The sequence below is a fragment of the Megascapheus bottae genome, chromosome 2 (assembly GCF_031878675.1).
Source record: "Megascapheus bottae isolate mThoBot1 chromosome 2, mThoBot2.hap1, whole genome shotgun sequence".
NCBI lineage: Eukaryota > Metazoa > Chordata > Mammalia > Rodentia > Geomyidae > Megascapheus > Megascapheus bottae.
The window spans coordinates 6518327-6590415 of record NC_143510.1 but is presented as its reverse complement, the minus strand read 5'-3'; the positions used below and the strand labels follow the sequence as shown (position 1 = coordinate 6590415).

General features: G+C 41.4%; 1 protein-coding gene across 1 annotated transcript; it reads left to right on the top strand.

The window, feature by feature from the left end:
- The first annotated feature begins 35094 nt into the window (after window positions 1-35094).
- LOC150066312 (serine/threonine-protein kinase 38-like) lies at window positions 35095-63703 on the top strand. The gene is made up of 10 exons (XM_090329005.1): window positions 35095-35124; window positions 41857-41964; window positions 42156-42239; window positions 44414-44537; window positions 47044-47051; window positions 54938-55055; window positions 55742-55865; window positions 58353-58448; window positions 62216-62307; window positions 62647-63703. Exons 1-10 carry the CDS (start codon window positions 35095-35097, stop codon window positions 62772-62774), a joined length of 912 nt encoding a protein of 303 aa, XP_090185131.1. The 3' UTR covers window positions 62775-63703.
- The last annotated feature ends 8386 nt before the right edge of the window (window positions 63704-72089 follow it).

Sequence of the window (72089 nt, the reverse complement as noted above, 5' to 3'; positions counted from 1 at the left end):
GCTCAAGTGGTAGAGTACTAGATTTGAGCTAAAAAGCAAAGGGCAGTGCCCAGGTCCAGAGTCCAAGCCCTACAACTGACAAAAAAACAAAAAACAAAACAAACACCTCCCCCCCCAAAAAAAAAACCAGTGAATCTAAGTCTCCCAGAGACTCTCCTTTATTCTTGCTCTTGATCCTATAGGATCTTCTTCATGTTGCCTTCATGTTTTGTTTTTGTTTTGTCTGTCCTGGGATGTGAACTCTGAGCCTGAGTACTGTTGCTAAGCTCCTTCTACTCAAGGCTAGCATTCTACCACTTGAGCCACAGTATCACTTCTGGTTTTTCTGTGATAAACTGGAGATAAGAGTCTCATAGACTTTTCTGCTTGTGCTGGCTCTCAATCAAGATCCTCAAATCTCAGCCTCCTGAGTAGCTAGGATTACAGGGATAAGCCACCAATGCCCAGCTTTGCTGCCATAATCTAAAAAATCAGTTTTGGGCCAGGAATGTGGCCTAGTGGTAGAGTGCTTATCTAGCATGCATGAAGCTCTGGCTTCAATTCTTCAGTACCACATACACAGGAAAAGCCAGAAATGGTGCTGTGGCTCAAGTGGAAGAGCACGAGCCTTGAGAAATCTCGGGGACAGTGCTCAGGCCCTGAGTTTATGCCACAGGACTGGCAAAAAAAATACTTTGTTTTTTCTTGGTAATTAGGACAAATTTTAATGCTTTATTTAATTTTTTTGTTTATAGGGTAATGAGGACTCAAACCTAGAGCCTTAAGCATACTAGGGAAGAAATCTTATTCCCAGTCCCATTCTTGAAACTATCACTCAACTCTTCTGAAAAGGCAAAGAAACTGTCCCTCTTAGTCATGAAATTGTATAGGCAGATTAAACATACTCAATAGCACTGCTAATCAAATAAATACAATTTGAAATCAAGAATTAATTATGAATCAAGATTCAAAAATTATGGAAGCAGAGCTGTGACTCAAGTGGTAGAGTGCTAGACTTGTGCAAAAGAAGCTCGGGGATGTGCCCAGACCCTGAGTTCAAACCCTAGAACCAGCACATACACACAGAAAGTCAATGGCTTTTGGAAAATTGAAGGCAAACGGATTATCTGTGAAAGTCAGATATTAGTTTTATTTCCTCTTACAGAGGGATGTCACTATAGGTTGCTAGGCTGCTTCTGCATGTAAAACTTTGAAATTGCCAGGTGCTAGTGGCTCATACCTTTAAGATTAGCTACTCAGGAGGCTGAGATCTGAGGATCACAGTTCAAAGCCAGCTTGGGCAGGAAAGTCCATGAGACTCTTCTCTCTAATTAACCACCAGAAAACTGGAAGTGGTGCTGTGCATTTAGTGGTAGAGCACTCACCTTGAGTGAATAGCTGAGGGCCAGTGCCCAGGTCCAGAGTTCAAGCCCCATAACTGACACTCACATACACACAAACACACACACACACACACACACACACACACACACACACACACACACACAAAAGATATTGACTTGGAGAGAAGGCCATTGAAGAATAGTCCAAAAGCTTTTTTTTTTCAGATCTTTTTTTCCCCAGCATGCACAGAAGAGAGGTGTGGATTCTCAATTGGGAACTAAAAAAAATCTTGAAAACAAAACAAAACAAAACAAAACCCTGCATTGTGGAAATTAATGTGCACAGACAGACCACATCTTTAACAAAGATTTAGAGAGTCTTAATTTATGCAGAGAATGTTACATAAAATCTCTATGATGTGTAGATTTTCTAAATTTTTGAATAATGTCTGCTCTGTATGATTTTTGTCATCATGGAGTTCACATTGAGATAGTAGTGAAGACTGTAAACAATAAACACATCAGTGACAGAGGCAGCCAAAACTAGTAAGGGACCCGTGTGGGTCCCCGGCACCCTGGTCCTCCTTGACAGTCGCTGGTGGCTTGGGGCTGCGCCATGCGCCCCGCGCCTCCAGCCGGCTTCTTCCAGGACAGAGCTGGGCTCGGCTTCCTCGGGTGTGAGGGCCGCCCCGGACCCTCCCCGGAAAATGGGGGCGCCCCGTTGCCGAGCTCACCAGGCTTGGACACTGCTCACCGCCGGACGCCGGGACCTCTCCCGGTAACCCAGCCGTCCTGGAGGTGGAGGTTCAAAGCCAGCCCGGGCAGGGAATCTGGAAGACGCTTCCCGGGTCGGTTAACACCGCAAAGCTAGAGCTGCGGCCGGCGAGGTGGAGCACTAGGTGTGGGGACAGCGCCAAGGCCCCGAGTTCAAGCCCCGGTACCAACGCAAGCACGCATGCACACACAGACCACACGCCTACTGAACGAAACTCAGCAGTCCTCATCCCAGAAAGGCTGCTCCCCACTCCCCAGCTGGAATGCAGGGCTTTCGGCGTGGCTGTCGTCCCCACTCGTCCTGTCATCCTTCCATCCTCCCACCACTTTTGGTCAGCTTTGGTCTCTAGAAAAACAGGTTTGATGTTTTATACGTGTAAAGGAAACGTTAGATCCATCGTGCAGGGGTCAGTTCACCTTTAAAACGTTGCCGGGTCCACAGCAAAAGAGCCAACAACTTTCAAAACACGGGCTTTTGTGTTTGCCTATGCAACTTTTTGTTTTGTGGGCTAGTGGGGTTGGAAGGTGGGGGCATATCCAAAGTTGCGATGGGACCCTCCTTGCTAGGTGAAAGACAGAAGGAAGACTTGTATTTCAGAACCTGAAATAGTTTCTGTGCCAGTATCTGGCTTGAACTCCGAGCCTCACACTTTTGCTTAGTTGTTTTGCTCAAGACGGTCTCTGTACTACTTGAGCCACACCTTTACTTCCTCCTTTCAGTTTTGTAATTAGACATGAGTCTCAGGACTTTTCTGCCCAGGTTGGCTTTGATCTGGGATTGTCTGATCTCAGCCTTCTGAGTAGTTTAGGATTACAGGTGTGAGCATCATTTCCCTACTTGGGTAAGTTTTCATAGAAGCAGCTGACTTGGAAATGACCTGAGAATTAGCCTCATTCCTGCTAAAATCTGGGGAAAACTATTTCAGCCATGCTTATGACTTCAGGCTGGGAACTGATGAATTGAGACCCTGTTTTTGGTATGATGTTTGAAAATGGATAGGGCTTCTTCCCTCCACTGTAAGTGGAGGTCTGTTTTTGTTTTGTTTTTTTCAATCTCTGCTTTCCTTCAGTCTTTCTTTGCTTTCTTAATAGATGTTTGGAAGTACACTCTCTACTGTGTATACATATTGTATAAGGAACTGGAAACCTCTTTGAATTTGACTGGCCTTTTTCTCTCTGCCTCAGGATATATAAAACAAGTTGTTTGTAGATACTCCCCTGTGGCTCACAGGCATTTTATGTGAATTAGCCACTCTTCTATTTGGAGGGCTTCTTGCATGCTAGGCAAGCATTCTATCACTAGACCATGTTCACAGTCCATGCTTGCTATTTTCTAACATTTCCCCTATCATTTCCTCCATAGAATAGTTCTGTCTAGGGGCCAGGAGTTTGGCCTAGTGCTTACCTAGCATGCACGAAGACCCAGGTTTGATTCCTCAGTACCATATACACAGAAAAAGCTGGAAGTGGTGCTGTGGCTCAGGTGCTAGGAGTGCTAGCCTTGAGGAAAGCACAAGGAAAGTGCTCACCAAATTCATGCCCCAGGCCTGGCAAAACAAAAAACTTTCTTCATCGAAAACCTCTTGGGTTACCTACCTCCATCTTAGATTATCTCTGCACAGATCTCAGAGAAAAACTTAGGAGAATTTAGGACATTTAGTGATCTGACCATTCACATTGGTATGTAAGTTCAAACATGCCTCAAGCTTTGTCAGTTGTCTGTGGTTTATGATAGCATCAATACTATGCTTTTCGTGCGTGCATGCGTGTGTGTGTCTGTGTCTGTGTGTGTGCTGGTCCTGGGGGCTTGAACGGAGGGGCTTGGGTACTATCCTTTTTTGTACAACACTAGTGCTCTACCACGTTGAGCCACAGCACTACTTCTAGTTTCTAGTGGTTAATTGGAGATAATAATCTCTCAGACTTTATGGGCCTGATTGGCTTTTGACCCACCATCTCAGATCTCAGCCGCATAGTGTCTGAGGATTACAGACAGGAGCCACTGGCACTCTGCCTAGACATGAGCATTTTTATTTAGGTTATCATTTACCCATGACTTGCTCTTATTACAGAAATGTACTACAAAATGTTCTTTCTGACTTCTCTGTATTTGTACCTGTGTTTTGCAGGGGCTGGATGCTTAGTTTTAGGACCAGAGAGTTGCTCACTGTTGTGTTTTTACAGATCCATTTCATTTAGATACGTTTTTTTTGTTTTGTTTTGTTTTTTTGGTTTTTTTTTGCCAGTCCCGGGGCTTGAACTCAGGGTCTGAGCTCTGTCTTTGGGCTTTCCTCAAGGCTAGCACTCTACCAATTGAGCCACAGCACCACTTCCAGTTTTTTTCTATGTATCTTGATACCGAGGAATCGAACCTAGGTCTTTGTGCATGCTAGGCAAACACTAGACCAAACTCCTGGCCCTAGATAATATCTTTTAAATCTTGTTGAGGTTGTCTCAGTATGTTGTTTATTATGTAGCTAGACAGATACTTTCTATTAGTGTGGCTGGAGTGAGACAATTTTAATACTACATTGGTTACATCCATCCCATTGATAACACTCTTACTTGGCTTTTAGCTCAAGGTTGGCACTCGGCTCTACCTCTTGAGCCACACTTGTGGTTTCTTGGTGGTTCATTGGAGATAAGCATCTCATGGACGTTCCTGATCTGGCTGGCTTTGAACAGCAATCCTCACATCTTAGCCTCACGAGTAGCTGGAATTACTAGTGGTGTTAGCTATTGATGCCTGGGTAACTATGTGTGTGCGTGCACACACACATGCATATGTACAGGCCGGTACTGGGGCTTGTACTCAGGCTTGGGACTGACCCTTAGTTGTTTTCATCAAGGCTTGTGCTGTACTTCTTGAGCCACATCTCAATTACTTCCCTGCTGACATTCAAAATGTTGGTTAATACTAAAGGTATCAAACCATCAGAGCTTTAGTAAGCCTAAGAGACAACTAAGATCTAACTGTCCTTTCATTTAGTAAAATGCAATTGTATAAGAGATATAATCTGTGAGTGCAAGTAACTGAAGCAAAATCAATAAATGAGTACTGGAGTACGGTGAGGGTAGATTGCATCTGGATGGGCAGATTAGGAAAGCTTCCTTTATGAGTTGAAATACTTTTAAAGTGAATTTAAGCCTGTATTCCTGTCTACTCAGGAGGCTGATGTGTGAATTGCTAGAAAGAGTTTTACCTCCAGTTAACTAGCAAAAAATCCAGATACGGAAATGAAGCTTAAGTAGTAGAGTACCAGCTTTGAGTGAAAGAGCTAAGCAAAACTACTGGTTGCGGGGCTGGGAGTTTAGCCTAGCCGTAGAGTGCTTTGCCTAGCATGCACGAAGACCCGGGTTCAATTCCTCAGTTCCACATACATAGAAAAAAGCCGGAAGTGGTGGTGAGGCTCAAGCAGAGCTCTAGCCTTGAGAAAATCCAAGGACAGTGATCAGGCGCTGAGCTCAAGGCCCAGGACTGGCAGGAAAAAAACAAAAAAAAAAAACTACTGGTTGCTAGAGTCTCCCACCTGTAATTCCAGCTATTTAGGTGGCTGATAGCTGAGGATGGAAGTTCCAAGCCAGTCTGGGCAGGAAAGTCTATTATAAGGTTCTTTACCTCCAATTAATCAACAAAGGAAAACAAAACTGAGGTAGAGCTTAGGCGCAAGTGGTAGAATACTAGTCTTGAGCAAAAAGGCTTAGGGATAATGGTCCAGATCCTGAGTTCAAGCCTCAGTACTGACACAAAGAAAAAGAAAAGATAAAGAAATACCACTTAATAGGGGCCTAGTGGGCAGAGGAATTGGAATAAGTTGGGTGCATCTTTTTTTGTTTTATTTTTGTGGGTCATGGAGCTTGAACTGGGCCTGGGTGCTGTCCCTGAGCCCCTCAACTCAAGGCTACTGTCCTACCCCTAGGCCTGGGCATTGTCTCTGAGTTCTAGGCTATAGCCCTACCATTGAGCCAAGCCCCACTTTCCCTTTTCTAGAGGTTAATTGGAGATAAGCGTCTCAGGTCCTCTGGGGCCTAGGCTGGCTTTGTACCTTGATCCTCAGATCTCAGCCTCCTGAGTAGCTAGGATTATAGACGTGAGCCACCTTGCCTGACTGGGTGTGTCTTTATGGCACCTGAAATGTTATTTCTGTCTTGGCCCTGTTAGGTACTTTGTTGTTATTGTTATTTTTATCTTTCTCTTTCTCTGGATCATCAACTACTGAGATTGGTATGTTTAATTAGAATTATTATTTCAGGAAGTAACAGTGGTAGTAATGTATCTGGAAAGCATTCAAGAAAAGCAAGAGGAGAAATGGGAAGACCAAGGAAGGAGCTAAATCATTTAATACATAATAAAGTTCTCACCTGGGTAAGATAGCAAAGGACATAATGCATGGGGAGGTGGGTGTAGATGTGTTTGCTGAGAACTAGGGCAGTTCCTTCACCCCATGAATTACTGGTGTGTGCACCTGGTCATGTGGAATTAGGACCTGGTTCTCCCTCAGAAGATGGGTTGACAATTGCCTGCAGAGGGACTCCCATAGGGGCCCGAAGTTTGGCCTAGTGGTTCAGTGCTTGCCTAGCATGCACAAAGGCCTGGGTTCAATTCTTTGGTACCACATACATAGGAAAGCCAGAAGTAGTGCTGTGGCTCACGTGTTAGAGTGCTAATCTTGGGGAAAGCCCAAGGACAGTGCTCAGGCTCTGAGGTTAAGCCCCAGGACTTGGGGGGAAAAAGACTCACCATAGTTAAAGGAAAAATTCCAACTAGGCACCACTATTACAGTGATGGAGCAGTGAGAGGAATATGTGAGGAGAAGCAGCAGCTATTGGGTAAGAGACAGCTTTTCCATTAGATGATTGTGTTTCAGTTTAGACTGGGGGAGTAAGTAAGGGTGTTTTGTTTTGTTTTGTTTTTTAGATCAGTAAGCTACAGGAAAACATGATCATGTAACAATAGAAGAGACCAAAGAAGACTGGGTCTAAGAAAAAAACCTTGATAAGAGAGGATATTTTTCATTTGCAAATGTGTTTTGAGTTGGTAAGTTCCAGAAAGTCTTAGTCTCCTTAAATGATTGGTTCTTGATTTCCCTCGATTGTGTCCACATTTGATTTATATTTAACACCTTTGTTAGGTTTGAATGTTCACTGCTTTTTAATTGTTCACATCTGATTTGCTTTCTACTTTGTTAAGATTAATTCCATGCTTCTTGTGCGGTTTGGGGGCTATGAAAGCCCTGTGTTCCTTGTATTCAGGGTGGAAGGGCTTTGTGGCAGGAGTCTCTTTGCTGCCTGTTGGTGCTCTAATAAAGACTCCAAAGTCAGCCTTTAAAGTAGTGGCTCCATGTTCTCATGACTGGATCAGTAAGAGAGCCACATGCACCTACATTGCTTTTTATTTTCCAGTACTGGGGACTGAACTCAGGGCCTGGGTACTGTCCTTAGGCTTTCTCAAGGCTAAAGCTCTACCACTTGAGACACGACACCATTTCTGGCTTTTTCTGTGTATGTGGTACCAAGGATTCGAAACCAGGTCTTCATGCATGCTAGGCAAGCACTCTTACCACTAGGTCAAACTCCCTGCCCTGCATTACTTTCTTGTTGAGATGTAAGGCTGGATAGGAGAAATAAACCTTTTTATTTGCTGTAGGTTTTCTTCTTTGCTTTGGCTTTTTTTTTTTTGATTCTTCTTCCTTCCTCTGCTACTCTTTCTTTCTTTCTTTTGGTTTCTTCCCTCTCTCCTCCCTCCCTTCTTTCTTTTTTGTGCTGGTCCTGGGGTTAAACTCAAGGCCTGGGGGTGCGGTTGCTGTGCTGCTTTGCTCAAGGCTAGTGCTCTACATTTGAGCCACAACTCTATATCCAGCTTGTGTGTGTGTGTGTGTGAGAGTGAGAGAGAGAGAAAGAGAGAGAGTGAGAGAGAGAGAGAGAGAGAGAGAGAGTGTGTGTATGGGGGGGGGTTATGTGTCTCAGACTTTTCTGCATGAGCTGGCTTCAAACCACAATCCTCAGATCTTAGCTTCCAAGTAGTCAGGATTACAGGTGTGAGCCACAGGCACCCAGCTAAATGCCTGTCTGTCTGTGTGTGTTTGTGCATCTGTGCTAGCCTGGCGCCTGAACTCAGGGCCTGGAGCTTTGTCCTTGAGCTTCTTTGGCTCAAGGCTAGCACCCTGCCACAAGCCACAACACTACATCTGGCTTTTTCTGTGTAGTTTATTGGAGAACTTTGCTGTCTAGGCTGGCCAATACTCAATCCTCAGATCTCAGCCTCTTGACTATCTAGGGTTACAACTGTGAGCAGCTAGTGTGGTAAATGCCTTTACTTTAATGAATGCCCAGAGATACTACACTGGTTGTATAAAGAGAAGGCTACATAAAAGCATAGATAGTTTTACCACTTAGGAGACTGAGATCTGAGGATCCTGGTTCAAAGCCACCCAGCAGAAGAGTTGGAGAGACTCTTCAATTAACTGCAAAGTACCAGAAGTGGAGCTGTGACTCAAAATGATAGATTGCTAGCTTGGAGCAAAAATGCGAGTGAGAGTGTGAGACCCACAGTTGAAGCCACAATAGGGGCACACAAACACAAAAGTTAATGGTAAACTCCAGTTGGAATTATGCCAATAATATTTGTAGGCCAGGGGTTGGCAGCTGCTGTGTTAGCTTTATTACCATTACTGGTAATAATAAAAGTTTATGGGCTGTGGGCACTTGCCATATGAAAGTGAAAGGTTAGAACAGGAGAAGGAAGCTTGGAGATGGGAAAGACTTAGAGTGAGTACAGAAATATTGTGTGGCTAAAAGAAGTCAAGTACTTCTGAGACCTGTTCCAGGTGCTACATGTTGAGACCAGTGCCATGTTAAGATTGAGCTGAATTGCCAACATCTTATTTTAAAAGTCATTGTATACACAAGGCATGAGTGACTCACACCTGTAATCCTAGTGTGCGTATGTGTGAGTGTGAAACTTCATGTGGTAAGATACCTTTTTTAGCCATCTAAAGATGGCTTCCAAATTTATATCTTTATGTCTTGCTCAGACTTGTCTCCTGAACCAAGACTTATTTGCTATAGAGTCTCAGCTATCATTGTCTCCTAAATATCACTGCCTTAGTGTATTCATGACTTGACTGCCCAGAGCTGAACTTACTCCCTCCCTTTCCAAAACATCTTCCTCTTGCTCCTTATTCTCCCATCTGCCTCTTCTTCTGTTCTCCTCCTTCCTCCCCCCCCTTCATTTTCCTCATGTTTTGGCTGGCTTTTAACTCACAATCCTTTTACCCAAGCCCCTGGAAGTATTAGTTTACTTGGTGGTCTATACAAATCTAGAATTTACCCGTAACTCCAGCTTTTATCACTGATGTGTTAATCATAGATTTAATCTTAGGTTTGATTATATAGCTCGCCTACTTAAAACTTCCAGGATTCCTCATACTCTCCCAAAACTTCCCATAATTCCTGTACCTTCCCATAGATTCACTTTTGTTTTGTGTCTATATTGGGGCTTGAACATAGGTCTGGGCACTGTCCCTTAGCTTTTTTTTTGTTCAAGGGTGCTGTTCTACTATCTGAGCCATAGAGCCCTTTCTGGCTTTTTTGTTTGTTTATTTAGAGGTAAGACTCCCATTGACTTTTCTGATCAGGCTGGCTTTAAATCCTCAGATCTCAGCCTCCTGAGTAGCTAGGATTATAGGTAGGAACCACCACCTCCTTCTACTCAGTTTTGATTGGATTTGTATAACTCTCAGCCACATATTTTCTTTTTTGGCAACTTAAGGTTGCTTGCTAATTTTTTTTTGGGGGGGGTCATGGGCTTGAACTCTGGCCTTGGTGTTGTCCCTGAGCTCTTCAGCTAGAGCCACAGCCCCACTTCCCATTTTCTAGTGATTAATTGGAGACAAGAGCCTCATGGTTGTGTATTGCTCAGGCTGGCTTTGAACTGTGATCCTCAGATCTCACTCTCTTGAGGTAGCTAAGATTACAGGTATGAACTACCACACCTGGCTTGTTTGCTAATTTCTGCCACTATATTTCATTCATGTTGGTATTAATCTAGAGAGTGACTTTAATTTTCAAATTTTAGGGCACTTTCTCTTTCTGTGACTACAAGGACTTGAGTTCATCTCTGCCGGGGCCAACCGGCAGCAAACCAGGGCTCGCAGATTGGGGTTCCTGAAATAGGGGGCAAGGACTAGGAAGAAATAGAAGAGAGACAGACACACCGGGTCCGGGATGTCCGCAGTCCAGGTAAAGACTGCCGCGTTTATTTTTCACTCCAGCTTCTTCCCTCCTTCAGACCCAGGGAACTTCCAGGTGTTACATTCATATGGTAATTCTCAGGTCATTTAAACAGAATAAGGCCAGAAAACAATAAGACAATAAAGCCATTGTCTGATGCAAATCAAGGTACAGTTTGATTCCACTCTGGCTCCCAACACATCTCCAACTTTAATCTGACTAATATAACTCCTTTCATGCTAAGGACATGGCACAGAGTCACTTTATGATACATCACTTTTTTCATTGTATGACTTTATCTTTCAACCTACTTATCTTTGCAGCTGAGCTAAACTGCCTTACCTTGTGTCAGACACACTACTTCCTGGAAAGCCCTTTTTCATAGTTGTCTAGTTTCTGTGCTTTTTTTTTTTTTTGTACAGGACCTGGGGTTTGAACTGAGGGGGGGGCCGGGGGGGGGCCTAGGCACAGTCCCTGAACTTTTCTACTCAAGGCTATTGTTCTGTCACTTGAACCACAGCTCCAGCTTCACTTCTGGATTTTTTGATCATTCACTGGAGATAAAAGGCAAACAGACTTTCTTGCCTGGAGATAAGAGCTTAGAACCATAATCTTCAGATCTTAGCCTTTGGAACAGCTAGAATTACAAGTACAAGCAACCACTGGACGGCTAAGTACTGTTCTTTTGTTTCTTGTTGTCTATTTTATACAGCTTATTTTTCAAATTGGTCTTACGCATCTATTTAATCTGTGGTATGTGTCTGTCCAATCCTTCCTCTCTATCAATTCTGTCGGGTATCTAATCTACCTGCCATTTATCTAAAATCTATCAATCACATATCTACCAAAAACAATTTTAAAAATCTAATCTATCTTATCTATCTTCCCATCTAATCTATTTTGTATGTCTTTTTTTTGTGGTCTGTCTTTTATATCTTGTATGGATCTGTTATCTACTTTATCCATCATCATCTCTCTATCCATGTAGTCTGACCTATCTATCTGATCTATCTATCCATTTACCTACCTACCTACCTACCAACTTACCATTCTACCATTTTCCTATGGAGTCCAGGCCATCCTCTTTCCCTTTCACCTCTTGAGTAGTGGGGTCACAGGCCACCACAATGACTGGCATCCCTCTTTAAAGGAAGCTTCCCTTGAATTCTTACTTCCTGGCAGTAGGTACATATCCTTGACTTAACTATAGTATCTTCTGTGTCTTTCAGGATTTTTGTTGAAATTCCTAAAACATAAGCCAGCTCTGGCAGACAAATCAGCAAAGAAAACTGGAAATTGATATGTGGCCCAAGTGGTAGAATATCAGCCTTGGGTAAAAAAACTAAGGGGGGGTGGTGGCAGAGACTGGAGTGTGGCCTTACAGTAGAGTGCTTGTCTAGTATGCACAAAGCCCTGGGTTTGATTTATCAGTACCACATAAACAGAAAAAGCCGAAAGTTGTACTGTGGCTTAAGTGGTATAGTACTAGCTTTGAGAAAACTCAAGGACAGCACCCAGGTCCTGACTTCAAGCCCCAGGACTGGCAAAAACAAAAACAGCAACAACAAAAAACCTAAGGGGAAACACCAAGGCCTTAAATTCAATCCCCCCAGTACTGACACAAAAAGCCAGAATGAACGAAAACCCCATATAACTTGGTTTGCCTGTTAGAGGCTCAGGCAAGATTAGCTTTTCTTCTCTCTGAACATCTTGTAATTTGTGGTCTATAACTGTGTATTATAATCCCATTTCAAACCTGGTTAACAAATTTCCAAATTCCATAGTAAATTGTTCACAAGTTTCCTACTACTTCCCATTTAGATAACTAATATCCTCCTAGTAGTCACATTTCTATACAAATGTTATTATTTGAGGCCTTAGAGAAGGATTATCAAAGCATATACTAGATGTATTAATTTCAGCCGTGGGAAAAATCTCCTGGCTACCCCAATAGCCGAAAGCCCCAGTAGCTGCTTTCTGCTGTGGCTCTATCCCAGCTCCCTCTCGCCTTCCACGCAAATCTATGATGACTACAAGGGTCATGTTTCAATATTTGTAAAATACCAGCTTCTCTTTGATCATCAATATTTTGGGCACAAGTTTATAGTATATATTTGTGCTAACACCCTTCCATTTTGTTGTATGCATCCTATCATTTAATCAGCTATCCTCATTATTGTCATTTTCTTTCCACAGTAGGCTTACTTGCTTTCACGGGTCAGCGCTGGTGGAATTTTTTCAACCTTTCTTCCAAGCTAGTATTTGATCAATAAACTCAAGTTACATATTGATAAGCAAAAAGGCCTCCATCTACCATTTTAACTATCACTTGGAACAGGTTAATTTACTAAGTCTCCCAAACTTTTTCTTGCCTGTAAAATACTATTCCAGTCAGATTTCAAAGGACCTAGGGACACACATTGTTGCTAATAACTTTCTTTTCCCTCCCTTCCTTCCTCCCTCCTTCCTTTCCTTTCTTCCTTCCTTCCTTCCCTCTTTTTTTTCTTTGACAGAAGGGATTGAAACAAATCATTTACAAAGTAAAGTAATGCTTGCTACATAAAGGTATTAATCTTAAATTGATAGGAAAGGGATGATGATGGTATGTTAGGCAGTAGTATCTGTTCCCACTGTTGTTTTAAAAGCCTTGCAGATATTAACAGTAACATGATATCCCACTGTTTTTAAGGCCTTTCGGATATTAACAGTAACATGATATCCACTGCCTGCCTGCTTTTCTTTCTTTCTTTCTTTCTTTCTTTCTTTCTTTCTTTCTTTCTTTCCTTCCTTCCTTCCTTCCTTCCTTCCTTCCTTCCTTCCTTCCTTCCTTCTTTTCCTTTGTTTCTTTGTCTCTTTCCTTCCTTCTTTCTTTCTCCTTCCTTCCCTTCCTCCCTTCCCTCCCTCCCTCCCTCCCTCTTTCTTTCTCTCCCTCTTTCTTTCTCTCTCCCTCTCCCTCTCCCTCTTTCTCTCTCTCTTCTCTCTTTCTTTTTCTCTCTTTCTTTCTTTCTTTCTTTCTTTCTTTCTTTCTTTCTTTCTTTCTTTCTTTCTTTCTTTCTTTCTTTCTTTCCTGTTTTACTCAAGGATAGCACTCTACCACTTTTAGCCACAGCTCTACTTCTGGTTTTCTGGTGGTTAATTGGAGATAAGAATCTCTTGGACTTTCCTGCCCCACAACTGGCTTTCAACCTCAGTCCTCTTATCTCAGCCTCCTGAGTAGCTAGGATTACAGGTGGGACCCACCAGTACCTGGCTCTATTGCATGTATTTGACTCACAGAAGCAACCAATGAATGTTTTTTTTTTCTATTAGCAGAAGCAAATTTTTTTTTTGCATGTATGTGCTTCCTTCCTTCCCTACACCTTCCCCTTTTCTCTCTCTTCCCTTCTATTCCCAGGGGGTGGAGGTGGGGGGAAAAACACAAATACCCCGGTTCAAGTTACTGTCATTTTATTTCACATATTATAACTTCAGTGATGTAACCCATTTCTCCACATATATTGATATTATTATTATTACTATTATTATTACATCATGGAGCTTGAATTCTGGGACTGGCTGCTATCCTGGAGCTCTTCATCTCAAGGCTAGCGCTCTACCACTTGAGCCACAGTGCTGCTTCCAGTTTTCTGCTGATTAATTAGAGATAAGAGTCCCAGACTTTCTTACCTAGGGTGGCATCGAACCTTGATCCTCAGAGCTCAGCCTCCTGGATTAGATTGGATTAGCTAGGATTACAGGTGTGAGCCATTGTCCCTGGCTTTGCCCACAGTTTTGCATGAAATTCTAAGTATTAGATAGATAGGACCGAGGAGAGCCACTGAGTATATTAGGATGGTGACTCAGCAAGGGTGTGCATATTAGTGGAAAAATTTAAACCTTTGCTCTGAGCCTTAAATATTATGCTTTTCCTCTTTTGCTTTCCCTCAAGAAAGGACCAGGAAAATAGCTCTTTTCCTTCTTTTGTATGGCCAAATAAAGGATTACAAACTAATTGGCTGTATTGAAGGCATGAAATGGACTGAATTTCCTTATTTGTCTTGGAAGGAAATTAAAACTTGAGTGTGGTATGATTGGATCTGTGCTTTGTGATGCTGGGTTTAATGTCCATGTATTTCAGGTTGCATCCCTAGTGCTCATGAAATGGAAGTCACCTAGGAAAAGTAGGCAGTTTTACTACTTCTTTTTTTTTTTTTTTTGGTCTGTCCTGGGACTTGATCTCTGAGCCTGAGCCTGGGCATTGCCCCTGAGCTCTTCAGCTCAAGGCTACGACCTACCTCTGGAGCCACAGTGCCATGTCTGGGTTTTTTAGTGGCTAATTGGAGATAAGAATCTCAAGGTCTTTGTGCCTGGCTTTGAACAATGATGCTCAGATCTCAGCCTCCTTAGTAGCTTAGGATTACAGGCAAGAGCCACCACACCTGGCAGGCAATTATACTTCTGTGGAAGGGTTTGCCATTAGCCCACATGTGGCTTTTTGTTTTGTTTTGTGTGTTTATACTGGGTCTGTCTTTCTTTCTGTCTTTCTTTTTTTTTTTTGCCAGTCCTGGGGCTTGAACTCAGGGCCTGAGCATTGTCCTTGGGCTTTTTCCTCAAAACTAGCACTCTGCCACTTGAGCCACAGCACCACTTCTGGCCTTTTCTATGTATGTGGTACTGAAGAATCAAACCCAGGTCTTTGTGTATGCTAGGCAAGCTCTCTACCACTAGGCCAGACTCCTAGCTCCATACTGGGTCTTGAACTCATGGCTTGGGTACCCTCAACCTGGAGCTCTGCCACTTGAGCCACATCTTTACTTCAAGCTTTTTGCTTTAATTGAGGATAAGAATCTACAGATTTTCTTGCCTGGGATGGCTTTGAACTAGAATCCTCAAATGTTGAGGATTCAAATCTTGAGAAACCATTAATTGTAGTGATTCTTTTCTGTATAGGTGGAGAGCAGTAAATTGCTCTCCAACCTTTTCTGAAGTCTTTGATATATAATGAAATGTGAATATGATATATAATAACTGTGGACTGAAGAAATACATAAAGAAGTCTTGGGTAAACATTCAAAAATAAACTTGTGGATTTAAAACCTGGATGATTCTTGTAATTCTAGCTACTTGGGAAGCTGAGATCTCAAATCATGGTTCAAAGGTAGCCAGTTAACCAGCAAAAAAAAGTCAGAAGTAGATCCTTGGCTTACATGGTTGAACACTAGCTTTGAGCACAAAAGCTAAGGGAGACCATGAGTTCACGTCCAATACTGCATGAAAAACAACAAAAGAAAAAATATATAAGCAAAATAACAGAACAGAAGGAACCTTAGAGGGTTTAATAGTGTTAACTTACTGATTTTAGTGAGATTGCATAAAAACCAACTCAAAAGCAAGTTTTCTGTTTTCAAAGAAAATCCTTGAAGAAAGAAGAGCTGCGTACCTTGCCTGAGTGATGATTTCTGAAATAACATGGGTAAAGGAGTCAAGGGATCTCTTTGCTTTGCATCTTCTCATGCTTTTACAATTAAATGAGTAGGCCAGGTATAGCAACTCACATGTGTAGTCCCAGGTACTGGGGCCATCATGACCAGCCTAGGTAAAGAAAAAAAATTTAAATGAAAAAAAGGGATGTATGAGGCATACGTTCAAACCCTAGTACCATTAAAAAAAAAAGCTGCCAGGCACAATGGCTCACACCTGTAATCCTAGCTACTCTGGAGGCTGAGACCTGAGGATCTCAGTTCAAAGCCAGCCTAGGCATTAAAGTCTGTGAGACTCATCACCAATTAACCCCTAGGAAACTGGAAGTGGCCCTGTGGCTGAAGGGATAGGGAGGTAGTCTTGAGCTGAAAAGCTCAGGGACAGCACCCAGGCTGAGAGTTCAAGCCCCATGACTGACCAAAAAAAAAAAAAAGCCGTGAGCTTGGCCTAGTGGTTGAGTGCTTGTCTAGCATACACAAAGACCCAGCTTCACTTCCTCCATAACACATATAGAAAAGGCCAGAAGTGGTATTGTGGCTTAAGTGATAGATCTCTAGCCTCAAGAACACCCAAGGACAGGGCTCAGGCCTGCCAGTTCCAGGATTGGCAAAAAATAAAAATAAAAAAAATAACAGGGCATGGTGTCTCACATCTGTAACTCTAGCTACTCAGGAAGCTAAGATCTGAGGATCACTGTTCAAAGCCAGCCTGGGCACTAAAGTTCATGAGACTCTTATTGCCAATTAGCCACCAGAAAACCAGAAGTGGCGCTGTGGCTGAAGGGGTAGGGCAGTAACCTTGAGCTGAAGAGCTCAGAGACAAAGCCCAGGCCTAGAGTTCAAGTCCCATGACTACAGCAACAACAAAAAAGCCATCCATATTTGAACATTGAACGATGTATATAGGTATCCAGAATACCATGGCTCCCATAAATTTTTATGTGTCAATTAATTGGGTTTATTATAAAGAATCATACAACTGCGGTTTGCATATAATTTTTTGTTGTTGTTGTTACAGTGGCTTGTGCTCTGGGCCTGGGCATTGACTCTTGGCTTTTTTTTCTTTCTTTCTAGTACTCTACCACCTGAGCCACATTTTACTTCTGGCTTCTTCCTAGTTAGAGGTAAGTATGTCAGATTTTTCTGCTGGGCTGCTTTGGAGTCAGTATCCTCAGATCTCATCTTCTAGCTAGGGGTAAGCCATCAGCATCCAACATAATAAGAGATAATATATAAATAATAATAGTCATTTGAGCCACAGCACCACTAATGCATAATTTAACCCCCCCCCTTTTTTTTGAGTGTGGGGCTTGAACTCAGGGTCTGGGTGCTATACTTGAACTTCTTTGCTCAAAGCTAGTGCTTTACCACTTAAATCACAGCTCCACTTTTAGTTTTCTGGTGGTTAATTGGAGATGATTCTCACAGACTTTCCTGCCTGGGTTGGCTTTGAATCCTGATCCTCAGATCTCAGCCTCCTGACTAGCTAGAGTTATAGGCTTGGGCCAAAGGCGATGGACATAATTTAAAATTTAAAATAATTTAAACTTAAAAACTGGGGCACGTTTCTGTCCCAGTTCTGGAGTAATAGTCCTAGTTAAGTTTAGGTTTTCTTCCAGGAAAGGAGATACCATGCCCATCCTATTTATTCAACTAAAAAAAACCCTTTTTCCTGTTTTTGTGTGTGTTTGTTTTTTAGCGTAAACAATCCTAATAATGGTAAAAAGTTCTGACTCAGTCGTTGTTGGAATTACTTCACAAAAAATAGATGAGCTCACACACTAGATCTTCTGAGTGGCACAATAAGTTTCCATGATGCCAGGAAACTTGGGTGGCATTTTTGTGGATGCCAAGTCTCATGGAGTAGAAACTTTTCTGGGTTTGTTTCAGGTGATCAAGATCTGGTTCTGGTATGAATTAGACAGAGAGCCAAAGAACATTAGGGACTGGTTTGCTCTGACGTTAATATAGTGGTAGCTGCCGTTTTTGGGAATGATCTGAATAGCTATTGCCTGAATTCTAAGAACTGCTTGTTTATTGGGTCACCATCTGTGCTGGGAGACCCTTTTTGTAAAAAGCAAGCTGAGCCAGATGCAGTGGCTTATGCATGTAATCCTAGGTATTCAGAAAGCTGAGCTTTGAGCATAATTCCGAACCAGCTCAGGCAGAAAAATCCGTGAGACTCTTATCTCTGTCTGTCTAGCCAAAAGCTGGAAGTGGAAGTATAGCTCTAATGGTAGAGCCTCAATTTTGAGGGAAAAAAACAAACAACAGAACTTTAGGCCCTATTTTTAAGCTCCAGTACCAGCACACACATGCACAGGCAAAAAGGCAAGTTGAGATCACTCTTTAATCCCACTTCCCTGAAGCCAGGGGGATTACTGGTTTACCTTGTTTCTGCTGGTGGTTTCCATCTATGGCTATCCTGAAAGCCCTCACTTCCCCATCTTCATGCCTCAGCCTCCCTCTAGGTTTATAGTTGTGCTCCTCCATACACCACTCTCTAATAAGTTATTTACTACTTACTTATTTTGTTCTGGTGCTGAGGCTTAAACTCAGCACCTCACTTTGTTGCTTGGCTTACTCTCTCAAGGTTAGAGTTCTACCATTTGAGCCACCGTAGTACTTCCTCTAGTAGATTTTTTTATTGCCAGTCCTGGGGCTTGAACTCAGGGCCTGAGCACTGTCCTTGGGCTTTTTCCTCAAGGCTAGCACTCTGCCACTTCTGGCTTTTTTCTATGTATGTGGTACCCAGGAATCGAACCCAGGTCTTTGTGCTAGGCAAGCACTCTATCACTAGGCCAAATTCCTGGCCCCAGATTTTTATTTCATTTCCTGTCATCAGTAACAGGGTTTGTCAGGATACAACTCCTTCCTTCCTTCCTTCCTTCCTTCCTTCCTTCCTTCCTTCTTTCTTTCTTTCTTTCTCTCTTTCTTTCTTTCTCTCTTTCTTTCTTTCTCTCTTTCTTTCTTTCTGTACAGAAAATTAGGTTAGATGTCAGAGAACTGTCTAATACTAAAATGGCCAAAGGGAAAAGAAGGAGTCCTTTGTCACAACCAGAACACTATGCCAGTGGAACGTTCCCTTTTTAGCTTACTGAGGCCTTTTTCAGGGTTCCTGGGAAACTTATCAAGATGCAACTCAGAATCTCTGCCAGTAAATTTCAGATACCATCTATTGGTCCTGGTCATGTAAGAAAGCATTTATGATCTCCCTTTTCTTTTTGACAGTTTTAGGATTTGAACTTAAGAGCCTTGCTAGGCAAGCACTTTACCCACTTGAGACATGTATTTTTTGCTTCAGGCTATTTTTCAAGAAAGGGTTTCATATTTTTCCCCTTAGGTTGAGCCTGGACCAGCCTCCTACCTACAGCCTTCCTTTAGGTAGGACTACAGGCTTGCACCACCATTTACAGTTCCTTTGTGAAATGGGGTCTTGCTAACTTTTGCCTGGGCAAAAGTGATCTTCCTGATCTCTGCCACTTAAGGAACTGGAACTTAAAGATACTTTTTTTCTTTCCTATTTTGAAATAAATAAATGAGGACAGCATAGCAGAGAATATTACTCATTTTTAAAATGCAGATGAATTATACAGATTCTTTTTTTTTTTTTTTGGTCTGTCGTGGACCCTGTACTCTGGGCCTGGGCATTGTTTCTGAGCTCTTCAGCTCAAGGCTACCATCCCACTCCTTGAGCCACAGTGTCACCTCCAGTTTTCTTGTGGTTAATTGGAGGAGGAGGTAAGAGTCTCACGGGCTTTAGTGTCTGGGCTGGCTTTGAACCACTGTCCTCATATCTCAGCCTCCTGAATAGCTAGGATTACAGGCTGGAGCCACCAAGCCCGGCTGAATTGTACAAATTCTTTTTTTTTCTTTCTTTTTTGGTCATGAGGCTTGAACTCTGGGCCTGGGTACTGTCCCTGAGTGTTTCAGCTCAAGGCTACTGCCCTACTCCTTGAGCCCAAAGTAAAAATGGTGGAGAGCAAGGCTTAAGACCTTGAGTTCACACTTCATTAACTACCTCACTCAGAAAAAAAAGGAGGGAGGTGGGAGTTTGGCCTAGTGGTAGAATGCTTGCTGAGCATGCACAAGGACCGGGGTTGGAGTCTTCGGTACCACATACATAGAAAGAGCTGGAGGTGGTGCTGTGGCTCAGGTGGTAGAGTGCTAACCTTGAGAAAGCCTAAGGACAGTATTCAGGCCCTGAGTTCAAGCCCCAGGACAGAGAGAGAGAGAGAGAAAGAGAGGGAGAGGGAGAGGGGGGCAGGGAGGGAGGGAGAGAGAGAGAGAGACAGAGAGACAGAGAAAGAAAGAGAAATGGATGAAGTGGATTTATTCATATTAACATCAAAGTATGTCTGCAAGATTATAAGGGAAACAAGTGAAAGAGACCTTACAGACCTGCTTCTTGTCAAAGTTTTTTGTTTTTTTGTGGATCATGGGGCTTGAACTTGGCCTAAGTATTGTCTCTGAGCTCCACAGCTCAAGGCGAGCACCCTGCTTCTTGTAATACCTAGTTTAAACTGCTGAGTGAGACACTGAAGTTCTGTTGCCTGGCTTAGATTCTGGCTTATTCTGCCCGGTTGATATGTTTTAGGTACTCAGAAAAGTGACTGAGACCCAATCAACTGTTAATTATTGCTATGTTCTTCTAAAACTCTAATGCACTTGAACTCACACACACTTTCATTATTAACTGTCTGTGCAATTTGCTTTTCCTTTATAATCTTGCAGATATACTATCTCCAGGTAACCAGCAAAAAACCAGAAGTAGAGGTATGACTTAAGTGATAGATAACCAGCCTCGAGCAAAAGAGCTAACAGAAGACGTGAGGCCCCACGTTCAAGTCCCAGCACTGGAACACACACACACAATTGGGGACATTGTTCAAATGATAAAGCAGCAATTATTGTTGCAGTCCCCAATACCACAGACATTTTTTTTTAATTTAAGTTTTGTGATGGATGATCTTACAACTGTGCCAAATGAAAGATGCTTCTTAGATCTCTAGTGGAACCTAGAAAAAGGCTGAACAGAGTTGAGCTCATGGGCTGATTTATGGCAGGGTTTGCCTGACCACTTACTTGAATTATAGGATATCCTTGATAACAGCCAACTATACAATTTAGTTTTTATTCCATTTTAGGCTTCTCTTTTTTCATCTTATATTTGTTTTCCAGATAATCCAGAATTAGATACTAAAGATCACAAGACAACAAAAATGGTATGGTCTTGTTTAATGAATAGGTGATACAAAGGTCATTCATTAGCATTTAGTGTTCTTTCGTTTTTCTTTTTGGTTTTGTAGGATTTTGTTTTGGGGTGTCTTTTTTTTCCCCATGGGTCATGAGGCTTGAATTCTGGGCCTGGGCACTGTCCCTGAGCTCTTTAGCTCAAGGCTACCAACCTACCCCTGAGCATGGGTGGTGTCTCTGAGCTCTTCAGCTTAAGGATATGGCCCTACCCTCGAGCCACAGCCCCACTTCCCATTTTCTATGGTTTATTGGAGAGAAGAGTCTCAACATTTTTTAGTGCCCAGGCTGGCTTTGAACCATGATCCTCAATCTCAGCCTCCTGAGTAGCTAGGATTACGGGTGTGAGCCACTGCACCTGGCAGGGTGTCTTAATGAAGTAGCTGTGTTCCAGATTTTCTCATGGTTGCTGAAGTCAAATAGTCTGTGTGGTTAATAGTGAAATATCAGTGTGATGAATCACATAGGCATGTCTGTTTTTAGTTGGGGGTTTTCTGTAGTTACTTGTGATGAGTCACTTGGGTGAGTTTTAAGTGACTTAAAAGCTAAAAGGCAAAAAAAAAAAAAAAAAAGCTAAAAGGCTCTCATAATTCCAAGGCCTTACACTTAAGTAAGTGTGATCACATCAGGTTCTAATTTTAGTCTTACTTAATTTCTTTTCCCCCAAAGCATTACTGTTTCTAGTTCTAAATATATTCATCTGATGCCTTTTAAGGAGTAGTTTGCATGCTCGGTGCTGATGTCTCATTGTCGTAATCCTGACTGTTGGGGAGGCTGAGATCTGAGGAACCTACTTTGAATCCAGGCAGATAAAAATTAAGATTCCTTCAATTAAGCGCCAAAAAGCTTGACGTGGAGATGTGGCTCAAGTGGTAAAATACCAGCCTTGATTGAAAAAGGTAAACAAGAGTGTGAGTCCCTTAGTTCAAGTCTCAGTACTGGTACATTCCAAAGAAGGAGCAATTTTATTTTATTTTTATTTTTTGTGGTTCATGGGGCTTGAACTCAACCTGGGCACTGTTCCTGAGCTCTTCAGCTCAAGGGAACCGCCCTACCCTTGAGCCAACCTCCACTTACATTTTTCTAGAGATAAGAGTCTCAGGTCCTTTTTTGCCTGGGCTGACTTTGAACCATGATTCTCAGATCTCAGCCTCCCAAGTAGCTAGGGTTACATATGTGAGCCACTGCGCCTGGTTCAAGCAATTTTTACTTGAATAGCAAACAAAATATCATAATAAACTAAGGTTAAGAAATATTAAGGATCTGAGACTATGGCTTAGTGGTAGACTGCATGAATTCCTGGGTTCGATTCCTCATTACCACATAAACAGAAAGCAGAAAGCCATACGTGGAGCTGTGGCTCAAGTGATAGAGTGCTAGCCTTGAGCAAAATAACCTCAAGACAGTTCCAGCTGAGAAAGAGAGGGGAGGGGGAGGGAGAGGAAATATGAATATTGAAAGAGACAGAAAATATTGAGAGTCTATCTATCTATCTATCTATCTATCTATCTATCTATCCATCTATCGAGAGTGAGAGAGAAAGAGAAAATATTAAGGAAGCCAGGTGCCAGGGGCCCATGCCGATAATCCTAGCTACTCAGGAGGCTGAAATCTGAGAATTGTAGTTCAAAGCCAGCCTAGGTGGCTGAAACTCTTATCTAAAACCATCAGAAAACCAGAAATAGAGCTGTGGCCCAAAGTGGTAGTCTTTTTTTTTTTTTGTGCCAGTCCTGAGGCTTGAACTCAGGGCCTGAGCACTGTCCTTGGGTTTTCTCAAGGCTAGAGCTCTACCACTTGAGCACCACTTCCAGCTTTTTCTATGTATGTGTTACTGCGGAATTGAACCCAGGACTTAGTGTATGCTAGGCAAGCACTCTACCACTAGGCCAAACTCCCAGCCCCCATGAGTTAGTCTTGAATGAAGGAGCTCAGGGACAGTGTCCAGGCCCTGAGTTCAAGCCCCATGACTGACCAAAAAGAAAAAAAAAGAAAAGAAAAATATTAAGAAATAGGTGCAGTTGAGAATTGCACAAAAATTTCTCCCAAAGCTATTCAGTGTTATAGATTTGAATGTTTCAAATAGATGGGAAATTAGAATAGGACTGTATTTGAAATGTATGTTTTAAATTGTATATTTAAACTCCTCTCTTAATCTTGGTGTATTTTCAAGTTTAAGTGTGTATGCAAATATCTGTCTGACCCTGTTCATTCCTTTTAGAAGTTTTTGTTTTCATTTTTGTCAGTTATGGGGCTTGAACTTAGGGCCTAGGCTCTCTCTGTCCCTGATTTTTTTGCTCAAGGCTAGCACTCTACCACTTGGACCCACAACTCCACTTACAGTTTTCTGGTGGTTAATTGGGGGTAAGAGTCAGCAGATTTCCTTGCGAGGGCTGATTTGAACCATGGCTGTCAGGTCTTGGCCTCCTAAGTAGCTAGGATTATAGGTGTGCACCTCCGGGTGCCAGTTAGAAGTTTATTTTTAAGAAATTGAAAAGCAGCCTGGCACGGTGGATCACACCTATAATCCTGGCTACTCAGAAGGCTGAGATCTGAGGATCCTTGTTTGAAGGCAGAAAAGTTTGTGAGACTCTTATCTTGAATTAACCAACTAGAAGTGTGGCTCAAGTGGTAGAGCAACAACTTTGAGTAAAAAATGTCAAACAAAGCTGGATGCTGTAGTTCATACCTATAATCCCAGCTACTCAGGAGGCTGAGATCTTGAGGCCTGTGGTTCAAAGCCAGTCTGGGCAGGAAAGTCCCTGAGACTCTTGTTTCCAATGAACCACCAGAAAACCAGAAGTGGTGCTGTGGCTCAAAGTGGTAGAGCACTAGCCTTGAACAAGAACAGCTCAGAGATGGCTCCCAGGCCCAGAGTTCAAGCCCTAGGACCAAACAACAACAAAAAAGCCAAACAAGATTAAGAGGCCCTAGGTCCAAGCCTCAGTACTAGAGAGACAGAGGAAAAAAATGATAGAAGGAAAGGGTGGGAAGAGAGGGAGGAGGGAGGGATGGACAGAGGGAAGGAAGAAAAGAAGACGATGAAATGAAATGTGAGTGTTCAAAGATGACTGAGCTTTTTATAGTTAGCACTGGGTGATTCATCTGTCCAGTCTGCTTCCAAAGCTAGCTCCTCCTTTTCCTTTCCTAAGATGTCACACCACCTCTCACCACTCGCCTTCTTTCCTTGCCTAGTCCATTCATTGGCTGGGTTCTCTGCTCACACTAAACTCCTGCAACACAAAAATCTGCATTTTGGGCTGGACTAATATTTTGAATAAGACATTCTCTTCCTTAAGACAGGCCAAGGCTTTTCTTTGTTTGTGTTTTGTTTCATTTCATGGAACTAGGGATTGAACCCAGGGCTTTTGAGCTTGTTAGAAAAATATCTCTTGACCCATGGACTCAGTCCCTTGGTTCAAATTAAAGATAGGATCTTTAATTTTTCTTCCAGGCTTGCCTTGAACTTGGAATCCTGTTTTCACTTTCCTAGTAGCTGGAATTACAGGTATGTACTAGCTCTTAAATTAAGTCTCAAAAATGATTGAGATGTGTTTACACTGCGTTCTTTTTCATTCCTTTATTTCTAGTGCTAGTATTAAGAGCTCAGATTTAAGGTGTGGGTGTTGATGTTTAGTTTAGTTTTGTTTTGTGGATCAGGGGACTTGAATTCAGAGCCTGGGCACTGTCCTTGAGTTTATTTGCTCAAGACTAGCTATCACTTTGAGCCACAGCATCATTTCCAGTTTTCTGGTGGTAAATTGGAGATAAGAGTCTCACAGGCTTTGCTGCCCCAGCTAGTTTCAAACCTCAATCATCAGATCTCAGCCTGTTGAGTAGCTAGAGTAACAGACATGATCCACCAGCACCTGGCTTGAGGCTGTCACTTGAATCATAGCCCCACTTTTGCCTTTTTGCTGGTTAATTGGAGATCAGAGTCACAGACCTTCTGCCCCATCTTACTTTGAACCAAAATCCTTAGATATCAGCCTCCATCATAGTAGTAGTATATCTCTGAGCCATGGTGCCTGGCCCATTGCCCTACTTTTGGACTTTGATATGGGCTGTTTGATCACCAATAGAAAAGCCCTCGAAAAAGGTACCAGTTTGAGCCCTTGATTTACATGAAAGTCTCTGATACAGTTGGAATTGATTTTGTACAGGATGAGAGACAGAGTATTAGTTTTAATCTTCTACATGGGAATATCTCATTTTCCCATGTTGAAGAGGCTGATATTTCTACAATACACCTTTTTGGATGTTTTCTCAAGGATCTGATGGCTGAAGCTGTGTGTTTGTTTCTCAATTATCTGTATTACATTAAATTACATTTCTGTTTCTGTGTTAGTACCATGCTGTTCTTGTTACTATGGCTCTGTTGGACCCTTTGAAATCTAGTATTGTCTCATTTCTATTTTTTTTCAAGATTGTGTAGAATGTAGTAATTTGTGTATCAACATAAATTTTGTAATTTTTCTTGATTTCTATGAAGAATGACATTGGAATTTTTTTTGCATCGAAACTTTAGATTGTTTGGCCATGTAGCCACTTTCATATTAATTGTATTTATCCAGTAACCATGGGAAACATTTCCATATTCTAATATCTTCCTCAGTTCTTTTGTTTAGTGTTTTATAATTTTTATTACAGTGGTTTTCACCTTTTTAGTGAAGTTTATCCTTTGATACTTTTTGTTTTTTGATCTGATTGTTTTCTATATTATTTTTCACCCATGATTTGTTTCTTAATAATTGATATATAGGAAAGCTACTGGGGTGTGTGTGTGTGTGTGTGTGTGTGTGTGTGTGTGTGTGTGTGTATGTGTGTATCCTGGAGGTTGAATTTAAGGCCTGGATGCTGTTCCAAGCTTTTTTGCTTATGGCTAATACTATGCAAGTTGAGCCACCGTTCTATGTCTGGCCTTTGGTGGTTAATTGGACTTGTCTGCCCAGACTGGCTTTAAACCTGGATTTTCAGATCTCAGCTTCTTAAGTAGCTAGAATTATAGGCATAAGCTACAAGTGCCTGGTTAAGATTAGTTGATTTTGTGTCTATTTTTTCCTAATTTTAAACATTTGGTTTAAGTGGTTTAGTTTTATTAATATATAAATCATTGCAGTGATTTTGATTTTTCTTTGAGGTGAATTTCTGAAAGTAGAATTAATATGACAAAAGATAAAGATATCTTTTACTGTTTTTGCTACAAACTGCCATTTTCCCACCAGAAAGGGTTAACACAGCACCAATATTCCAGAGAAAGGGATCTAAGAACAACTAGGCTCCCCCAAGACAGTCTCCCTAAGTTGTGGCTTCTTTGATGTAGGGAAACTATTTTATGGCTGTAATGTTTCTTTGAAGTTGATAGACTAGTAAAACTGAACTTTTTTTTTTTTTGCCAGTCCCTTGGCTTTCTCAAGGCTAGTGCTCTTCCACTTGAGCCACAGCTCCACTTCTAGCTTTTTCTGTGTATGTGGTACCAAGGAATCAGACCCAGGTCTTCATGCATGCTAGGCAAGAGCTCTGCCATTAGGCCACACTCCTAGCCCTACTTCCAGCTTTTTCTATGTATGTGGTACCAAGGAATTGAATCCAAGTCTGGGTCTTTGTGCATGTTAGGTAAATACTCTACCACTAGGTCAAACTCCCTGCCCCCTGAACAATTTCTGTATGCTAGTAAAGCTATTTTTATTTTTAATTATTTACCCATCTTTATTGAGGTCATTTTTTTCTTTAGAAGTTGAATATAAAACAGCTATATGTAAGCTATATATAGATAGTGAAAGATTTTTTTTGTGAATATATGTGTAATATAAGGTTATTTCCCCCAACTAACCTTTTTTTTTTTTTTTTTTTTTTTTTTTTTGCCAGTCCCGGGGACTGACCTCAGAGCCTGAGCACTTAGTGATCTACCACTTGTGCCACAGTACCACTTCAGCTTTTCTATGTATGTGGTAGCCAGGACTGAACCCAGGTCTTCATGCATGCTAGGCATGCACTTTACCACTAGGCCAAATGCCAGGCCCCCAAATTACCATATTGGAAGCTTATTTGATTTTTTTTCTTTTTGCCACTCTTGGTGCTTGAACTCAAGAACCCAGTTTCTCTGAGCTACTTTTGTTCAAGGCTAGCACCATATCAGTTGAGCCAGAGTGCCACTTCCAGGTTTTCCTGTTTATGTGGTACTGGGGAATCAAACACCGAGCTTTATACATGCTAGGCAAACACTCTACCACTAAGCTACATGCCCAGCCATTATTTGAATTTGAAATAGTATATTTGTGTAATTATACCTGGCTTTACTCTTTCTTTCTTTTTTTGGTATGTCACTTCTATCCTTCCTACATTCTAGGAATGATGGCTGCAAAGTGTTGCACAGACACATAAAAATATGGAGGCAGGGGGCCGGGAGTTTGGCCTAGTGGTTAAAGTGCTTGCCTAGCATGCATGAAGACCCGGGTTCGATTCCTCGGTACCCCACATACATAGCAAAAAGCCAGAAGTGGTGCTGAGGCTCAAGCGGTAGAGCTCTAGCCTTGAGAAAGTCCAAGGACAGTGCTCAGGCCCTGAGCTCAAGCCCAGGACTGGCAAAAAAAAAATATGGAGGCAGGGATGTCAACTGTTTCTGCTTTTAGTTGATTTGTGGGCTCCTGTGAACAGCTTTGAAACCCCTCTTAAAATATTTGTTGATATGTTATCATCCAAATCTGAAACACAGAGATAATTGTAGATTTTAATCTTCATTGTTCTAAACTATGGACTATATTGAAAAATGCTTAATGGAGAGAAGCATGTGATAAAATGAGAAGAATCTAGACATGGTGGAGTAGAAAGGTGGACTCTAATGGATACAGAATTTCCAGGAACTCTGCTGCTCTCACTTCAGCTCTCAAGTTTTAAACAGGAAGAGTAACTCTATTGACAGATTTGATTCCAGATTTCGTTCCAGAGAACCCCAAATATGACTTTGGTGTGAAGTCTTCCAATTTCTACCTTCCCTATCACTCTTCCATCTCCCATTCCTTCCATCAGTGTTTTTCTCTCTCCTTGTTTTTGTTTGTTATTTATTTATTTTTGTGGGTCATGGGGCTTGAACTTAGCCTGTCTGTCCCTGAGCTCTTCAGCTCAAGGCTACCACCACCCCTCCAAAAAAAAATAGAGGGAAAGAGAAAGATGATGGGGGAATACTATATAATATATATTATTGATATGCTACTTGTACCACTAATATATGTAATATTATATAGTATCAATATATATAATATGTTATACATTATTATATTAGATATTATATATTACTAGTTTTTATATTTATAAACATTTATAAATTGTATCATGAACATAATATATGAATTATGTTTATGTTGGTAAATATTTTTACATGACATATTTATTATACATTTATATCATTGATTTTAGAGGTATTATTATTATTATTATTATTATTATTTGCCAGTCCTAGAGCTTGGACTAAGGGCCTGAGCACTGTTCTTGGGCATTTCTCAAGGCTAGCACTCTACCACTTGAGCCACAGCACCACTTCCGGCTTTTTCTATGTATGTGGTATCAAGGAATCAAACCCAGGGCTTCATGGATGTTTGTCAAGCACTCTACCACTAGGCTACACACCCAGCCAAGGTTATTGTTTTATATTGCAAGGCTATATAAAAATAAAATAATATTAAAGATACTCCCCGAAATATATTGCAGGAGAACTGAAGTGAAATAGTTTTACCAGTCAATATTTTCTTCCTTTATAAGTTTTTTGATACTAAATGTTTGAGTTATTTCCATTCCCCAGGCTTTATATACTAAAGAATGTTGGACTTAGGTATTGGAAATATCAGTATTAATGAATAAGATAGCCTGGGGAAAACATGAAAACCAGAAGTTCAAGAGTAGATAGTGGGTTTTTGTTTTTTGTGTTTTTTTTTTGATGCTTGTGGGTCTTGAACTCTGGGTCTAGTAGCTGTACTGAGCTCTTTAGCTCAAGATTTGGCTCTACTCCTTGAACCACAGCACCACTTCCAATTTTCTGGCCCAGAGTTTCCAGTTCTTTAATGCCAGGGCTGTCTTTGAACTGTGCTTCTCAGATCCCAGCCTCCTAAGTAGCAGGATTACAGGTGTGAGCTGGCTCTCTTAATATAACAAAAATGTTTTTGGTTTCTCCATATAATTTTGCCAAAAGAATATATAGGCTGAAACAAATGCAGTTATGTGTGAGCCACTTTATCTTCGTAGAAACTAGTAAAGCAGTTTGAAAATTCTCCTTTTAAGCCAGATCTGGATAGTTTTCCTGCTCATAAATACCCTACCTGCTAGAAGAAAGGCAGAGCAAATTAAAGCATCCTAAAAACTTTAGGATTTAGGGATTTAAAGATACTAGAAAGTTTGTTTATTTTGCTTTTTAAAAAATATTTGGCTAGTTTTGTTATTTTATTTTGGATCACCACTGCAGTCTCCAGTCAACTTTACTGTCAGCATAACTTTGCAGATATTTTTCCAGTTTCCTGAGAGTGTTTTGCTTTTTTTGTATGAGGATATTGAGGCTTGAACTCAGGATTTCATGCTTTTCCTTAGCTTTTTCACTCAAGGCTGGTATTCTCTACCACCTGATCCTCATCTCTATGTCTCACTTTTTGCTGGTTACTTGGAGGATCTCTTTGATTTCTTCAGATCTCAATCTTCTGAGTAGGTGGATTATAAACTAGCCATCCACAACAGGCTGGGAAGTCTTACAATAAACAACTTTCTTTCCTTTGCATAATAATTTATTATAGCACTTTACACATTTGAAAAATTAAGCTCAGTGCCTAAATATCTTAAATTTTCATAAGCCAGGTACCTTTCTTGTGTAGCTCCTATGTAGTTTCTAGATGGCCTTACACTAAGCAGATCAAATATTATGGTTTATGTCTGTGGGGAAATACGTTCTGAGGCAAACGGAACTTTTTTTTTTTTTTTTTTGCTAGTCCTGGGCTTGAGCTCAGGGCCTGACCACTGTCCTTGGGCGTTCTTAAGGATAGAGCTCTACCACTTGAGCTACAGCTGCACTTCTGGCTTGTTTTTCTATGTATATGGTACTGAAGAGCTCAGGAACAGCACCCAGGCCCAGAGTTCAAGCCCCACAACTTACCCCTCCACTCCCTCCCCCCAAAAAAAAACAAAAAGAGAAAGAAATGGATGTTGATCTTATAGTCGATGTTCCAAGACAAAGGAGAAAATGTTGTTACTCAGGGAAGTTTCTAGTTTGGCGAGAGAAACGGAGTGGTAGCCTTAAGCAGTGGTACCTGAGATACATGGGCAGAAATGAAGAGTGACAGAGGGGTCTGGTAGAGATGTTGAGAAGTCACCACAGGGACATAGAGGTTCAGCTGGGTGCCTGCAGAGAAAGTGGATGTGACTGGTGTAGGGTTATGTCATGGGAGGGCTTAGGGACAGGAGTACCTCAGGGATGTTGGGACAGAAGTGAGTGGTGACAGAGTGGCGGATAAGCCTAAAGGCAAGCTGGAGTCCTGATTTCACAGCCTGGCTTTGTGACTTCTCTGCTATTGTCCTGCTTCACATGGCTATTCTGAGGAAGAAATGGGAAGTGTTTCCATGACATGTCCTTAAGGCTGAAATGGGAAGTGTTGTTAGCCTTTGTTCTAAGGATGGAAGGGGAAGTGTTGCCATGATTTGTTTTCAGGAAGAAGTGGGAAGCGTTGCCATTGTATATAGTTTATGCTTATAGAACTTACTTGTTAACCTGACTGGTTCATATATGTGTGATTCCTGCCTGATTCCTTGGCTCGGGGTTGGGGGGGCAGCATCATAGGTCTTGAACTTGGCCTCGACATTGTCCATGAGCTCTTCAGCTCAAGACTACCATCCTATCCTTGAGCCAAGCTCACTTCCCATTTTCTAGAGGTTAAGAGTCTCAGGTTCTTTTGTGCCCAGGCTGGCTTTGAACCTTGATCCTCAGATCTCAGCCTCCTGAGTAGCAAGGATTACAGGCATGAGCCACCCTGCTGGCTCCTGCCTGATTCTTAAGAGCATTTGCGTTTCTTTAGAAAACAAGATGGACTTCAGAGTTTAGAGAACTATGCTACTTTTTGTGAGGCACTGTCAGGAATGACATAATTCAGAATAAAAAGGGCAGTCTTGACCTCATTTAGAGAAGCCAATTCCTACTAGTAGTTTCTTCTAAAGTGTATACCTGTAGAAATAGTTTTAGACTGATACTTGCTTATATAGTTGACATGTGTCATGGGGTTTATGTGGCAGAATCTACTTAGGATATACATGTGTGTGTGTGTGTGTGTGTGTGTGTGTATGTGTGTGTGTGTATGTATGTGTGTGACATAGACCCCCATGAGGCAGAATCTACTTGGATACACACACACACACACACACACACACACATCTATCTATCTATCTATCTATATATATATAATTATACATAATAGGAAATGTTTTGGTGCCAGTACTAGAGCTTAAACTCAGAGCCTGGGCACTGTTGCTTAACTTTTTCACTCAAGGCTAGCCTTCTATCACATCAGTAGCAGCTCCATATCTAGCTTTTTTGGTGGTTAATTGGAGATAAGAGTCTCACAAACTTTCCACCTGGATGCTTTGAACCTTGATCCTCAAGGTTTCAGCTTCCTGAGAAGCTAGGATTATTGACACCCAGATAGGAGATTTACATTTACAGGAGCAATAACCATAGCTATTAGGCACATCTTAAAGATTTTATTTAGTAATCAAGAAATCAGCCAAGTAGATTGACAAAATTCTTTTTAATGCAATTGAAAGTTTCTGTATATCAATGCCTATATTTTATGTAGATTTCCACTGCTATTTCTTTACTGTAATTAAGTCTGTTTCTGTAAATAAAAAATTAATTTTTGGCTGGGTGCCAGTGGCTCATGCCTGGAATCCAAGATACTCAGGAGGCTGAGCTCTGAGGATCACGATTCAAAGCTAGCCCGGGCACAAAAATCCATGAGACTTTTTATCAGAAGTGGTGCTGTGGCTTCAAGGGGTAGGGCCTTGAGCTGAAGAGCTCAGGGACAGTCCCCAGGCCCAGAGTTCAAGTCCCACCACCGATAAAAAAATAGGAATTTTTCTGTCTTTTGTGTGCTGGCCCTAATCTCAGAGCCTGGATGTAGGCCCTGAATTTTTTGCTCAAGGCTGAGCACTCTACAACTTGCACTACAGTTCAGCTTTTGGCTCTATTGGTGGTTACTTGGTGAAGAGTCTGACAGACTTTATTGCGTGGGCTGATTTTGAATTGTGATCCTCAGATCTCCTGAGTAGCTGGGACTATAGGCATGAGTCACTGTGTCTGGCTCAAAATTAATACATTTTTTTTTTGCTTTGTGAATAATGCCTCTCTTTTCGTTGACTGTTAGATTTTTATTTAAATCTAATGTAGGTAAAGTTAAGCATTTCTAGAACTTGTTATAGAAAAGTTTTTTCCTTCCTATTGAATAATTTGTTTTTAATATGTCCTTTTAGTGTCTATTACTATGGCAATGATGGCAGGGACTGCAGCCTCCTTTCCTATGAGCAACCATACCCGGGAAAGAGTAACTGTAGCCAAGCTCACACTGGAAAACTTTTACAGCAACCTGATTGTTCAGCATGAAGAGAGGGAAACCAGGTATATAAAATACTGGTCACATGTAAACAAACTGTGCTGGGTGTGTTGGTGAACCTCCATAAGGCTGTAGGAGAATTGTGAGTTTGAGGGCTTGGTGATGAAACAGCTTAAAGAGAGGGGGTTGAAGGAGAGAGGAAAGGAGGAAGGGATGAAGGAAGAAGTAAAGGAGGGAAGGAGAAAGGGAGGGAGGGACTGGTGGAAGGAAGGAGGGAAGGAGCTAGGGAATAAAGGAGGGAGGAAGGGAGGAAATGGAAAGTAAGAAAGAAAAAGGGAAAGAAACAAGGAAGCAAACCTACCCTGTGATTGGACAGTAAGCTTATCTTTCACTAACAGATCTAATCTGTTACCTGTCACTAACAGATAATAGATAATTGCCTGCTGACTTAATTTTTCTGCCCTGACACTGCATCTAGTTATATTTTTACAAAATAATTTTCTGTGAACCCAGTGTGCACTCTTCATATTTATATCTCTTGTCAGTTTGAGTCTTAAATAAACCTTTCAAGCTCTAAAATTGTGGTATATCTCTTTGTATTTTCATTCAGAAGCCTGCTTCAACAGGATTGGCTTTAATTTCTAGTGTTTTCTTACAGGCCTTGAGTTTTTTCACTCAAGGTTAACCCTCTACTGCTTGAGCCACAGCTCCACTTTCAGCTTTTTTCCCCCTCAGTCCTGGGCTTGAGCTCAGGGCCGGAGCACTATCCTTGGGTTTTTCTCAAGGCTAGAACACTACCACTTGAGCCACAGCACCATTTCCAGCTTTTTTCTTTGTATGTGCTACCGAGGAATCAAACCAGGGTCGTTGTGCCTGCTAGGCAAGCACTCTACCACTAGGCCAAACTCCTAGCCCAAAAAGCAAATATTCTGAGTATATGCCAAAATGGCCTTCCAGTTTCTAAAGAATTTTAATAAAATTAAATATACCTGTTACACTGAACATCTATCCTTGAGTAAGTGTTGAAATCATGATTCAAACACAAGAAAGGATAGCTACCTTAAAATATATGCTTTCAACATCATTACCTACCTCTACTAGTATAAGCTTGAAGGAATAGTAATTTTCCTATTAAAACATTAGTCATCTTTATTAACTAATATTTATGCAGGGGGAAGTTTAGAAATGATGATTTGGGTGCTGGGAGTTTGGCCTAGTGATAGAGTGATGATTGCCTAGCATGCATGAAGACCCGGATTCGATTCCATGGTACTATATACAGAGGAAAAGCTGGAAGTGGTGCTGTGGCACAAGTGGTAGAGTTCTTGCCTTGAGAAAAAGCTCAAGGACAGTGCTCAAGACCTGAGTTCAAGGCTCAGGACTGGCAAAAATAAAATGGTGATTTGGGCTACCTACATCTGTAAGTAGTAGATCACTTTCCACTTGCCTAGCTACTTAGGGGCTGAGATCTGTAGATCCCAGTTCACAGTCAGTCGGAGAGAAAAGTCCCTTGACATTCTTTACTTAAGCAGCAAAAAGCCAGTGGCTCAAGTGGTAGAGTGAAAAGTATTAGGGACAGTGCCCAGGCTCTGAGCTTACTTCCCAGTATGAACACACACATGCACATGCACACAGAGCATCTTTTGCCTGTATGATAAATTGTTGTTGGTCATGGGGCTTGAACTCAGGGCCTGAGCTATGTCCCTGAGCTCTCACTGAAGACTAGCACTTCACCACCCTGAGTCATAGTTCCAGTTCCAGTTTTTGAGTGGGTAATTGTCGATAAGAGTCTCACACTACCTAGACTGGCTTCAAACTGAACAGGATCCTCAGATCTCACCCTCCGGAGTAGGTAGGATTATAGGCATGAGCCACTGGTACCCATCAAAAGCTTGTATCTTGAGAAACTATAGGTTTGGTTTTTTTTTTTTTGGCCAGTCCTGGGGCTTGAACTCAGGGCCTGAGCACTGTCTTTAAGCTTTCTCACAGCTAGAGCTCTACCACTTAAGCCATAGCACTACTTCCGACTTTTTCTATGTATGTGGTACCAAGGAATCAAACTCGGATCTTCGTGTATGCTAGGCGAGCACTCTACCACAAACTCCTGGTCCTGAGAAACTATTCTTTGTAAACACTTGAATCTTGATTCAGTTTGAAAGCTTCTTTTTAGCCGAGCATACAAAGTGGTTAGCTTAAATAATAAATATATGTCTTTCTTTCCCTTTTTTTAATGCTAGTTCTGAGGCTTGAACTTGGGGCCTGAGCACTGTCCTTGGACACTTTTTGCTAGTGCTCTGTCATTTGAGCCACAGAGCCACTTGCAGCTTTTTCTGCATACGTGGAATCTGTGTACATACTGAGGAATGCAACTCAGGGCTTCGTGCACACTCTGCCCAATATATTTCTTAAACAGAAATAAGAATACATGTAAAATTTTAACTGTCTTTTCTTTTAAAAAGGCAGAAGAAATTAAAAGTGGCCATGGAGGAAGAAGGATTGGCAGATGAAGAGGTAAAGTGATGTTTTTATACATGTACAAAAAATAATCCCAGTGATTTTATCAGTCAGCTGGTTTTATAGCTTAGTACTTGTATAACTTTTAATTCTTTTGCAGCTTTAATGATTTCATCATTTGAATATGGGCTTGCTTGTTGCAATCCTAGCCACCTTTATAAAGAGGCAGTATTTAAAAAAAATCCAGCAATATATATTTGGTGAATGTTATTTACAGTATTCTTTCTCTCTTCCTCTGTCCTTCCTTCCTTATACTGATTTCAGGCTCAAGGAATATTACAAATAAACCTGAAATAAAATGTGCCTTATATATTTTAATAAACATAAATCTTTAAAAAGGGAATTTTATACTGTCTCCTTCAGTAACACATATGCTTGTTTGTGTGTGCAATTATGTAAAAAAAATGTGTGTCTATGTTATAGTCCTAGAGGGATAGTTCATGATACAATCTTTGCTTATTATGTCCATCCCTAGCATGGCCAAAAATTAAGAAGAAAAGCCAGCAATAAATATGTATACACTGTAGGATATAGCAATCTTTAATAGAAGCAGAAGCTGGAAGCTGGTGGCTCACACCTATTTGTAATTACTCTGGAGGCTGAGATCTGAGGATTAAGCCTTAAGCCAGCTTGGGCAGACGAATCTGTGAGGTGGCAGCCTCCTCCTCCACCTCCACCTCCTCCTCCTCCTCCTCCTCCTCCTCCTCCTCCTCCTCCTCCTCCTCCTCCTCCTTCCTCTTCTCCCTGTTCCTCCCTCCTCCTCTCTCCTCCTCCTCGCTCCTCCTCCTCGCTCCTCCTCCTTGCTCCTCCTCCTTGCGCCTCCTCCTTGCTCCCCCTTCCTTCTTCTTCCTCCTCCCCCCTCCCTCCTTCCCCCCTCCCTCCTCCTCCACCTCCTCCTCCTCCTTCTGTCATAAGACTTTAACTCAATGCCTGGACTCCAGCCCTCAGTTCTTTTGCTCAAGGCCAGCACTCTACCACATGAACCACCAGAGCCCAACTTGTGAGATATATATATATATATATATATATATATATATATATATACACACACACACACACACACACACACACACACACACACACACACACACACACGATCTCCAATTAATCATCAAAAAGCCAGGAGTAAGCCAAGTGTTTGTGACTTACACCTGTAATACTAGCTACTTAGGAGTCTTGAGATCTGAGGATTGTGGTTCAAAGCCAGCTGGGGCAGGAAATTTTATCAGACTCTTATCTCCAATTAACTACTAAAAGAGTCAGAAGTGGATCTGTGGCTCAGGTGGTGCCAATACTGAGGTTTCAACTCTAGGCCTCATGTCATCCTTTGGCTTTTTCACTCAAGGTTGGTACTCTACCATTTGAACCATACCTTCATTTCTGGCTTTTTTTTTGAGGGAGGATGGTGATGTTCTAAGAAATGAACTTGGGGCCTGTTCAGAGCTAGTACTCCACCACCTGAGCCACAGATCCACTTCTGACTTTTAGTATTGTAGACAAGTAAAAAGCAAAATTATATGTATATATAATTACATGTGAACATGTCAATGTAAGTTGATAGCACTAGTGGAAAGCTGTCCTTAGAATAATTAACTAAGAAAGGTAGACTTTATTTGCTAGATGACAGGGAATCACTACCTAGTTGATTAACAGCTTCCTGAGTATACTATAAAAAACAAAAATCTTGGGCTGGGAGTTTGGCCTAGTGGTAGAGTGCTTGCCTAGCATACATGAAGACCCAAGTTCGATTCCTTGGTACCACATATATAGAAAAAAGCTGGAAGTGGTGCTGAGGCTCAAGTGGTAGAGTGCTAGCCTTGAGAAAGCCCAAGCCCAGGACTGTCTTGGGGCTGGGAGGTTGGCCTAGTGGTAGAGTGCTTGCCTAGCATGCACGAAGACCTGAGTTTGATTCCTTGGTACCACATACATAGAAAAAAAGCCAGTCATGGTGCTCTGGCTCAAGTGGTAGAGTCCTAACCTTGAGAAATCCCAAGGACAGTGCCCAGGCCCTGAGTTCAAGGCCCAGTACTGGAAAAAATAATCTTGAGATAGAATTTGTTTTTGAACTCATGTAATATTACAGATAATTAATTCCCATTAAGGTATTACATGATCCATAGAATGATGACACTTCCTTTTTGGTATGTACTGTTTGTATTCAAAACTTTGTAAGTATTGTTGATGGCCACATTATAGAAGCTGTCAGATATTCCAGTGTACACCGTCAGCATTGATTTGGTCGAGTCCTGTCTGTAGACTTTTAGTACATGTTCTGAAATGGTACAACTGGGGCTTGAACTCAGGATGTGCTAGTCTCATTTGTTTTTTTTTTCCCACAAGGCTGGCATGCTGCCACTTGAGCCACACCTTTACTCCTAGCTTTTTGGGGTTAATTGGAAGTAAGTCTCATGGACTTTCATGCGCAGGAAGGCATCTTTAGATCTCACCTTTCCGAGTAACTAAGATTACACGTATGAACCACTAGGCTAGGCCTGTACTGTTTTTATAATCTGGAGAGAAAGGGGGGGGTGATTAAAAATTACCTTTCAAATGTGGTGTGTTTATTTACTTACATCAACAAAGCAAAACCTTTTTTTATTTTTTGCTATATTCTTGGAGAACATGATACTATACTGCCCCCATGTGGTTTGTTCAAGTAGTCATAGCCTTAAATTTGAAAACAAAGTCCCTTAAGGCTGCAAATACTTTCGGGCACACCATCAATATCTTAGTAAAAAGAACTTAAAGAAAATTCTTGCAGTTGATTGTAGTTGATGTAGAATCTATCTTAGTTCTTATGTATAATTGTAGCTTTAATTGCATTTTATAGATTCAAAGCCCAGTATAATCTCTCAACACAAACCTAGTAAATCTGTACATCTCTTAGGAAAATGATTGTTTCATTTTAATGTTAATTCTCCTTATTACCTGATTTATGTTTGTGTGTGTGTGTGTCTGTGTCTGTCTGTACTGGAGTTTGAACTCAAGGCTTCATTTAGCTATGTAACTCAAGGCTAGTCACCTACCACTTGAGCAACACCTCTGCTTTCCATTTTTTGCTGGTTATTTGGATATAAGAGTCTCACAGACGTCTCTTCCCAGGCTGGCCTTGAAATAGGATCCCCAGATCTTAGTTTCTTGAGTACTAGGATTACAGATTGTGTGCCTCTAGCACCCAGCTATCATCTGATGTTTTACAAAAAATGTTCTGTTTTATTGTTGTCTAAATTTACCACAGTACTCTTATGGTATCAAAAGACCATTAAAGTTTCTTTTGTTTTGTCAGTTGTGGGACTTGAACTCTGGGCCTGGCAGTGTCCCTCAACTCAAGGCTAGCTCTCTACCACTTGAGTCAGAGCACTACTTCTGGTTCCCTAGTGATTAATTGGCAAGGAGAGTCTCATGGATTTTGGTTCCCAGGCTGGCTTTGAACCATGATCCTCAAATCTCAGCCTCCTTGAGTAGCTAGGATTACAGGTATGAACCACTGGCGCCCTGCTAAACCAAGTTGTTTTTGTTTGTTTTTTTTTTTTGCTTGAGCTCAGGGCCAAGGAATCAAACCCCGGTCTTCATGCATGCTACGCAAGCACTCCACGACTAAGCCAAACTCCTGGCCTAGACCAAGTTTTTTTTTTGTTTGTTTTGTTTTGACATTAAATTTTTTTAATTAAATGATTTTTGTACACAAAGCTCAATAATACTGAAAAGTCACAGGATACTTAGGGGGCAGTCAATGTGTACATTTTCAAAAGTTAGATATTGTTGTTTTATATGAATTTATAGTATAATCCATATGTTTTCAGGCTTTAAAATAAACTGGTAGTGTTTTATAAGAAATTATAGTATGGTCCAAATGTTTTCAGGCTTTGGAATCAATGTTGAGTGACTTGGAGACAGTAGCACAGGAGTTGGCCCAGGTGTAGAAGGGTAGGGGGAGGTGCAGAGACTGAAGAAGTCATGTTGGGGATGGCACCACAGCCTTGTCAGTGTGCTCATTCAGGTGGCCCTTGAGAGAGGGAGGAAAGGACTTTAGCTAGACCCAAGAGAAGGCACTTGAGGGCCTCTTTTCTATTTATCTCCTTCACCAAGACATAGTTGTCTTAAAATTCCCCTCCCCTACCCCCATATACACCTTGCATTTCTTTGGAGAATCCAAGAATAGATACACTGCAGTACCTTCCAGCACAATAAACACAGCATCATTCCTTGACTAGGGTTCTGAGAAGGAAGAGGAAGGTGACCTCTGCCTTGGTAGAGGCCAAGATTTTATTCTTATGGAAGCAAAACTGGCACATACAGCCCCAGAGATTTCATGGTAGTCCTGCTTGTTGAGGTTCTATCAGGATGGTTTGAGGATCCTTGCGAACACAGGATATAGACAGGTGTCTGTCCCTTAGTTAAATGTTCCTAAATTGTACTTTTTTTTTTGTCAGTTGTGGAGCTTGAACTCTGGGCCTGGCCGCTGTCCCCAAGCTCTTCAGCTCAAGACTTCTACCCTACCCCTGGGTCTGGGCATTGTCCCTGAGCTCTTCAGCTCAAAGCTACTGCTCTACTCCTTGAGCCACAGCACCACTTCTGGTTTTCTAGTGGTTAATGGGAGAGAAGAGTCTCATGAACTTTAGTGCCCAGGCTGGCTTTGAACCACCATCCTTAGATCTAGGCTTCCTGAGTAGCTAGGATTACAGGTGTGAGCCACTGTGCCTGGTTACAATTTTGTTTTTTGCTCAGTTCCAAGTATTTTGTTTAATTTTTGTCAGTCTCTGCGCATTTTCAAACATGAGTTACAAGGACATTAGTAATTAGTAATTGTTTCCATAACTTACTGTTTCGGCAAGCAGAGATTATGTAAGAGGGAGTTCTCTTATTTCCTCACCTTTTAGCTGCTCTCTTGTCCATCTCTATTCTTAAAAGGAAGACTTTATTAAAATTACACACCAATAGAGTAATGTGAAATCTTATGAGATCATTTTGAGGTCTGCCATCTCCAGAATATGGCTATTTAATTTTCAGTCTACTGAATGTCAGTTCTCGGGTAGGTGAAGTGGCTTTTCATACCTCAGTGTCCTCTCTTTCCCTTTATTTTCTCTATTCCCTTTGGCTAGACCAAGTTTTTAAATTGCACTCATAACATTTATTTTCACAGGGATGTTTGAATCTAAGATGTAATGTCTTGATTTCATCATCTTTAACATTGCTAGAGGTATCTGACACTATATTGTATATATGATACATGCTTAAATATCTGAATAATTCACTTAACTCTTTTATAGAAGAAATTGGCAGGAGCAGGGATAGTGCTTATTGTTAATTTCGGCTGACTTAAAGAGCAATATTTCTGAGTCATTATGGACATTGTGACTTTCTTCTGAATTGAGCCAGTTGAAAATGAGCAGATGTCTGAAAAAATTCAGACAGTTTGTATGTTTTCATTCTGTGTTATCTCTACTAGAAATGATCAAAACCCCAGAATTTTTTGTGTGTGTGTGTGAGGAAGAAGTAACATTTAAACAACAAAATGTCTATTTAAGTTGTAACCACAGGTCTTTTAAAAAAATGCTGCTAATTAATGCTAATTATTTTATTTCTATGCTCATCCTGGGGCTTGAACTCAGGGCGTGGGACTCCGTCTCAGAGCTCTTTTACTCACGGCTGCTTTTCTACCACTGGAACCACAGTTTCTGGTTTTGGGAATCATAAACCTCAGTAGTTGTAAAGAGACATTTTGGGAATAAGAGAATTGAAGCAAAACAGATATTCTGACAATAAAAATCTATCAGAATTTTTAAATTATTTTTCTAAAGCTGAATTTTGTGTTAGACTTAAATTAGCATATAAAAGAATTATATATGGATGAATTCTTTTTATGAATTATGTTAATAAGTTAGTATATGGATGAAAAATGATTTTAATTAGATTGATCTTAATTAACTGAAACCTCAATTGCGATTGAGAGTAATTAAGAGGAAATATTAAAAAAATGATTCTTGGCCACATGCTGTGTGTGGTCTAGTTTTGTAAATCTTGGGAGGCTTTTCTGAGGAGTCTGATTCAAAGCCAGCTTGGGCAGAAAAATCTGAGAAATTCTTATGTCCAAGTAACCAGCAATAAGCTGGGAGTGGAGCTGTGGCTCAAGTGGTAGAGCTCAAAGACAGTACCCAGGCCCTAAAATGAAGCCCCAGGATTGGCACAAAAATAAATAAATAAATGAAAGTGTAATATCCCAGTCATTTTGGGGTCCCTGAACTCCCCAGCAATAGAGGCACCAGCCCTCAATGAATGGAGCTTGGAGTCAGTTTAATAGTGCAGTGGCTACTCTTACCCTTCTGGCTGATAGAGCGCAGTCCTGACCTCCCGTGGGGATGAGCTTTTAAAGGAGAGCACACACAGGTGGTCCTGTTCATCAGGAAAACACCACATGCCGGTGGTCAAGCAGTTTAAGTGTTTTCACAAAAAAACCCAGAATTAGACAGCTAATCCCGACAGGCTACTACGTAAAGAAGTGGGTGAGAGACGGAGGAAGGGAGTATTTGTTAGCAAACACACAGATACACGTTCACATATGTTTTAAGATTGTTTTATTCTTTCAGTGTTTAATAAATACTTGATGGTAAGTAGATTATAGTACAAGTGTTCAATAGTTAAAACATTTTACCTCAGTTTTCCCGTGTTATCTTTATTTTGAAATCCTTGTTTTAAACTGCCTCTTTTGTATAGAAAAAGTTACGTTGATCACAACATGCTCGCAAGGAGACAGAATTCTTAAGGCTCAAGAGGACCAGGCTGGGCTTAGATGATTTTGAGTCTCTGAAAGTTATAGGAAGAGGAGCTTTCGGAGAGGTAAGCTGTTTTTCTTCTGGTCACGGTTGTTGAAAGTATGTTATCCTAAAATGTTTTAAAATGTAATTCTAGGAATACTACCAAAGGCAAATTGCTCCTTTTTTTTTTTTTAAAAAAAAGGATCTGCTTTCTACTCTTGAACAAATAGGTGTGAATGTTTTTACTCTTATAATGTATAGTTTATTTTCTAGGTGAGGCTTGTCCAGAAGAAAGATACGGGTCATATCTATGCAATGAAGATATTAAGAAAAGCTGATATGCTTGAAAAAGAGCAGGTACGGATTGATTCTTTCATAGCTACAGTGCAAAGGAGGAAATTGTTTTAGAGGGAGTGCTTATGTTGGAGTGTTTTTTAGAAGATATCTATTAGGTTATATGCTTTATTATTATTATTATTATTTGAGATACAGTCAAATTACATTGTTCAGGCTCGCCTAGAGCCCAAGATCATTTTCCCTCAACCTCTGAAGTACTAGGATTACAGATACGAACCACCACACCCAATTGTAACCTATTAATTTGTTGCAGCCTTCTAATTTAGTGCTTTTTAGTATATATATATATATATATATATATATATATACATATATATATATGCATGCCTTGGGCTCAAGTCCTGAGCACTGTCCTTGGGCTTTCTCACGTCTAGAGCTCCACCACTTGAGCCACAGCACCACTTCTGGCTTTTTTTCTATGTATGTGGTACTGAGGAATTGAACCCGGGTCTTCATGCATGCTAAGCAAGCACTCTACCACCAGGCCAAACTCCCAGCCAGTTCTGATATTTAAAATATCTTTATATTTATAATCTGGGCATTAGTCTGCTTGGGGTATGATGACAAAATACCACAAGCTGTGTGGCTTAAATAGTAGAAACTTTCTCATTACTGTGAAAACTGGAACTCCAAGGTGAAGGTTCTGGCTTCCTGACTGGATCCTTCCATGGTGAGTATAGGAAGAAAGATTGCAAACACACTCACAGGAAAAGTTCTGGTGTCTTTTCCTAAAGATTGCAATCTCAACCTATGACCCCAGTTTAACCATAATTATTTTCTAACAATTTCATTATTTATTTTATTTATTTATTTGTGGGTCATGGGGCTTGAACTCTGCTTGGACACTGTCCCAGAGCTCTTCAGCTCAAGGCTACCACCCTACCCTTGAGCCAAGCCCACTTACTCTTTTCTAGAGGTTAATTAGAGATAAGAGTCTCAGGTCCATTTGTGCCCAGGCTGGCTTTGAACCTTGATCCTCAGATCTCAGGATTACAGGAGTGAGCCATCACACCCTACTTATTTTCTTAGAGGCCCTGTCTCCAAATGAAGTCGCCCCAAGATGGTAGGAATTCACTACCAAAATGAATTTTGGAGTGACTCAGTCTATCACATAAAAGCTTTCTGAAGTAATTTCTTTTTTGACTTCACTGAAAATAAGGAACAGATATCATTCAGCAGCTTTTAATCCTGTCCCATATCAAAGAAGCAGAATTTGTTTCCTGAAAATTTGCTTATTGCAAAATCTTATGCTGTGCGCATGCATGCACAAATGTACTCTTACCAGTACTAGGTCTTGAATTCGGGGCCTTGTGTTCTCATACAGCTTTTTCAGCTTAAGGCTGGCACTCTGCCACTTGAGCCACACCTTCACGTCCAGCTTTTTGCTGGCTAGTTGCACATCATAAGAGTCTGCTATATTTTCCTACATTGGATGGCTTTGAACTAAGGTCCCCACCCTCCTGAGTAGTTAGGATTACAGGCGTGAGCCTCTGCTACCTAGCGTATCTACCAGATTTTTATCTTCTGTTAACCACCAAAGAGCCAGAAGTGGAGCTTCTGTGATAGAGTGCCATCCATGATGACACAGTTATGGAACAATGCGTAGGCCCTGAGTTTGGGCCACAGTACAGGCCGCAGCAAAATAAAATGAAATAAAAAATTAAATTAAGAAAAGTGTGTAATTTGAGGAAGACCTAGCAGAGTTTGCCCTGATGGACTGTTGAAGAGCTAGAGGATGAGAAAGAATATTGATGGGAAGGAAGAAAAATCAAGGAGAAAGGATTGGGACAAGATGAATTTCCTAGATAAAGAGTATAGATTCTAGCATGCAGCCCTTCTTTAGGTGATATCTTAAGTAAACCATGTTTTATTACCCTGGAAAAGTTTGCAAATATATGTTCTTACATGCTTTTGGTTGGAGTTCATAATAGTGAAATGTCAAAAACCAAGCCAGGTGCCTGTGGCTCACAGCCTGTAATCCCAGCTACTCAGGAGTCTGAGATCTGAAGATTGCCGTTCAAACCCAGCACATGAATGAAAAAGCAAATGAGAGCACGATGCCTGAGTTCAAGCCCCAGTATGGGCATAGGCATGCATGTGCACACTCAGATTGGATGGAAGCTTGAAAAATGTATAATGTGTTACAACTATTTTTTCAACACATTTTCATCCAGGTGGCTCATATACGAGCAGAAAGAGATATTTTGGTAGAAGCAGATGGTGCCTGGGTGGTGAAGATGTTTTACAGTTTTCAGGACAAGAGGAACCTTTATCTAATCATGGAATTTCTCCCTGGAGGTAAGTAACAGTGGTTGACTAGCTAGGTACATCTTCATATGCAATAATGACATTAATTCTTGTACATATTCCTTCCTTTACACAATCTGTCAGGGTTTCTCAGTATTTACTTCCATAATGATGCTCATTTTTACTCTAAATTATATTATTGTGAAGGATTAGTTAGGTCAGCACATTCCAAATTTACTAGTTGGGGTCCATTGTAACCAGTTATCCTATTGTAAGTGTAGTGTTAAGAAAAATAAGCCAGTAAATCAATGGGCAATATAATGTACAGAAGAGATATTTTGGTTAGTTTATATAAGAAAGTTTGAAGAGTTTCCAGCATTTAGGGAAATGCAAATTGAAGATGAATTAAGATACCATTCTACACTCATCAGATTATCAAAAACTTTATAAACTCTCATAATACTGAGAATGGGTGAGGCTGTGGAGGTTATCAGCCCCTAGTAAACTGATTTCTTTTTGTTTCTTCCCTCCCCCTCTCCCAATCCTGGGGACTGAACTGAGGGCCTGGGCACTGTCCCTGAGCTGCTTTTGCTCAAGGCTAGCACTCTACCCTCTACCACTTGAACCACAGTGCTACTTCTGGCTTTTTCTGTTTATGTGATACAGAGGGATTGAACTCAGGGCTTCATACATGTTGTACAAGCACTCTATTACTAAGTCATAGTCCTGTAAACTGATTTCTAACTTCCTTTTTTTTTATGCCAGTCTGGAGGCTTGAACTCTAGGCCTAGGCACTGTCCCTGAGCTGCTTTTGCTCAAGGATAGTGCCCTACCACTTGAGTCATAGCACCACTTCTGGCTTTTTCTGAATGGTTTTTTTGAGATGAGAGTCGCATGGTTAATTGCACATGCTGGTTCAAACTGGGATCCTTACATTTCAGCCTCCTGAGTAGCTAGGATTACAGGCGTGAGCTGCCAATACCTGGTGATTTTTCTCTCCCTCCCTCCCTCCTTCCTTCCCTCCTTCCTTCCCTCCTTCCCTCTCTCCTTCCCTCCCTCCTTCCCTCCCTCCCCCCTTCTTTCTTTCTTTCTTTCTTTCTTTCTTTCTTTCTTTCTTTCTTTCTTTCTTTCTTTCTTTCTTTCTTTCTTTCTTTCTTTCTTTCTTTCTCTAGGCCTGGGCCTTCAACTCAGGGCCTGGGTACTGTCCTTGGGCTTTTTCAAGGCTAGAGCTCTACCACTTGAGCCACAACACCATTTCTGTCTTTTCTATGTATGTGGTACCTAGGAATTGAACCCAGGTCTTTGTGCATGTTAGGCAAGCACTCTACCATTAGGCTAAACTCCTGGCCCCCAGTGATTTCTTTCATGGAGAGAAATGTAGAGATATCCAGTGAATCTGATAATGCATGTATCCACAGCCCAGCACTTTGAAGACAGCAGAAAGTTCACTAAACTGGGTGCCACTGACTCATACCTGTAATAATAGCAATGCAGCTAGCATGATCCAGAGGACCTTGGTTTGAAACTGGCCTGGACTGAAAAGTCTGTGAAAACCTACCTTGAAAATAACTACCAAGGGCCGGGAGTTTGGCCTAGTGGTTAAAGTGCTTGCCTAGCATGCCTGAAGACCCGGGTTCGATTCCTTGGTACCAAATACATAGAAAAAAGCTGGAAGTGGTGCTGAGGCTCAGGTGGTAGAGCTCTAGCCTTGAGAAAGTCCAAGGACAGTGCTCAGGCCCTGAGCTCAAGCCCAGGACTGGCAAAAAAAAAAAAAAAAGAAAAAAAAGAAAATAACTACCAAGAATGGTACTGGTGGCTCAGGCCCGTAAGCCTAGTTACTGAGGAGGCTGAGATCTGAGGATAGCAGTTCAAAGTCAGCCAGGGCAGAAAAATGCCCATGAGACTCTTCTTCAATAAACCACTCAAAAAAGCTGGAAGTAGTGCTGTGTCTAAAGTGATAGAGTGCACAAAGAGACTGGGGAACAATGCTCAGGCCCTGAATTCATGTTCCAGGACCAGCAAATAAAAGCAAACCAGCCAAAAAGCTGGAGGCAGGAGCTCAAGTTGAGTCACAGCGGAGGTGCTTATAATCTGGAGGCCCTGAGGCCAAATCTAGTGTACTTAAAAAAAAAAAACAACAAAAAGCAAAGAAAAAAATAACAGGAAGGGGAGAGAGAGCGGGGGGGGGGGATGTTGACTCCCACATTGAATTTATAATAGTGGAAACTTAATGCAAGATGAATTCCTATCAGAAGATATGAAAATGAAATCCAGCATAGTTACAAGGGGAAATATTTTTACAGCAGTTATAAACTGTTTTGACAGTTAAACCTCGAGTGAAGTGAAATAAAGGAAGCTATGAAATCATACTAATAGTTTGATACCATATATGTAATTTTACTATTATTTTTGAGTTAACATGCATTTGTGATATGTGGGGATTTCATATTGTACATTGTGATATTTTCATACATGCACATAGTACACTTAGAACAAATTCATTCATCCCCTCCACCATATTCCCATTCCTCCCCTCTAATCTCCTCTCCTTTTCCAGAATCATTTGTGAGGTTTCAATGAGTAGGGGGGAGGGGGGCTGTGTGCATGTGCGCTAATTCTTGGGCTTAAACTCAAGGCCTTTGTGCTGTCTCTGAGCTTTTGTGCTCAAAGCGCTCTACCACTTGAGCCACAATTTTACTTTTGGCTTTTTGGGTAGTTGATTGGAGAACAGTCTCATAGATTTTCCTACTCTGGCTATCTTCAGACCATGAACCTCAGAACTCAGCTTCCTAAATAGCTAGGATTAAGGTGTGAGCCAACAGAGTCTAGCTAATATTTGGCTTTTTAAGCTTGGCTTATCTCATCGAACATGGTGATTTCCAGTTTTATTCATTTTCCTGCAAATGACATAGTACCATTTTCATTTATGACTCAGTAATACTCCATAGTATACATATACACCATATTTTTTTGTGCATTTATTGGGTTATTCAGCACAGTTGATGCCACAATTTGTTGTGAACAGAATTGCAGTAAACATGAGTATGCAGTTCTCTTTCTTATATACTGATTTACTTTCCTTCAGATGAATGCCCAGAAGTGGTAAAAGGGGTCATAAGATAGGTTTATTTTTATTTTTTTGCTAGGCTTGAACTCAGGGCCTGGACGCTGTCTTTGGACTTTCTCAAGGCTAGACCTTTACCACTTGAACCACAGTGCCACTTCTGGCTTTTACTGTGTACTTGGTACTGAGGAATTGAACCCGGGTCTTTGTGCATGCTAGGCAAGCATTCTACCACTAGGCCAAACTCCCCACCCCAGGTTTATTTTCAGTCTTGTGAAGAACCTCCATACTTATTTCCATAGTGGTGACAGCAGTTTATATTCTCACCAGCCATATATGAGGGTGCCTTTTTTCCCCATCCATTCCTCTTCAGCATTAGTCCTTTTTTGGTTTTTGATGATTGCCATTCTTATTGAGATGAGATAGAATCTTAGTGTAGTTCTAATTTGTGAAATACAAGGGATGTCAAACATTTTTTTTCCATTCATTAGTCACTTGTATTTTGTTTTCTGAAAGCTAAACATTACCCATTCGTTGGTTTATTTGTTCTTTCACTGCATTATTTTGTGAGCTCTTGGTATATTCTAGATATTAATCTTGTATCCACTGAATAGATGGCAAAGGTTTTTCTCCCATTCTTTGAATTAATATTTTTTTGTGTTCTGTTTTGGTGTGTTTATGTGTATGCTAGTATTGAGGCTTGTCCTTGCTTGAATTTTTCCATGAAAGCTGATGTTCTACCACTTGAGCCAACCTCTACTTCTTGTCTTCTTGTTCTTTTTTTTTTTTGTCAGTCATGGGATTTGAACTCTGGGCCTGGGCATTGTCCCTGAGCTCCTCAGCTCAAGGCTACCACCCTACCCCTTGAGCCACAGGTTAATTGGAGATAAAAGTCTCACAGACTTTATTGCCCTTGGCTGGCTGAGTAGTTAGGATTACAGGTGTGAGCCAACGCACCTGGCTCACTTCTTGAGATTTTTTTTTTCTGGTTATTTGGAAGTAAGAGTCTCACAAACTTTCTTGCCTGGGGTGGGTTCAGTCCTCCTCAGATCTCAGCTTCCTGAGTAGTTAGTATTACAGATGTGAACTACCAGGTCCAGGCGTGTGAGCTGTGTCTTGATTCTAGTAATTGCCCTATTTGATGTTCAGAAATTTTTTAAAAAACCTATACTCATCTGTCCTTTATTTTTAAATTGCTAGTATAAGGGTGGTATGTACAGAGGGATTACAGTTACATACACCAGGTAAAGAGTACCTTTCTTTTGGACAATGTCACCTTTTCCTCACTCCCAGCCTTCTCTCCCTACCCTCAAATGTCCAGTGAGTATCATTCATTGCCATTTGTTCTTTCTTGTTCTTATTTCTGGGCAATTAGAATCCTATTTAGTAAAGTTACCTGCGCCTGTCTAGACATTTCCCTGTAGTAGTTTCAAGATTTCAGGTCTTACATTATGATCCTTGATCCACTTGGGAGTTGATTTTTCTACAGGATGAAAAATAGTCTTAATACATGCTCAGTTTTCTCAGCACTATTTGTTGAAGAGGCTGTCATTTCTCCAAGATACTTTTGGCTACTTTGTCAACAATCAGATCACTGTAGTTGTGAGGTTTTATTTCTGAGTCTTCTAGTCTGTTTCACTGTTATTTGTTGCCTGTTTCTATTGCAAGTACCAAGCTGTTTTTGTTACAATTTGAAATCCGATATTATACCTCTAGCATTGCTCTTTTTAGTCAGGATTGCTTTGGCTACTCAGGGTCATTTATGATGCCAAATGAGTTTAAGAATACTACTTCAGTCTCTGTGAGGAATGATTTGGGATTTGGGTGGGGATGTACTGAATCTATAGATTGCTTTCTGTAGTATGTCTGTTTTCATAATATTTATTCTGCTGACTCATGAACTTGAGGAAAATGTCCATTTTCTGCTGTCTTCTCCAATTTCAGGTTGTATAGTTTTCATCATAAAAGTCTTTTACTTCTAGGCTGGGAGTTTGGCCTAGTGGTTAAAGTGTTTGCCTAGCATGCATGAAGACCCGGGTTCGATTCCTCGGTACCACATACATAGAAAAAAGCCAGAAGTGGTGCTGAGGCTCAAGTGGTAGAGCTCTAGCCTTGAGAAAGTCCAAGGACAGTGCTCAGGCCCTGAGCTCAAGCCCAGGACTGGCAAAAAAAAAAGTCTTTTACTTCTTTGGTTAAGTTTATACATAGGTGTATTGTTTTTGAGACTATTGAGTTTTTTTTTCTTTTTTTGTCAGTCATTCAAATCTGGGCCTGAGCTCCTCAGCTCAAGGATACCACCATACCCCTTGAGTCTTCGTACCATTTCCCCTTTTCTAGTGGTTAACTAGAGATAAGAGTCTCAGGGAACTTGAGTGCTGGGCTGGCTTTGAACCAATCCTCATATCTCACCTCCTGAGTAGCTAGGATTACAGGTGTGAGCCACTGTGCCCTACTTGGATTGTTTTCTGCCTGTTCATTGTCACTATAAAGAAAAGCTTTTTTTTTCTTTTTTTCTTTTTTGCTAGTCCTGGTACTTGAATTCAGTGCCTCAGCTCTATCCCTGAGCTTCTCTCTGTGCAAGGCTAGCACCTACCACTTGAGCCACAGCACTATTTCTGGCTTTTTGTTTATCTAGTATTGAGGAATTAAACCCAAGGCTTCGTGCATGCTAGGCACACAGTCTACCACTAAGTTACTTTCCCAGCCTGCTTTTTTTTTTTTAAATGTATGTTTATTTTATGGTTATATTGCCCAAAATGCTTATCAGATCTAAGAGGATTTTGTGGAATATTTGGTCTTTTAAGCATAGAATTAAATTACCTGCTAACAGAGATAATTTGACTTCTTTCTAGGTTGGACCATTTTTCTTTCACTTGCTCAGCGAAAGTAGGGAGAGTAAACATTCTTCATTTCTGACTTTTTAGACGAAATTATTTCAATTATTTCCTGTTTAGTATGTTAGCTATGGAGTTATGATATACAGCTTGCTTTTTTTTTTCTAGTTGTCAAGCTTGAACTCAGGGCCTGAGCACTGTCCTTGGACTTTTCTCAAGGCTAGAGCTCTACCACTTGAGCCACAGCACCACTTCCAGCTTTTTTTTCTATGTATGTGGTACCAAGGAATCGAACCCGGGTCTTCATGCATGCTAGGCCACTAGGCCAAACTCCCGGCCCCGTGATATACAGTTTTTATTATTGAGTTACATTATTTCTTTTCCTAGTTTCTTCATAACTTTTATCATGTTGAAGCCAGGAATGGCTTTGGACTATGATGTTCAGATCTCAGCTTTCTGAGTAACTAGGATTGCAGCTATGAACCACCAGCACCCAACTTGATCTTTTTAAAATGTTGATGTATTTGCTTTGCAAGTATTATATTTAGAACTTTTGCATGTTACAGGTTGGTCTACAGTTGTTTTTTGTCTGATTTTTTGAATGAGTGTAACAAAATGACTTCATAGAATGAAGTTGGCGTGATGTTCCCTTGTACATTTCATGGGAATATCTGAGGTGTCCTGGTGTTAGTTTTTCATTAAAGTTTTGGTGAATCTTACAGAGCCTGGGCTTTTGTTGGAAGATTTTTCAGTTTCATTGCTTTTTTGTAGAACTGTGTATGTGGCTTATATTATCTTGGCTCAGTTTTGGTAGGTAAGCGTGCTAGGATCTGCCAGTTTCTCAGGTCTACCTACAGTGACGCTCAGGGGTACTGACTGCCAACCAGTTCCTTCACTGCCTGAGTTCCTGGTTGTTCTGTCTTCTTAGCTCACCTATATGAGCCATACTTTCCTGGGTGTTCAACTTCTCCAAGTATGTCAGTCTTAAAGAGGAGTCTCACTCTAAGTATGACACCTCCCTGCTACTTTCTGAGATATGGGGAACATTGGGTTTTCTCGTTTAACACTCTCCTGTCATGCTGGGGAAGTAATTGGTCCATGAAATTCCTGCAGTGAGGTTTAAAACTTTCTGGTAGTTTGGATTTGATCTAAAAGTAAGTTTGTCATTTCAAGGTTGCCTGAGTTATCTTGTGATGGAGGCCTTTGTTTTTCCTAACTCCACCGAAGCAGAAATACAAATTATTTATTTTCCTCTGTTGCCTTTCTGTTTTGCCACATGTTCATCTGTCCTTTTTCTGTGTTGTGGTTCTTAGTGTTCTTGCAAATATAGTCTCTTCTTAGGTTATCTGACTTTTCTTTCTCATGGAGTATTTTATAAGGAAATTTAAAATTCTTGTCCCTTTACCATTTATACAATTAAAAAACATAGAAGGGGTGGGAGTTTGGCCTAGTGGTAGAGTGCTTGCCTAGCATGCACAAAGACCCGGGTTCGATTCCTCGGTACCACATACATAGCAAAAAGCCGGAAGTGGTTCTGAGGCTCAAGTGGTAGAGTGCTAGCCTTGAGAAAGTCCAACGACAGTGCTCAAGCCCTGAGCTCAAGCTCAGGACTGGCAAAAAACAAAACAAAACATAGAAGAGTATAAGTTTATATAACAATATGTGTATATGAAATATACAGTATGTGTGTATGTGGCACATGGCACATGCCTGTAATCCTAGCTACTCAGGAGGCTGAGTTCTGAGGATCTCTATTCAAAGCCAGTCTGGGCATGAAAGCCCATGATACTATTATCTCTAACTACCAGAAAACCGGAAGTAGTGCTGTGGCTCAAGTGGTAGAGTGCTAGTCTTGGACTGAACAGCTCAAGGACAGTGGCTGGGCCCAGAGTTCAAGCTCCATAACCACCACTACCCCCCCAAAAAAAAGTAAGCTAGAAAAGCTGGCTGCCAGTTATCCTAGCTATTCACGAGGCTGAGATTTGAGGGTCACAGTTCAAAGCTAGCCCAGGCAGTAAAGTTTGTGAGACTTTTATTTTCAATAAATTATCAAAGAAAGGCCAGAACTGGAGTTGTGGCTCAAGGGGTAGTGTTTTCCTCCAGACACAGTGCCCAGCCCTTAGTTCAAGCCCTAGGACCAGTACTTCATAAAAACAAACAAAAAAAATGAAGTAAGCTAGAAGGATACACAACAAACCAAATCCAGCCATCATTGCTCTGCTAAGAGGAGGGGGAAATAAAATGGGAATGAAGGGAAAAGAATATCTCTAAATAATAATAACAACAACAATAATTTTTTTGGCCAGTCCTGGGGCTTGGACTCAGGGCCTAGGCACTTTCTCAAGGCTAGCACTCTACCACTTGAGCCACAGCACCACTTCTGGCTTTTTTTCTGTGTATATGGTACCAAGGAATCAAACCCAGGGCTTCATGTATATTAGGCAAGCATTTTACCAGTAGGCACGCTCCTGGCCCCACAATAGTAATATATTTTTTTTATTGCATAGTTTATTAACATTGATTTTTATATCATATTTCAAATGATGTGTTTAACAAACAGTATTCAAGAGGGGAATCTATATATACAATCACTGGCACTTAGATTTTAGAACATAATTAAAATTAGAGTGAGGGTTTGTATGTCATAGATACATATTAATCTATGTAATAAAACATGTCTATAGAGTCATGAAATTTTTATTAAAGAATTTATTAACATTGATTTTTATATCATATTTCAAATGATGTGTTTAACAAACAGGTATTCAAGAAGGGAATCTCTATATACAATCACTGGCCCTTAGATTTTAGAACATAATCAAAATTAGGGTGAGGGTTTGTATGTCATAGATACATAATAATCTATGTAAAAAACAATATGTCTATAGAGTCATAAGTTTTTATGACTATGTAGTTGTGTTTATTTCTAATACCATGTCCGTAGCATTGGGTATGCAACTTTTGAGTCCCACTCTTGTACTGTTTGGATCTGATAGCCACATATTAAGGATACCATGCGCCTTTTGTTCCTTTGGTCTTGACTTGTCTCACTCAACATGATTTGCTCTAGATTTATCCACTTCCCTGCAAATGCCATTATTTTATCTTGTCTGTTGGCTATGTAGAATTTCATACACACACACACACACACACACACACACACACACACACACACCACATTTTCTGTATTCATTCTTCTGTAGTAGGGCATCTGGATTGTTTCTATCGCCTGGCTACAGAATAGTAATATTTTGTGTAACATACTACGGCTTAAATTCAGGACTGCAATTCTACTACTTGAGTCACAGCTCCATTTATAACTTTTTGCTAGTTAATTGAAGATAAGAGTCTCATGGCATGTTTTTGCTTGAACTGGCTTCACACTTTAGTCTTCAGATCTTGGCCCCATGCGTAACTGGGATCTGAGGATTATGATTCAGAGCCAGCATGGGGAGAAAAGTCTATGAGACTCTTACTTCTAGTTAACCACCAAAAAAGCCAGAAGTGAAGGTAGGGTTCAAGTGATAGAGCACTAGCCTACCTGAGTACTACCAGCACCCAGCTTACTTGAACTCTTCCTCTTCTTCCTCCTCCTCTTCTTCCTCTTCTTCCTTTTCTTCTTCTTTTCTCCTTCTCCTTTTCCCCCTCCTCCTCCTCCTTCTTCTCCCCCCCTCCTCCCCTCCTTTTCCTCTCCCTCCTTCTCCTCCTCCTCTCCCTCCTCCCCCCTCCTCTTCCTTCTTCTTCCAGTTCTGGGGCATGAACTCAGGGCCTGAGAACTGTCCCTGAGCTTCTTTTATACAGGCTAACACTCTACTACTTGAGCCACAGCTACACTTCTGGCCTTTTCTGTTTATGTGGTACTGAGGAATTAAATCCAGAGGTTCATGAATGCTAGGCAAACACTCTACCACTAAGCCACATTTCTAGCCCTTACTAGAACCTCTTAGAGGACAGAATCACATTTTTATAACATATTATCTTACTCAGTACCATCACTAAACCTTACACTTGATAAACATGGAAAATAATTATTGGTCAAAGAATTTACTTCCTCAGAAGTAGTGCTATGGTTCACTAGTAGTAGAGTACTAGCCTTGAGCACAAAGAGGCCCAGGGCTTTGAGTCCAAGACCCAGGACTTGGGTGGAATTTACTTTCTTCTTGAGTGCTATTTAATTTTTAATGGTTTGTTTGAAGCCATGCACCTATGGCTCATGCCTATAATCATACCTACTCAGGAAGCTGAGATCTGAGGGGCATGATATGAAGCCAGCCTGGGCAAAAATGTCCATGAGACTCTTATCTCCAGTTAATCAGCAAAATGCCAGTGTGGGGGTCTGGCTTAAGTAGTAGAATGTGAGCATTAAAGCAAAAAAGCTGATGGGTGCTCAGGCCTTGAGTTCAAGTGCCAGTACTGGCTCATGTTCGTGCACATGCATACACACACACACACACACACACACACACACACACACACACACACACGCACGCACGCACGCACGCATGCACGCACGCACACAGAGAATGCTGATTTAACAAGCTGTTCCTTTGCAGGCATACTCCACAGTTGGGACTCCAGATTATATTGCTCCAGAGGTATTCATGCAGACTGGTTATAACAAACTGTGTGATTGGTGGTCTCTGGGAGTCATTATGTACGAAATGCTAATAGGTATGTTTTGTTCTTAATTTACATATACAATGTGGGTATTTCCTTGAGTGTTGTTGTTTGAACTTACTTACAGATATGAGCAAAAGTAGCTGAACTATTTTAAACTCATTTCTGCCTTCTCAGTATTAAGCACATAATGATAAATACTAGATCCTGTTGCCAGAAGCAAAGTTAACCTCAGCTCTCATGTACCAGAGTTGTAGCACAGCTGATTCCCAGTGATCATACCTGTAATCCTAGACAAATGGTAAGACCCTTATCTCCAACTGCCCAGCAAAGAGCTGGATGAGGAGGTGTGGCTCAGTTGGTACAGTGCTGACCTTGAGTGAAAAAGCTAAGCAAGAGCTCAAGCTTTCATGCCTCAGTACCAGGACAAAAAAAAGAAAGAGAGAAAGAAAGAAAGACAGAAAGAGAGAAAGAAAGACAGAAAGAGAGAAAGAGAGAGAGAAAGAGAGAGACAGACAAGAAGAAAAGAAAAGTCTCCTTAGCTCTTCAGGTGACTTGAGAGGATGGATACCCTAAATCTATTATTGCTATAATATCACTTAAAGTATAAAACTATACATGTTGGCATTACTTTATTGTTATCATAGTATTCAGGGTTATTTTGTTATGGCAAGTATTTGGTAGGTGTAATTTAATTGATCATGAAAATGGATAGAACCTTTGTTTTTCTTACTATGTAGGCTATCCACCTTTCTGTTCTGAAACACCTCAAGAAACATACAGAAAAGTGATGAACTGGAAAGAAACATTAGTATTTCCTCCAGAAGTACCTATCTCTGAGAAAGCAAAGGATTTAATTCTCAGGTTAGTGGTTAACTTCTTGGAGAATTTCAGGATGTCCTAAAACCCAGTCAAATATCTGTTTCATTTTTGTAGAGGGGAGAGAATATTCCTGATCTATACAGACCAGCTTCCTAAAAGGAAGTTCACTGGGAAAATGTGAGAAGAGGAAAAGGAGCTATTTTATGGAATTGAAAACAAAAAAGATTGGTGCAGATACTGATATTTCTTTTTTTTTTTTGCCAGTCCTGGGCTTGTGCTCAGGGTCTGAGCACTGTCCTTGGGCTTTTTCCTCAAAGCTAGCACTCTGCCATTTGAGCCTCAGCACCACTTCTGGCTTTTTTCTATGTATGTGGTACCGAGGAATTGAACCCGGGTCTTCCTGCATGCTAGGCAAGCACTTTACCACTAGGCCAAACTCCCGGCCCTGATACTGATATTTCTTAAAAGCAATATGTCTCAGCCAGATATTGTTGTAATCTTAGCTACTCAGCATGTTGAGATCCAAGAATTGAAGTTTGATCCATAGAAATTCTTAATTTTTTTTTTTTGCCAGTCCTGGGCCTTGCACTGAGGGCATGAGCACTGTCCTTGGCCTTTCTCAAGGCTACAACTCTACCACTTGAGCCACAGCACCACTTCCAGTTTTTTTCTGTTTATGGTACCAAGGAATCAAACCCAGGTCTTCGTACATGCTAGGCAAGCATTCTACCACTAGGCCAAACTTCCTGCCCAAGTTTATCACCAGCTAAACACTAAAAAACTGGAAGTGGCACTGTGGCTCAAAGTGGTAGATGATAGCCTTGAGCAAAAAAAGCTCAGGTGAGTTCAAGTCCCACTACTGACAAAAAAATAAAAATAAAAATGACATTTGGGCCAGGAGTGTAACCTAGTAATAGAGTGCTTGCCTAGCATGCACAAAGTCCTGGGTTTGATTCCTTGGTACCACATACACAGAAGAAGCTGGAAGTGGCTCTGTGGCTCAAGCAGTAGACCATTAACCTTGAACAAAAGTATTCAGGAATAGGGACCAGGAGTTTGGCCTAGTGGTTAAAGTGCTTGCCTAGCATGCATGAAGACCCGGGTTCGATTCCTCGGTACCACATACATAGAAAAAAGCCGGAAGTGGTGCTGAGGCTCAAGTGGTAGAGCTCTAGCCTTGAGAAAGTCCAAGGACAGTGCTCAGGCCCTGAGCTCAAGCCCAGGACTGGCAAAAAAAAAAAGTATTCAGGAATAGTACCCAGGCTCTGAGTTCAAGCCCTAGGACTGGCAAAAAAATTAAAAAAAAAAATTGATGACCCAATGCTGTTGGAGAGAAAAAAGGAAAATAAGAGGTCTGTATATGAAATCTAAGCAAAACTTCCATTCTTTTCATCAACAAGAGGAAATTTTGTACTGTTTTATGTGGCTGCAAAGAACATATACATGAGATTTGATGGTTGATATTGTATAAAATCTCCGAAGTGATGCAGCCATTCTACTTTTTTTTTAGTTTAGTCTTTTTTTTATTAAGGAATTTATTAACATTGATTTTTATATCATATTTCAAATTACATGTTTAACAAACAAGTGTTCAAGAAGGGAATCTGTATACAATCACTGGCACTTAGTTTTTAGAACATAATCAAAATTAGGCTATATATCATAGATACATATTAATTTATGAAATAAAACAGTATATCGATAGAGTCATAGGTTTTATGTCTGTGTAGATGTGTTTATGTTTCCAATAGCCATTCTACTTTTAGCAATTGTGTGTGTGTGGCTCATGCCTGTAATCCTAGCTACTTGGGATGCTGAAGTCTGAGGATCATAGTTAGAAGCCAGCCTGGTGGGAACCAGCAAAAAGCTGCAAGTGAAACTGTGACTCAAGTGGCAGAAAGCCACTCTTCAGCAAAAAAGACAATGTCCAGGGCCTGAGTTCAGTCCCCAGTACAAATGTTCATGTGTACATGCATGCAAGCCCACACACGCGCACATACACACATAGACACGACAGAAAAAAGGAAAAATGGAAAATAAAATAATGAATTCATTAAGGGTATTTGACTTTGGAGTTTCTAAATTAGAAAACAAAGTGCCCTTAAAGTATTAGCATTTTATCAATGTTAAGCGTGAATATTATTAATGTAGGCAATCAGAAATGGCCTCAAAATATTTAGAATCATTTTTCTGAATAGTGCCATTTTCCACAATAAACACAGCAAAACTTAAGTACATAATTGCAGCTCTGCCTTACGTCTGTAATCCTAGCTACTCAGGATGCTGAGATCTGAGGATCAATATTCAAAGCCAATCCAGGCACAAAAGGACCTGAGACTCTTATTGCCAATTAATCACTAGAAAACTAGCCATGAGCTGAAGAGCTTGGGGACAGCACGCAGGCAGAGTTCAAGCCCCATGACCCACCAAAAAAAAAATGTTAAAAAAACCTAAACCATACGAAACAATACAACTTGTAATTTATATATTAAATGTAATTTATATATTACTTTCTCTTTCTTCCTCTAGATTTTGTATTGACTCTGAAAATAGAATTGGGAATAATGGAGTAGAGGAAATAAAAGGTCATCCCTTTTTTGAAGGTGTAGATTGGGGGCACATCAGGTATGTTCCAAAGGTTTTGAATCAGAAGCTTTCTAGATTTAGTGGGTAGCTCTGTCTGATACAGTGCAAGAAGTAGCACCGTTAAAATGTTACTATGTCAGGATTTTGTTGTTGATGTTGTTAGTTGTATGTGTGTGTTTTGAAGGTGGGGAGACTTCACCTCAGGGTCTCAGACCATTATTTAGCTTTTTCATTGAAGGCTGACACTCTAACCACTTGAGTCATACCTCCACTTTCAGCATTTTGCCGGTTCATTGGAAATAAGAGTCTCACAGACTTCTCTACCTGGGTCAAGTTTGAACCAGTATCCTCAGATCTCAGCTTCCTGAGTAGCTAGGATTATAAGTGTGAGCCACTGGTGCCTGTCTAGAATTTATTTATTTATTTACTTACTTACTTCTGCAAGTCCTGGTGCTTGAATTCAGGGTTTGTGCACTGTCTCTGAGCTTTTGGCTCAAGGATAGCTAGTCCTGACTCTTAACTGCTAAATGTTTATAGTTATCGAAGTATACAGAGATCATTTCATTGATATATTTCAACTATTGTCTCACACTTTTTAAGATTGGAAAGATGTTTGAAGACTGCCAGTCCAGTCTCTTGGTTTTATAATCAGAGAGCAGTTGTAGAACAGGGACTTAACTGCCCAACTTCATACTAACAGTTGAGCTCAGATATCCAGGATCTATGGTTCTAACTAAACTGAGTTACACTTAATGTATAAAGAAGGTGTAATAATTATGGCTATGTACATATTTTAAGCATCAGTAATTATAAAATCTTTTTTTTAAACAAAATTGCTGGGCTGAGAGCCTAGAAGTCTATCTGAAATGTTTCCCAGGTGATTCTCATGTTCATCCATTTTTGGCCCCAGTATTAGAACAATCTGAATTTTGTTATAAGGATAACTTCAATATCTCTCAGCCTTTAATCAAAGACATTTCTCTGTGGTTATTTCTCTTTCTCTCTTTTTTTAAAGTTGTATTTTATTGTTGAGGTGATGTATAGGGGGTACAGTTAGATTTGTCAGATAGTGGGTATATCACTTCCTGAACATTGATACCCCTTTCCCGGTTTTTCTCCCACTTGCCCTCTTCCCACCCCCTTCCAATCACCTTGGTTTTCCCCTTCCCTTTCCTATTTGAAATAAACATATATACAATATACCAGCTTCCAAAGTCAGATACAGTAACAACAGGAAATAAACCATAAGGGGAAAAAAAAGAAAACTTCACATAGTATATTAAGAACAGCAATCATAAAGGTAAACCTCTTGTTTTCATATTTTGGAGATCATTTCTCTTAGCCTCATCCTATAAGGCCATATGTACATAGCTTTTGAGTATAAAATTTTTTAACAAACTTCAATTTTCCTTTTCCTTAAGTAGCTCTTTTCTTTTCTTTTTTTTTCCACTTAAAAAATAGCATGCTAGGGCCGGGAGCTTAGCCTAGTGTTAGGGTACTTGCCTAGCATGCACGAAGACCCAGGTTCATTTCCTCGGTACCACGTACATAGAGAAAAAAAAGCTGGACGGGGCCGGGAGTTTGGCCTAGTGGTTAAAGTGCTTGCCTAGCATGCATGAAGACCTGGGTTCGATTCCTCGGTACCACATACATAGAAAAAAGTCGGAAGTGGTGCTGAGGCTCAAGTGGTAGAGTTCTAGCCTTGAGAAAATCCAAGGACAGTGCTCAGGCCCTGAGCTAAAGCCCAGGACTGGCAAAAAAAAAAAAAAAAGAAAGAAAAAAAAGCCGGAAGTGGTGCTGAGGCTCAAGTGGTAGAGCTCTAGCCTTGAGAAAGCCCAAGGACAGTGCTCAGGCCTTGAGCTCAAGCCCAGAACTGGCAAAAAAAAAATAGCATGCTAGAGCCAGGAATTTGGCCTAATGGTAGAGTGCTTGCGTAGCATGCACTGAGTTCAATTCCTCAGTACCACATACATAGAAAAAGAGCCAGAACTGGTGCTGTGGCTCAAGTGGTAGAACACTAGCCTTGAGAAAGCCCAAGGATAGTACTCAGGCTCTGAGTTCAAGCCCCAGGACTGGCAAAAATAAGTAGCATGCTAGACTGTGAGCACAATGACTCATGCCTGCAATCTCAGCTACTTGGAAAGTAGTAGTTGAAAAGATTGTGGGGGAGATCCATTTTTGCTCCAGCAAAAAGTGACAGAGGGCCCAGTGTGGTGGCTCACGCCTTTAATCCTAGCTACTCAGGAGACTAAGATTGTTCAAAGCCAGCCTAGGCACTAAAGACCGTGAGACTCTTCACTAGAAAATGGGAAGTGAGACTGAGGCTCAAGGGGTAGGGTGGTAGCCTTGAGCTGAAGAGCTCAGGAACAATGCCCAGGTCCAAAGTTGAAAGCCCATGATCCCCCATTCCATACCCCCCCCAAAAAAAGTGGCAGAGGCTGGACATTGGTAGCTCATGCCAGTCATTCTAGCTTTCAGGAGGCTAGGATCTGAGCATTGTGGTTTGATGCCACCACAGGCAGGAAAGTCCATGAGCTTCTTCCCTCCTATTAACTACTAATTTCTCCTTTCTTTCTTTCTTTTCCTTCCTTCCTTCCTTCCTTCCTTCCTTCCTTCCTTCCTTCCTTCCTTCCTTCCCAGTTGTAGGGTTTAAACTCAAGGCCTGGGCACCATCCTTGGGCTTTCTCAAGACTGCCTCTCTACCACTTTAGCTGCAGCACAACTTCTGGCTTTTTCTATGTATCTAGTACTGAGGAATGGAACCCAGGGCTTCATGCATGCTAGGCAAGTACTGTACAACTAGGTCACACTGTTTGGGGGCCCAGCCCCAAAAAAGTTTTTTTAAAGGTCGAGGTGAAACCGTGGCTCAAGTGTAGAGTGCTAGCCTTGAGCTAAAAAAAGCTCAGAGACAGCACCCAAGACCAGCATCAACAAAACAAAACAAGAAGGGGCCGGGAGTTTGGCCTAGTGGTAGAGTGCTTGCCTTGCATGCACGAAGACCCTGATTCGATTCCTCGGTACCACATACATAGAAAAAGCCGGAAGTGGTGCTATGGCTTAGGTGGTAGAGCTCTAGCCTTGAGAAAACCCAAAGACAGTGCTCAGTTCCTGAGTTCAAGCCCCAGGACTGGCAAAAACCAAAGCCAAAACCAAAACATAGCAACATAACCTATAAAGCTAGGTATGGTGGTATTCCTCTATCATCCCAACTACATGGGAGGCATAAATAAGAGGAGCATAGTGCAGGTTTGTCCTGGACAAAAAAAAAATAAAGAAAAAAAAGGACTGGAGATTGTTGTTCAAATGGTAGAGCGCTTGGTATGCAAACCTAAGTTCAAACCCTACTGTTGTCAGAATAAATGGATGGATGAATGGAGCATAATAAAAGTTCAAATTAATTGACACATTAAAAAATTATACTCAAACTTGGGGCTGGGAGTTTGGCCTAGTGGTAGAGTGCTTGCCTAGCATGCGCAGACTCAGGTTCAATTCCTTGGTACATAGGAATTAAAAATACATAGGAAAAAGCTAGAAGTGGTTCTGTGGCTCAAGTGGTAGAGCACTAGCCTTGAGAAAACCCAAGAACCGTGCTTAGCCCCTGAGCCAAACCCCAGGACTTGTAAAACAAACAAAAAAATTATACTCAACTAGTTTGAAATCTACTTTTTATTTTCAAGTTGACATTAAATGTCTTTGGCCATTCGAATATTTATAAAATAGCATACAGAGTTTTCAGGAATTATTTGTTGAACACTTAAGAGTTCAAGAGCACTTTTTCATGTTTTTTTTGCTTCCTATTTTTATAGGGAAAGGCCAGCAGCAATCCCTATAGAAATCAAAAGTATTGATGACACTTCAAATTTTGATGACTTCCCCGAATCTGATATCTTACAACCAGGTAAGGGAGTTTTACACTAAGTTGTCATTCAAAAGTTGAAGGTGAGCTGGGCACAGATGGCTGAACACTTGTAATCCTGGCTATTCAGGAGGCTGAGATCTGAGGATCACAATTCAAATCCAGCTCTGGCATGAAAGTCCATGAGACATTTACATCTAAGTAACCACTGGAAAACTGTAAGTGGCACTGTGGCTCAAGTGCTAGAGCACTAGCCTTGAGCTGAGGAGCTCAGGACAGTGCCCAGTCCCAGAGTTCAAACCCCATGACCAATCCCCCCCCCCAAAAATGTTGATGGTAATGATATTTCACTAATTATAATCTTTTGCTTTTTTTCTCTAGTGCCAAATACCACAGAACCGGACTACAAATCCAAAGACTGGGTTTTTCTCAATTATACCTATAAAAGGTTCGAAGGGTTGACCCAGCGTGGCACTATTCCCATATACATGAAAGCTGGGAAATTGTGAATGAAGGTCACCTTGACCCACAGCCAAGAGAACTCAGGTAGATGCCTCACAAGGCTGGCTTGGAAATCTAAGACACTGAAGACTGTGGTGCTTACTGACTGGAGAGGGAATGCTTCAAGTTTAAGGGTTTCTAGGACTACTATAGGAATGGGTTGGCAGTGCCAGCTGGCTATTTTTTAAAAATATTTTATTATTTTTGTTAATTATACGAAGGTACTAGAGTACAAGGAATGTACATCCCTTTCTAACTGCACTACCTACATGCATATGAAGGTTTTATTCTGCCTGTGTGTGCCGAGGCTTTGAACTGTAACCACTCTAGTCAGTTTAGGAGAAATACATATCCTTTAAATCCAGGTAGGGTAACGTGTAACACTGTGGTCTGGCTCATTTTGCTGATTTATTGCACATGTTCTGGATCTATGAAATCAGTAAAAGTCACCTTCCACAGTTAGAGATAGAATATCCACCCTGCTGGTTTGGACATCTATAGAATATGAAGACAATTTCAGTTTTAAAGACATTTAAAAAGAAATATACTAACTACATCTTTAAAAAGTAGAATTTATTATCAAGTTACTATACAAACTCCACAGTCAGCGGTGATGTTTCTAATGAGGAAGAAATTTAACACCTTCACTCAAATACTCCACTAAGATACTTAATTTAACTATAGAAATATTGATGAGCTTTATTTATATTCATAATCTATATACTCATAGGGAAATATCCTGTATAATATAAAATATAAAGTTGCTTTTCCTGTAGCAGGAGAAATTTTTTTTGACAAGAAGACATGACAATAAATTGAATTTCAGAAATGATCATGAAGGCTATTTGTAGAACCTATTTTTATTTATATTTTTTAATGTTAAATTTCTGATCATGTGAAAAAAGTCTTGCAGAAAACTAAGAGCTAACTTACTTTGGTTTTCTAGAAAGTTACTACATATCATAGCTGATAACCTTTTAGGACTTCTGATGAGATTTTTTTCCTTTGATAAACTTGTAGTACTGTGTGAATGTCTTTATTTATGCTCCAAAATTACCAAAGAATCTGAACAGAGTGGAGCTCATATAGAAATACTATATTCAAATAGGAAAGATTTTGTTAACCCTGTTTGGGTTCAGTTCCATTATTGTGCTGATACCATGGAAGCAAAGAAGGAGAACAGGTCAGAGGGTTGTCATTAGAGCGACTGGATTGATAATGTCACATCAAATTATCTTATTTACCCAAGAATCAAGCAGTCTTTAGTTACTCAATATTTTAATTGTAAATTGACCTTTCAAGGTTTTGGCGCTACAGTTGAGAAATAATATAATGACTTAATGTTTATTCTGTTAATTGATAGGATTACAGATCCTCAGTTCCAAACCTTAAGTGACGATTTTTGTGTAGGAATGTCTTTCCTAAGAGCAAAGAATTATATACAAGTATTATGCATATCTACAAAAGCTTTTATAAATGTGCTGCTAGTAACTCCACCAAGTACCAGTGAGGCCATTCTAGTGTCCTCCCATCCTCTTGTCTTTGTATGTTCAAGGATTTGGTGAGCCCTTATGTGTTAGAGTCCATCTCTGCTTTTCTAGGTAATCAGTGATTTGATTTCATGGACATAATATCAATGGGGAGTGAAATAGGGTGCTTGAGCTAAGAAATGCCATCTTGCCATCTTAATAAACGTTAAGACAAGATGGGACTTGCTGAGAATTCTAGAAGTAATAGATGACATTCTTTGGTTGCAGAAATGTCATGATCTTAGGCTCCAGGAAACATGTTCCCTGTAGATAACTGCACTTCTGATTATTTCCCTAGAGTCTACTCTGCCTGTTCATGACCCTTTTATTAGAAGTAAATAGCCACATCTACATTGCTGTGTTTTATGTATATTGTTTCTTTGAAGGCTACTAAGTCTTGCTCTCCACCCCAAGTATGTGATTTTTGTTTTTAAAAACTTAGTTCAAGCTCTGCTAGTGGCTGCTGGTCTTTGAGGAAGGAGTTCACCATGCAGTCACTGGCTTTCTAATAATGACTCCCAATTTGATTTGTTTTTCCTCCATATCATAAGCAGCAGCTGCTTCAAGTGACTGGGCATCCTTCTCTCCTTCTTTCTTTTACCCCTTTTGCTTCTTTTTCTTGTTTGTCCTGAGGTACAGTGCACTGTTCCTGAGCCTTTTCTCTCAAGGCTAGTGCTGTACCACTTGAGCCACTGCTACCCTAATGGCTTTTTTGGTACATAGTTGGAGACATGAGTGTCACTCACTTTCCTGCATGGGCTAGCTTCAACTCAAAATCTTCAGATCTCAGTCTCCTCAGAAGCTAGGATTGCAGGGGTGACCTACCCACACCCAGCAACAAATGACCAAGTTTGGCAGTGGTTCATTCTATAGCAAGAAATAATGAAAGTACTTTCTGGGGCCATCATGTGGTAGAGACTGTGTGGGGAAAGGAACAGAAGTAAGAAGGTTTCCTGTCCTCACTGTTATTAGGCCCCCAGGAAATAAAACTGCAGAAATGCTCTTTCATATGCTTGCATGTGTGCACATGTGCACACACACACATACACGCACACACATCAGCATTAATACTGAAAAGATGGTAACTAGCTATGTATGTATGTATGTATGTATGTATGTATGTATGTATGTATGTATGTATGTAAATTGAGCTATGGCTTGGTTAGTAGAATGTGAGCCTCAAGCAAAATAACTCAGTGAAATTGCACAGCTCCCAAGTTAAAGGCTGAGTATTAGCATAAAAAATCTGATATATGCATACACACATATATGGTATATGTATATCTATATTTAAATATATATTTAAATTTTCATTTACATGAGTGATATATAGAGAGATAGATTTCTAGATGTCTAGATGTCTAGATCAAAGTGTATATGTGTGTGTAGATTGGCAGCAGAGAAATTTGATCTATGGCATGGCAGTTTCTAGATACACTCTATTGCTGAGTCGTCTGCCCTTTCTACAATGGTTATATTTGAGATAGGGTCTTCCTTGTGACAATGACTGCACATAGAGTTAGGTTTCCTAGTTCAGACTTCCTCCTGTGATTATGGGTGGCTTCAACTGGACTGGGCCCCATCTTTTTTTTTCCTCTCTGTGTCTGTTGTGGGGCTAGAACTCAAAGCCTGGGGCAATGTACATGAGTTATTTTGTTCAAGGTTAGTGCTCTACCACTTGCATGCCCACTTCCAGCTTTCTGGTGACTAATAGTAAATAAGAGTCTCAAAAACTTTCTTGCTCAGGCTGATTTTGAATAGCCATCATCAGATCTCAGCCTCCTGAGTAGCTCAGATTACAGGATGGCCTACTAAAACCAAGTGCAGCTCCATTTCTTTTTTTTTTTTTGTAAGATTGGGGTGGGGGATGTGACACCATTGTTCAGTTCATTGCATGGTGTTACACAGGTCTAAGTTAAAAGTGGACCAGAAGTTTTTTGTTTATTTTTTTATTGTAATTAATAAAAGGGTTACATGATATTTGCCAGATAGAAGGTGCATTAATTCACATACATTGATACCCTTTCACATGTCTTGGTACCCTTTACACCCCTTTCCTCCTCCCCCCCATCTTGGTTTTCCCCCCTTCCCTATCAAATTTCAAATAACCAAATACAAATAAATCCAATATATCAGATAACAAAGTGAGATACTGTAACAATATGAGATAACCAAGGGACAGCAAAAGAGATGAGAGACAACATAGTACATTAAGGACAACAATCATTCATTATATGGCTTTTGTTTTTATATCCTAGAGGTCCTTTCCATTAGCTTCATACTGTATGGCCTTATGTATCTAGGTTTTGCTCTATTGCAGATCTCTGCTAGTAGAGCCCAAGGTTTCTACTGATTATGACAAATGAGGGAAACCATTGAGCCTAATTTCCTTTGAGTCTGGCTTACTTCACTTAATATGATTTTTTCTAAGACTTTCCATTTCCTAACAAATGGGGCGCTATTGTTTTTAAGTGACAATGGATAGAAGGACAATTCTACTCATTGCAAGTTAATCCTCTCATTGAGCTGCTCCCCCACCCCCACCCCAAGATGCACATAAACAGAGAGGATGGTGGTGTTAGCATGGCCATATAATGGTGTTTTAAAAACCAAACCAGGCCCAAACCCCAGGAATTCCTAGGAAGTTCTAGCCCCTTCTTATGACAAATACAGTGACACAGTGAAGGGTAGAGTAAGTAAATTGATTACAAGGCAGACATCTTCAGAATAAGATGGAATTCTGGCCACATCCTTCAACCATGTCCTTAGGCCTAGGGTGTGTCTAGGGATGTGAGAATGTGCTACATAGAAACATCTAGGGCGGCCTGAGACGCTCATGTTCCTTGAGCCAGGAGCTACTCGGTAGGTGATGGAGGCACTGAGTGGTGTCCTGTGAATCTGTGCATGTCCTTCCTGAGATTTGATTGTGCTGTGGTCTGTAAATCAGCCAGGGATGGGTCAGGTGAGGCCAGAGCAGCTGGCATGTGACTCCATTGTGATGTTACCCATCTCTCCTGGCTGGGGGTGGGAGACTTCAGGCTGACCACGCCCCTTCATTTGCATACATCCGATCGACCTATGGCCTGGGAGCATTCGGGCCACGCCCACAAACAAGCCTAGTTGCCTAATGTCCCTTGGATTCCATGATTCCAGCTCTCACTTTGCCAGGAGTTGACCAGGTGGACACAGCTCCGGCCCTTGTGGGAGCATGAAGACCGGCCGAAACTGCGGGAGCCCCACGACCACCCCAGGGCAGTGTGAGGCCCCCGAGGAGCCTCCCAAAGGCCCCAAAGATCCTGAGCAGACTGTGCCAGGGTTCCCCGAGCAGAATGAGGTGGGTACCTCCCTAGCACACGTGCTGCAGGCCACCACCCGCGTCCACGCACATCTGCAGGATCTCTCCAGCCAAGTGCACACAGCGAGGCTCCGAGCCGGTCAGCTGGGGGACGCCCTGCGCCATCTCCACAGAGGGAGCGAGGCCTTGCAGATGAGAGTCCAAAGGATGCAGGACAGCCTGTCTGCTCAGGGCCAGAGCCAGGAGGAGGAGGAGAAGGGGAAGGAGGAGGAACAGGAGGAGGAGGAGGAGAAGGGGAAGGTAGAGGAGGACGAGGAGGAGGAGGAGGACAACGACAACGACGAGAATGAGGACGAGGCCAAGGAAGGGGAGCAGGAGCAGGAGCAGGAGCATCAGGAGCAGGAGGAGGAGGAGGAGGAGGAGAAGGATGAGACCATGGAGGAGGAGTAGGAAGAGCAGGATCTCAGGCGCCTCAGGTGGCCCTGGGCCTGCAGCGCCCAAGGAGCTGGCAGCCACCCAGACCCCTGCTGCCCCGCCCAGCCCCGATGGCACGTGCCCCTTGCTCATCCCCATCCCGGAGCAGCACCGCAGTGAGCAGCGGGAGCCTTGCCTCGCTGGCCACCCACAGCCCCTTCCCGGGCCTCGCCGGGCCTGGAGCCTCGGGAGCCTCACTGGCCACATCCTGCAGCTTCCCTGGCTCCTGAAGGCCGTGGCCCACGCAGTCATGGATGACAAGTTTGCCTCCCCTGCCCAGCTGATGATGAGCTGGTGGAGGTCGTGGTGCTTCCCTGAGTTCTGAGAGCCACCGGGAGAGGACAGGGCTCGGCCCCACACCACCCCTGTCACCCCAGTTCCCGACACCCCAAATCCTTACGCTGGGTCTCCAGCAAGGCCAGACAGCGTGGCACAAGCAGTGCCCTGGGTTCCCGCCTGGCACAGGCACATGGGCAGGTCCACTGCACCCGCCCTCTCAGGCTTCCTCATGGAAGAGCGAACTGCAGCTCACAAGGCCCAGACCCTGGGCAACTGGACCAACTCTAGGGCCATCAGCAAAGCCTTCGTGGGACTGACTGTATGTTATGTTCAGAGCCCACAGGGAGTCTGATGGGAGGAGTGGAATCAAACCTGAACCAAGAAAAGAGAATTGCTGCTGAGTCACTGAGAAGGGCTGGTGGTAAGGACTGCAACAAAGACAAGTTTTCTCACCATAGAACTTGGGGAGTGTTCATGAGTTAATATAGTTTTACATTTTATGATTGCATACATTTTTTACTATATTTTTATCTAATTTTTCACACTGCATTCACTTTTTTTGTTTCAAATGTCACAATAGGCAAACTGACAGGTGAAAGCTGAGTAAATGTAAGAAAAGAAAAACATCATCTAAGCTGAATATTTTGCAAAAATGAGAATCGAGATATATTGTAATTCAAAACTGCGTATCAAATGTAGCACTTACTGTAATAGAAATCCACATATAGTATATAAGATGTACACTTTTGCATTGAAACATGTTGTCATATATAGTACATAATTTTGTAGAATAAAATATAATATTCCAATTCATTCTTCATGGTTCTTTTTTGCTTCCAAAAAGAAGCCATTAGAAAGTCTGAAATTCTTTGACTTGTGGAGGTGACCTGCACTGTGTGTGTGTGCAGGGCCGGTCCATCCTGCCAGCTCAGGACACAACACTGCTGACAGGAAAGGAAGGAGAGGGCCAGCCTCCCCCACAAGGTCATTCTCACCACCAGGCCTCACTCTGCAGCCTCTTCCTGTGGAACATGGCTAGAGCGGCCTCTGAGAGCCTTGAATCTGCAGGTGGGAAAGGAATCTCAGGGCCCCCAGTCCCTTGGCTCCCTGAGTAGCAGGGCTCTCATCCCAAAGCACTCTCTGCAACAAGTTTCTCTTTTTAGACCTCTAATCCTCAGCTCCTGCTGGGAGCTGCAAGCAGATGTACATACCAGAGAAATCAGGCCCAACAGTCAGGTGGACAAAAGCAAGAATGAGCTGAGAGGACCAAGTCAGGGTACTGCAGAAGGGAAGGGTGACCAGTGATCATTCTATACCAGGATCTCCTGTACCAGGATGGTCTCCAGTACCAGGTGATCTCTTGTACCAGGGCCAGCAGATTACACCTAACAGAAGTGAGCTAGAAAACTGTGGAATCGTGACAAAATGAATGCACTGAGCTCGAGAGAAAAGGATAGCAAGATTATTAAAAGCACAAGTAGAGTACAAGCCCAACCCCAGTGACCCAGGCCTGTCATCTTACCTACAGAGGAGGCTTAGGTCTCAGGGTGTGCAGTTTGAAACACGCCTGGGTAAAAAAAAAGGCTGCAAGAGAATTATTTCCAGTCAATCTCCAAAAAAACAAAAAGTGGAAGTTCAGCTGTGGCTAAAGTCTTTGAGTGCCAGCCTTTAGCACAAAAGCTCAAGAACAGGCTGGGAATCTGTCTTTGGCTTAGTGGTAGAGTGCTTGCTTGGCATGCAGGAAGCCCTGGGTTTGATTCCTTAGTACCACGTACACATGAAAAAAGCTAGTAGTAGTACTACTGCTCAAGTTCAAGAGCAGTGCTCAGGCCCTGAATTCAAGCCCCAGGACTGCCCCCCTCCAGAAAAATGCTTAGGGACAGTGCCCTCGATGAACATATGGACACACACACACACACAGACACATACTCTTCAAGAGTAGAGACTCTGTAGAGAAGGGTCTTGGAGTTGAGAGCCACGTGAAATACCCCAGTGACGTGGTCTTTGTGCTTACTGCTTCTCACTCTCCCCAGGCCATAACTTGCTGGTCTCTGGCCCTGGACGAATGTGGATGTATATGGAATTGGGTATGCTTGATTGTATACCAGGCATTCACTACCAACCCAGGAGATTAAAGAAAAGGCAGTTAGTAGAAAGCCAGGGCATTATAGGAAAAAAGCATTTGAGTAGGAACTTAAAAAAATTAAAAACTAGAATAGGACTTTTGCTGGGCAGGCCTAAGTTCTAAGGACTGAGGATCAAAACTAACCCAACTACACAAATGTGCTGAGATTCTTATCTCCTATTCAGTAGCACAAAGCCAGAAGTAGAGGTGTGGTTCAAATGGGAGCGTACCCGTCTTGAGTGGAGAAGAGAGAGCATAAGGACCTCAATTTAAGTCATGGTACCCACAGAAAAAAAATTACCCCTACCCTACAACCACTCAGTGCATACAAATTACTATGGTCATAGTGGTGAAAATATTCCTAACAAGAAATTTATAAGCTGGGCGTGGTGGTTCATGCCTATAATCCTAGCTACTCAGGAGGCTGAGATCTGAGGATGAAGGTTCAAAGCCAGCCCAGGTACAAAAGTACCTGAGACGCTTATCTTCAATTAACCTCTAGAAAATGGGAAGTGGGGCTTGGCTCAAGGGTAGGGTAGCAGCCTTGAGCTGAAGAGCTCAAGGACAACACCCAGGCCCAGGGGTAGGGTGGTAGCCTGAAGTGTGGCCTAGTGGTAGGGTGGAGGAGGAGGAGGAGGAGGAGGAGGAGGAGATATGAACATTTCCACACACTAAAAGGAAAGGAAGGAGAAAAGAGATGAATATTTTAATGTATTCCCAGTCCTTGATAATTTTTCCAACCATTAACTCTATTTGACAATGGACCAGGAAAGCAGGACTAAACAGAGCGGGGACAAAACTTAAGCCTGCACCTCACCCCCTCCCTGTCCCCCCTGCCACACACACACACACAGTCTCATGGATTTTCATACCCAGGCTGGCTTTGAACTGCAATCCTCAGATCTCTGCATCCTGAGTAGCTAGGATTACAGCTATGAGCCACTAGTGCCTATACAACTGTTCTTTATTAATTAGTTTTGGGGGGAACATGCTGGAAAGGATACCCAAGAATCGGGTCACCATTCTTCTGCCTTTAATTCTGCTGTGGACTCAAATAATATGATCCCCGTGCAGCCTTCGGATGATCTAATGTCTCAGCTTTTGTGAAATAACCTTGGGTACACTGGGGTACAGATCCAGCTGTCTGAACTCACCTCACTTGTGTGAGTCATAGGGACTCGAGGCCCTGGTCAGGCTATGTAGATGGAACTTGATTGATCACTTCATGTCAGGTGAGCAGGGTTAGTGGAGAAATCTAGGCTCTCAGAAGTGGTACTATGGTAGAGCGCTGGCCTTGCACTGAAGAGCTCAGGAACTATTCTGAGGCCAAGTTCAAGCCCCACAACCAACCAAATACAAAGTAAATAATTTTTTTTTAAAAAGAAGATAAATCTGGGCTTTGATCAATCAGCTTCCTGTAGGTAGAGCTCTCGGCCCCCTCTCCATATTCCCTTTACTGCTCTAACATGTCCCACATAGACATGAGCCATCATGTCTGCCCTATATTCTTTATTAGTGAAGCCATTTCAGCTCAATATCACTTGTATGTATCACTAAGTGCATGTATAATCTGCAAGCTCTATGACTTGGAGCTACAGGGGGTTCTAGAACAATATACTAC

Coding starts and splice junctions, on each gene's coding strand:
- LOC150066312 (XM_090329005.1), top strand. CDS start 35,095: ATGGAGGAAGAAGGATTGGCAGATGAAGAG. Junction 42,240..44,413: donor ATATGCTTGAAAAAGAGCAG/GTACGGATTGAT, acceptor ATTTTCATCCAG/GTGGCTCATATACGAGCAGA. Junction 55,866..58,352: donor GCAAAGGATTTAATTCTCAG/GTTAGTGGTTAA, acceptor TTCTTCCTCTAG/ATTTTGTATTGACTCTGAAA.